At 40.5% G+C, this 72,089-nt stretch overlaps 1 long non-coding RNA gene across 1 annotated transcript; it reads right to left on the reverse strand.

Moving 5' to 3' along the window:
- Positions 1-30,817: 30,817 nt before the first annotated feature.
- LOC133364040 (uncharacterized) lies at positions 30,818-51,980 on the reverse strand. The gene is made up of 3 exons (XR_009757817.1): positions 50,988-51,980; positions 49,919-50,036; positions 30,818-31,635 (listed from the first exon to the last, which is right to left on the reverse strand). It is a non-coding gene; the product is annotated as an uncharacterized LOC133364040 (long non-coding RNA).
- Between the last annotated feature and the right edge of the window lie 20,109 nt (positions 51,981-72,089).

The following is a 72,089-nucleotide window of genomic DNA, read 5'->3' on the forward strand; positions in this document are numbered from 1 at the left end:
CAACTATCACAGGAGGGACGAATGTTATCAACTGAAAGGCGGACAGCGATCTGTGGTTTACCACCACCAACAAATGTTAGGGAGCTACGAACATTCTTGGGTCTGGCTGGCTTTTGCCGACAGTGGATACCAAACTACAGTAGTTATGCCATTCCTTTGTATGAGTTATTGAAGAAGGAAATAGATTGGAAATGGACTAAAGAATGCCATCAAGCCTTTGAGAATATTAAGCAAGCTTTACAAGAGGCACCAGCTTTGGCTTTACCAGATGGATTAAAGCCATATAGACTTTATGTTTCAGAAAACAAGGGAACTGCGAGTGGAGTTTTAACACAGCAGTGGGGCCCTGACCACTTACCTGTGGGTTACTACTCGTCTCAATTGGATCCGGTAGCAAGAGGATGGCCGGCATGTCTGCGAATTGTGGCAGCTACAGGAATTCTTTTGAAGAAAGCTGAAAAGATCATGATGGGAGCTCCTGTAGAAGTACTAGGACCTCATGATTTGAAAAGGATCCTGGGAGAGAAAGCAGCAAAGGTTCTTAGTCCAAGTAGACTTACCCAGTATGAACAGCAGCTGCTAGGACGACAAGGCTTACATTTGAAAGCTTGTAATACTTTGAATCCAGCAACACTACTGCCCCAACCGGGAGAATTAATACATGATTGTATCCAGACATTAGAATGCTCATTGAAACCTCGGATAGATTTGACTGATCAGCCAATAGTAGGACGACATTTATATGTGGATGGAAGTTCGAAGGTAATAGATGGACAGCGGTATGCAGGCTGCACTGTGTGTGAGGACCTGAAGCCTATAAGGAGCGTCAAATTGCCACCTACCTATTCAGCCCAGATGGCGGAACTGGCTGCAGCCATAGAGGCCCTGAAAGAATTGGACCAACAAGAAGGAAATATATACACTGATTCTAAGTATGTATTCCAAACTGCACATGCCTTCGCTATGTTGTGGAAGGAAAGAGGCTTTATCAAAAGTGATGGACACAGGATTGAGCATCAACAGATGATAAAGGAATTTTTGGAATGTGTTCAACTGCCAAGGAAGGTAGCTATTATCCATGTGAAGGCCCATGGAAAAGAACCGGATCCAGTTAAGCGAAAGGGGAATCATCAAGCGGATGAGGCAGCAAAGGAAGCAGCATTGAGTGGACAGCCGTTGGAGAAGAATTTAATGAGCATCATGATCCCATGGAGAGAGTTGATCCCTCAATATTCTAAAAAGGAAGAAGATGCTGCAATACAGTATGGGGCTCAGAAGTTATCCAATGGTTGGTGGCAATTACTTACAGGATTAATTTTTGTCCCAAAGGCAGTGCTTCGAGCTCTTGTATTAGAGACTCATAAACAGACTCATCTGGGAGGCAACGCTTTAGGGGATCTTTTAATTAGACAAATAGTTGCACCAGGATTGTATGAAGAAACAAAGCGAGCAGTGTATGGATGTACTATCTGTGCAGCAACAAATCCTGCCCCAAAGCCACCACCAGCGATGGGAGGAAGACCATGGGCCTACTATCCTTTCCAGCGATTACAAATAGACTTTGCAGAATTACCAAAATGTGCAGGGTATAAGTACCTGCTAGTTATAATAGATCAATTGACAGGATGGATAGAGGCCTTTCCCACGCGAGCAGCAACAGCAATTACAGTAGCGAAGATACTGTTGAAGGAAATCTTTCCAAGATATTCTATGCCAGAGACATTTGAGTCAGATCAAGGCCCACATTTTGTGAGTAAAATAATTTGTGCTGTAAGTGTGGCCTTGGGATTCAAGTGGAACCTCCATACCCCATGGAGACCACAATCATCCGGTCAAGTTGAATGTGCTAACCGGACGGTTAAGACTTTGTTGACTGAACTTTGCCAAGAGACAAAGTTGAATTGGATAACAGCATTGCCATTGGCTTTAACTATTATGAGAAATACTCCCAGGGGAAAAGCATAACTGACTCCCTTTGAGTCAGTGTTTGGCAGACCTCCCATTGAGCCTGGGCCCCAGACAGAGATTAATGGGGAATTGGGAAACAGACAATTATTAGAATATGTTACTGCCTTGCAGGGTGTTTTGTCTTCTATTCACAGGCATAATCGTGAGTTTCAGAGGTTACCCTTGGATGTGGCCATTCACCAATACCAACCCGGAGATTGGGTACGAGTTCGGAAGTGGAAGCAAGAACCTTTGCAGCCCACATGGGGACCACCGGAGCAGATCATTTTGATTACCGAATCGGCAGTAACGCTCGTAGGCCATAAGCGGTGGGTCCATGCCAGTAGGATAAAGAAAGCAGAGCCTGTCATTACTGAGGAACCAGAGAAGGGAGTAGCCAAGGACTCCCCACCTGGAGAGGTGAAGGATCAGACGCCTGAAGAAAAGTGGTTATCGGAAACCGTACCAGGTTTCAACCTGAAGCTCAAGTTGAAGTAACAGAAAGACTGAGATTGTATGGGAGGTTCACGGAAACCTTTCCCCATCCAGCCTACTAGTGTACAAGTGCCAGGAGACCCTAGGAGGAAGGTTCCAATAACAGTAGTCCAGATTGTAGATACGTGTCCTAAGGATAGAAAACAACATCTACACACTATTGCTCAAACCTTTCTGAATTCTGTTCTTCCACCCGATATTGATCTCAAGACTGTACGTCTGAGGTGGTAGATGGGAGGATCTAGTCCTCCTCTCCCTTTTCGGATTATAATTTCACCAGTACGGTTGCCCCATGGAACCGGATCAAAAGTGCCAGTCACAGTGAAATATGCTCGAAAGATTATCGGGGAATTTGGAGAACATCAGCAGTGGTGTATGATCACGTACACCTTTGTGCATTTTCAACAACCACATTTTTCGCCAAGGGCAGATTGGGCAGGAAGGTGGTAGTACTGAAAGCATATCCTGGTAATTAGAGACTTTGCAATAGAAGGGCAGATTGAAATCGAAATCTTTGACTTAAGTCAATGGGAGGAAGTGTTCCACCTTCACCATTAATTGCAATAGTAGCTGCAAGAAACGAAAGGAATTATCAAAGGTATCTTTGAGTTCCTGTAGTAGTAATTCAGAAACGACCACCATTAATTGGTTCACGCCTTGATAGACCATATCAGTGGCATACAGTGGTTCGGACTTGGGTGAATCACAGAATTCCAAACAGTGGTATTAGATTTGTGGCCTAAGTTATATCTCATGTTAAAATGGGAAGAAACTCAGCAGATATTAATTCTCTGGGCTTTAAGCCTATCCTTGGTACTATTTTGTGTTTCACTTCTTTATTGGTGGTATATATCTGCTTCCCGATTCCTTTTTCCACTCAAGAAACGGGAATATGTAGAGGTCAAAGGAGCTCATTCCAGAAGGAAAAAAGGGAAAATGTGTTTGTTGAACTCGCTCAAGAGGTAGCCAAAGGGTTTAACCTCACAAATTGTTGGATCTGTGGAAGTCCAAAAGGATTTTTAAAATGGCCATGGATAGGATTTCCCCTTGCACCCTACTGGCTTTTAAGTAATAAAAGTGAAGTACATGTTAATCTAAGTACTTGGATAGAGCCACATGAATGGGAGTTGTACAAATCAAGTTTGGGCAAATATTGTCTCCAACAGAATATTTTGAGAGGCAAATATGTTGGAGCCAGTAAATGTAATTGGACGTTGGGATGGCAAGAGTATTGTTCCATTGGTAATTGTCCAGTTACAAACTGTACTAAATTTGCTTCCCGATGGAATAACACACATGTCCAACTTGGAAATGGAACATGGTGTTCATGTATCCCTGATGCACGTAATCGGAGTTCATGTAGGTCTAGGTGTTCAGATTACACAGATATTCAATTGCATGAGTGCCAAGAAAGAAATCTAACGATTCCTACAGTCTTAAAAGATCAAGGTTGGCTATGGAAGCACCTTAATGGAACTGTTATTATGGGATTTCAGAATTATTGGACAGTATGGAACCAAACAAATAATGATACTAGATGTACATACAGAAATGAATCCCAATTATGGAAATGTAGTTTTATTTTGGGAAAAGGATACCGTATTGTTACAGGCCCTCTTGGATCAAAAGATACCTACTACATTCCTTATAATAAAGCTTCCTCAATTCTACATAACGGTACTATGCCAGCATTAAAAGGACATTATTGGATTTGTGGTCAAAAGGCTTATGCAATTCTTCCCTTAAATTGGACTGGCATTTGCTATGTTGGAATTATACAGCCAATGTATACCATAAAAGGTGGAAACTTAAATCCTTTAGTGTTTGATGGAGAACAGTCTGAAAGAAAGAAAAGGGCACTTGATCTTTCTTTAACAAAAGGCCAAGATAATGGTTGGAGAGACACTTGGCCTCCAGAAAGGATCATTGAACATTACGATCCTGCTTCATGGGCACAAGATGGTTCAGCGGGATACTGTAGCCCAATATATATTTTGAATCCCCTTATTAGACTTCAGGCGGTAATAGAGATAATAACCAATCAAACAGCTGAAGCTTTAACCTTGCTTGCTGATCAATCAACTCAAATGAGAGAAGCGATACTTCAAAACCGACTGGCCTTGGATTATTTGTTAGCTAAAGAAGGAGGTGTCTGCGGACTCCTTAATTTGACAGAATGTTGTGTGAAAATTGATGACAACGGCAATATAGTAAAAGACATTGCGAATAAAATCAAAAAGCTTGCTTATGTCCCAGTACAAACTTGGAAAGGAATAAATCTTGGAGCTTGGGGAAGTTGGTTCAATTGGTTTGGAGGAATGAAGACAATGATTGTATTGGTTCTTCTGATTTTAATGGGATGTATGCTTTTACCTTGCCTAATGCCTGTAATTATGAATGGTATTCGTAGCATAATAGATAATGCAGTAACTAAAAGTAGTATGCAAATGTATGGCAGAATTATGTATCAACAAGTGATTCAGAATGAAGAAGCTATATGATATGAATATCAAAAAGCTTCTAAGGGGGGAATTGTGACACTGAATTCTGTTTGTTTGACTGTTTGAATTAATAACATATTTTGTTCAATTAAGCTTTCTTTGCATAGTCAAAGTAAATAGGAGTGTTAGGCCTGTTTTACCTGTTTTGAATTCATAATAGAAAAGAATTGGTGCATTAAAATGCTGACAGTTACTTGTGTGTGTAAAGAGAAATGCTAATTTGCTGAATTGTAGAATCATTGTTTGTTTAAAGCTGTGTCTGCAGAATAGATAACTGTATTCTCACAGGCTTTTAGTTGCAAATGCACCTGTGTCGAAGAAAGTATCAGACTATGTTGCAAACTATGTTGCACATGTACAAGGTCAATATGAACATAACAAGTGTGAAAAACAACTTCTAAATATGGTTATTAGGAGGAAATGGGCATGGATTAATGATGTAGTTATGATGTAGATGTGATGAAATTGATGCATGAATAATTAGTAAAACAAAGCTTATAAAAAGGCCAGCATAGCAGTGTTTTGCCAGAACTGGCTTGGCCCTTCTCCACGTGCACGTGTTAGAAATAAATATACTCTATCCTCCATCTTGTTTTGTTCGTTCTTGAGCTCTATTGGGTGAGTATTGGGAGCGGATCCAAGCTACCAGGATCCCTAAAAGGGACTGGGGCGTATTGTTTATAACAATGTGTAGGCCAAAAGAGAAGACATGGACAAATGAATAAGAGAAATCATCTTCACTATCCATGGTTTTTAGAAGGGAATGAAATGGGGAAAATATCATCTGTAGACTACTACAGAACACTAAGAATGGTGTCTTACATTGCATTGTCAGGGGAAGCATGCCTGCAAATAATATGATGCTGTGAATCATCAGTCTATGTACCTGCCATGGAGGGTGGCTGTGTGTAAATAAGCAAATGGTAATGTGCAAGAAGCCAAGTGGTACATCTGTCTGTTTCAGGACCAGGACCATTGTACATGTGTCACAATGAACCATGCAACACTTATTATGGCATAACTGCATTGGAGAAGTGGGTCTTGCAGGTACTCCATTCTCAGCCCAGCTCCTACTCTGACCATACCACCGCTATAGAGGCCTTCCTGTTCCCAGGCAAGTTAACTCTGATTGATTCACCCTTCCCCCCCAAAAAAACCCCAACCCAACATATGTTAACTTTTACATTTCAGTTCTTAGTGTATATTATTAGCAATAGCACATACATTATTATGATCTGTAGAATTTTTGCAGCATTTGGGAACTAATGTATTTCCTTGGCAGGGGCACATAGTGCAATAAAAACAATTATGCTGACAGCTTCCTTATTTACCTTATTGTAACTATAAACTTATTAGAGGAAATTAATTATTATATGTGAGGAATGTGGTACATACTTTACTTTTCTCTTGATACCATCGTGAAGGACAGAAATAAACACAAGGACAGATGGTAAAATAATTGTACTCTGAAGTTATTAGGGCCAATGAGAGAAGTACATCAGCAGCAGTTGTGAAAGCTCCTGTTGTGCTAAACCACACTTTTGTTGTAACTCCCACACACACTGTTGAGCAAGTACCTCTGGATGCCTATCATTTACTTAAATGGCAAACATGAGCAGAATCTTTATAATCTGGCGTATAAAAATAATTTTAATTAACAGACAAGTTAAGTCAATATGGAGCTTATTAACATAATTAGTTGTCAACATTGCAAGCTTAATCCTGCTCTAATTAGTGCTGTGAAATCTGACTATTTCGTTCCCACTCAAAAAAGTTTGGATTCCAAACTGATTGGAATGGCCTGCCAGAAAACATGGCCCCCAACTATTGATATAGACTAGGTTACATTGCATGGTCTTGCATGCTAAGAGAGACCACCAGTCAGTCCTGGTGAGTTTTGGTGCCTGAAGTGGAGCCCAGATACTCTCCCCACATGGATTAACATTCTAACATCAGATCTGTGGGGAAGATCAGGGGAAGGGCTATAGCGCAGTGGTAGAACATGCGCTTTGAATGCAGATGGTCCCAGGTTCAATCCCTAGCATCTCTAGGTGGGGCTGGGAGAGATTTCTGCCTGAAACCCTGGAGACCTGCAGCCTGTCAGTGAAAATAATACAGAGCTAGATGAACCAATGGTCTGATTCTGTATAAAGGTAGTTTCCTATGCTCCTGTCCGTACCTTATTTAATCCTTCATGGTGCTGTCTGAAGCAGTCACATTGCTTTACAGTCTTAGGCAGAGTTTTTCTCAGCTCTGCTAGGCTCCTTTAAGTGGATATGCAAGGCAGTAAACCTGAGACCACAGGCAAGCAATTCATTTCCCCAGTGTGAAGGTGTGGCCTGCCCCCTAGGCAAGTGACAGGGAACTGCCTATAACTCACACTAGGCAATAGGCTTTCATTGGATCACTTTGCAGGCAGAATGAACCACTTTTCTTCACACCACTCAGGTTAAAGGTTTGAGTGAGGAGGTGGCTGATGGTTGCTGCTGCATCGCCTTACAAATGGCTTGGCTGGAATAAACATGGCCAGGCTGGAAGTGACGCATTGTGGTGCCTGGCCATCTGATGTATTACAGGCTGCCCCTTGGATACCTAAAGAGCAGGCATGGCTGACAAGGGAGGTGAAGACCAGCAGAAGGACTGGAACTTGGGAGACTCTCCCACAAGGAACAAAATAGGGGAAGGAAGCAGCCAAACTGGACTGTGAATCGTCTGGGTCTAATGACTGAGTGGCGAGCCAAAAAAAGTAAAGTCCTGAGGAAAAGGGAGTGGGGTGGGTGGGGAAAGGTGCTGGGAAGGCACAATCTGTTGGAGGGAAGCCTGTGATTAACAGAGTGCCCAAATCTTCTACTTAGGAGTAAGGGACTGACTATTCCTCCTCTGATGAAAAGGGGTAGGTGTGAGGCTCTGACAATTTCCAGTTTTCTTGGCGCCATCCCCCCGACTATTGTATTTGCATAGACGTCTAACTTCTTCTGCTGTAATAATAATTGTAGTAGCACAACACCTGAAGGAAAATGAATTTATCAACATTTTGCAGCTTCAACAACAGGATGACAAACACAGCATTTTGCAACAATTTGTTACTGATGACTGATTAAGAAATTTCTATACCGCCCTTTATAGGGCGATTTACAAAAAGTAAGGTAATATAAGAATATCATCCAAAATAAACAAAAGCATTAAAACAACTGATAAATTACAGAAATACAAATAGCATTATCATCATAATCATGACATATTTATTGCCTGCCCATAACCCATCACCCACCAAAAGCCTGGCAAAATAAGTGGATTTTTATTTATTTATTTATCAAATTTATAACCCATCCTTCCTCCCAGAAGGAGCCCAGGGCAGCAAACAAAAACACTAAAAGCACTCTAAAACATCTTAAAAACAAAAGACTTTAAAACATATTAAAATGAAACATCTCTAAAATCATATTAAAATAAAACATCTTAAAATAGTTTATATATATATATCTTTATATTTAAAGATTATCTTAAAAAGCAATTCCAACACAGATGCAGACTGGGATAAGGGTCTCCACTTAAAAGGCTTGTTGAAAGAGGAAGATCTTCATCAGGTGCCAAAAATATTATAGAGATGGTGCCTGTCTAATATTTAAGGGGAGGGAATTCCAAAGTGTTGTTGCTACACCACCAAAGGTCCACTTCCTATGTTGTGCAGAACTGACCTCCTGATAAGATGGTATCTGCAGGAGGCCTTCACCTGCAGAGTATAGTGATCGACTGGGTATATAAGGGGTAAGATGATATTTCAGGTATTCTGGTCCCAAGCTGCATAGGACTTTATATACCAAAACCAGAACCTTGAATTTGACCTGGTAGCTAATAGGCAGCCAGTGCAATTCTTTCAGCAATGGTGTAACATGTTGGTGGTACCCTGTACCCAGTGAGCAGTCATGCTACCGCATTTTGCACTGGCTGCAGCTTCCAGACCAATCTCAAGGGCAGCCCACATACAGTGCATTATAGTAATCCAGTAGAATAATACTTGGCATATGAAAGTATACATAGGGTGCTTTCACACATGGGGCTAATAGCGCTAGTTTTCCGGATTAAAAAGGTAACGCTTCATTCCATATTTAAAAAATCCCTTTCACACTACAGTACCTGTTATACCAGCATTTGCGAAACAGTCACTCACACAGAGCACAGTTTTTCTCCCCCCCCCATTCAGCCTCACGTGACACCGGATGAGCTGGTTTGAGGCCTGTTCTTTCGGTGCGTGGGGGGGGTTGAAAGAGGCGCAATCGTGAATGCGATCAGCTGACAGGAGCAGCTGGCATCAGCTGGAAGGCACGACAAGGGCCGTTGGTAAGGGCGGGAACTCACTGCATGCTGGGATGGCTGTCACGTGAGCGGCGGCAGCTAGCACAAAACTCCCGCAATCTTCCGTGTCCCCTGCCTTGCTATCGGAATTTTCCCGGTATCATTTATTGCGGAATTTAGCACAAAACTTCCACTACATTCCACCAGAATTCCGGAGCTACCAGTTATGTCGTGTGAAAGCTCAAATTTTATGTGCAAATTAACAGGAAATAAATTGTCAGAATAACGGAATAAAGTGCAGTGTGAAAGCACCCATAGTTGGAACGAGATGCACTTCAGTGCAGCGGCTTCAGTGCAGAGGTAATTCCACAGACTCAGAGCCACCACCAAAAACATTGCAAAGACACACTATCCTGTTAGAAAAGAATATGGCAGACCAGTCCATCTAAGTGCAATTTTTTTGGTACAGATTAGTTTATGTAGAATATGATTTTATGCTGTAATGTACTTTGTTTATTATGTGTAATAATGTAGTGTGTCTTTGCCATTTTATTTACAGCCCCTGACGAAGGCCAGACAATATAGTGGCCGAAACACGCTGGGCGTTCTTTGAAAATAAACACCACATTTTCCAGCATCTTGGGTTCCCCCCTTTTTTATTCTTGGCTTTTTGGATGCTTGCCACTTTCTGCTTTTAGTTTCTACACACACACACCCCACTCGAGACAAGCAAGGCTGAATTTGGCCCTTGGGCCTAAGGTTCTCTAATTCTGCTCTAGCCATTTGCAGGGGTAATACTGCAGTACAGTTGAAGTGAAGTCAGCAATTCCTGCTTCTTTCAAGCTGTCATGGTAGTGCAAAGAAAGAAGAGTTTTGAGTGCTTACTACAGCATGGTACATAACATAATACTGTCTATATAATTAAATGAAGACACAAATGCTATTTAAGGTTCACAGAAGGTGGGAAGAAAGATACATGGCCAGTCCTGTCTTCTACTGCAATCAAATAGACTGCCAACAAGGCACAGGTGTACACCACATAAACAACTAAAATTACAATTGTGATGGATATGATTATTATTCATCTCAAACAGCCCTTTTTCCCTGACTATTCTAATTAGGTAGTTTCCAGCTGCTCAACATTTGCTGCTGAGATGTGCCATCAGAGAAATGCATCTAAAACAATTCTACTACTGAAAGCAACTTTTCCTTTCTGCATGTAATTTCAAATGGCATGACAGGCAATTAAATGGGGCCTGATATAGGAAGCAACCACTGAGACTGATCACAAGGAAATCATAAAGTAGGCTGTAAAAAAGGGAGGGGACCAGAAGCAAGCAAGTAGAAAGGCTGCATCATATTGACATGCTATGCAAAATGATTTTGTGTTTGCACTATATATGAACTACATGTGAATTAGGGTTGCCAAGTAAGAAGAATCCCAAACCCTGAGATTTCAGGGGAGCCCCTAGTGATGTCATAGGGGTGAGACTGAGTGATGTCACAGGGGCAGGGCCAAGTTATGTAATTAAGCATGATACATGAAGCATCAACCATAGTTGCTTGGAGCATGCAATTCAAACAAAAACGTGTCTCTGGTTGGAAATTAAGATAGAAATCTTAGCTAAAAGATGGAGCCTGGGTAGGGAATATTTAATTTAGCCTACTTCTGGTAAGAAGGATTTAAGTGCCTTCAGGCAAGGCCAGTCACCAGAAGGCCATTGTAGGAAGAAAGGAGCCTAGTGTTGTGGAAATGTTAGATGGGAGCACTGAGGAGTAAAGATGGATGTCCCTGAAGGCTACAATTCTAAACATACTTACTAAGGGACTAAGCTCCATAGAAAGCAACAGGGCTTACTTTTCAGTAGATATAGTTTGGCTTGTGCTGTTGGTAAAGCTTGACTAGGGATCCTCTGCAAAGACATCCATATCCAAGCAGAGTTCGCAACCCCCTGCCTGGAATGCCCTGCCCCTACCTTTTAACATGGCTGCTCCAAACATCTTTACAGATTTGACCCTTCACTTCAGAAATGAGTAATGAGTAAGAGTAAGAAGATTCTCTACTCTCTTCTGTCTCCCCTGTGGGCTGCTATAAACTCACTTTGACAGCCAACCCAATTCCAGTGAGTAATAATTGACAGAGAAAATTCTCATGGAAGTTGTTTAAAAACACTATATTAGAAGCTCAACTGGAGTGCATACCGCAGATCAGAAAAGGTACCGCCAGGGCCAAGAAGATGCCAGCATGGTTAACGAGCAAAGTCAAGGAAGCTCTTAGAGGCAAAAAGTCTTTCTTCAAAAAATGGAAGTCTTGTCCGAATGAAGAAAATAAAAAAGAACACAAACTCTGGCAAAAGAAATGCAAGAAGACAATAAGGGATGCTAAAAAAGAATTTGAAGAGCACATTGCTAAGAACATAAAAACCAACAACAAAAAATTCTATAAATACATTCAAAGCAGGAGACCATCTAGGGAGACAATTGGACCCTTGGATGATAAGGGAGTCAAAGGTGTACTAAAGAACGATAAGGAGATTGCAGAGAAGCTAAATCAATTCTTTGCATCTGTCTTCACAGTGGAAGATATAGGGCAGATCCCTGAACCTGAACTAACATTTGCAAGAAGGGATTCTGAGGAACTGAGACAAATAGTGGTAACGAGAGAGGAAGTTCTAAGCTTAATGGACAATATAAAAACTGACAAATCACCGGGCCCGGATGGCATCCACCCGAGAGTTCTCAAAGAACTCAAAGGTGAAATTGCTGATCTGCTAACTAAAATATGTAACTTGTCCCTTGGGTCCTCCTCCGTGCCTGAGGACTGGAAAGTGGCAAATGTAACGCCAATCTTCAAAAAGGGATCCAGAGGGGATCCCGGAAATTACAGGCCAGTTAGCTTAACTTCTGTCCCTGGAAAACTGGTAGAAAGTATGAGTAAAGCTAGATTAACTAAGTACATAGAAGAACAAGCCTTGCTGAAGCAGAGCCAGCATGTCTTCTGCAAGGGAAAGCCCTATCTCAGTAACCTATTAGAATTCTTTGAGAGTGTCAACAAGCATATAGATAGAGGTGATCCAGTGGACATAGTGTACTTAGACTTTCAAAAAGCGTTTGACAAGGTACCTCACCAAAGGCTTCTGAGGAAGCTTAGCAGTCATGGAATAAGAGGAGAGGTCCTCTTGTGGATAAGGAATTGGTTAAGAAGCAGAAAGCAGAGAGTAGGAATAAACGGACAGTTCTCCCAATGGAGGGCTGTAGAAAGTGGAGTCCCTCAAGGATCGGTATTGGGACCTGTACTTTTCAACTTGTTCATTAATGACCTAGAATTAGGAGTGAGCAGTGAAGTGGCCAAGTTTGCTGATGACACTAAATTGTTCAGGGTTGTTAAAACAAAAAGGGATTGCGAAGAGCTCCAAAAAGACCTCTCCAAACTGAGTGAATGGGCGGAAAAATGGCAAATGCAATTCAATATAAACAAGTGTAAAATTATGCATATTGGAGCAAAAAATCTTAATTTCACATATACGCTCATGGGGTCTGAACTGGCGGTGACCGACCAGGAGAGAGACCTCGGGGTTGTAGTGGACAGCACAATGAAAATGTCGACCCAGTGTGCGGCAGCTGTGGAAAAGGCAAATTCCATGCTAGCGATAATTAGGAAAGGTATTGAAAATAAAACAGCCGATATCATAATGCCATTGTATAAATCTATGGTTCGGCCGCATTTGGAATACTGTGTACAGTTCTGGTCGCCTCATCTCAAAAAGGATATTATAGAGTTGGAAAAGGTTCAGAAGAGGGCAACCAGAATGATCAAGGGGATGGAGCGACTCCCTTACGAGGAAAGGTTGCAGCATTTGGGGCTTTTTAGTTTAGAGAAAAGGCGGGTCAGAGGAGACATGATAGAAGTGTATAAAATTATGCATGGCATTGAGAAAGTGGATAGAGAAAAGTTCTTCTCCCTCTCTCATAATACTAGAACTCGTGGACATTCAAAGAAGCTGAATGTTGGAAGATTCAGGACAGACAAAAGGAAGTACTTCTTTACTCAGCGCATAGTTAAACTATGGAATTTGCTCCCACAAGATGCAGTAATGGCCACCAGCTTGGATGGCTTTAAAAGAAGATCAGACAAATTCATGGAGGACAGGGCTATCAATGGCTACTAGCCATGATGGCTGTGCTGTGCCACCCTAGTCAGAGGCAGCATGCTTCTGAAAACCAGTTGCCGGAAGCCTCAGGAGGGGAGAGTGTTCTTGCACTCGGGTCCTGCTTGCGGGCTTCCCCCAGGCACCTGGTTGGCCACTGTGAGAACAGGATGCTGGACTAGATGGGCCACTGGCCTGATCCAGCAGGCTCTTCTTATGTTCTTATGTTCTTATGAGAGCTTTGCGGATACCGTGGACTGCAAAAAAGATGAATAATTGGGTGTTAGAACAAACTAAACCAGAACTGTCACTAGAAGCTAAAATGATGAAACTGAGGTTATTATACTTTGGACACATTATGAGAAGACATAATTCACTAGAAAAAACCATAATACTGGGAACAACAGAATGGAGTAGAAAAAGAGGAAGGCCAAACAAGAGATGGATTGATTCCATAAAGGAAGCCACAGGTCTGAATTTACAAGATCTGAACAGGGTGGTTCACGACAAATGCTGTTGGACGTCTCCGATTCATAGGGTCGCCATAAGTCATAGTTACTTGAAGGCACATAATAACAACAACTTGCTTGGGGGCTTCACTATGTATGCTTGGCCACTGTGTGAACAGGATGCTGGACTAGACTGGCCTTTGTCCTGATCCAGCAGTGCTCTTCTTATGTTCATAGAATCATAAAATAGTAGAGTTGGAAGGGGCCTACAAGGCCATCAAGTCCAACCCCCTGCTCAATGCAGGAATCCAAATCAAAGCATTCCCGACAGATGGCTGTCCAGCTGCCTCTTGAATGCCTCCAGTGTCTGAGTGCCCACTACCTCTCTAGCTAATTGGTTCCATTGTCGTATGTCTCTAACAGTTAGGAAGTTTTTCCTGATGTCCAGTCGAAATCTGGCTTCCTGCAACTTGAGCCCATTATTCCGTGTCCTGCACTCTGGGACGATCGAGAAGAGATCCCGGCCCTCTATGTGACAACCTTTCATGTACTTGTTCTTATGACCATTAATTAACCTTTGGGTTACACCAATGCTAGGTATAGAACTCTAGATTTTACATTAGTGAGATGGCCAGATATTCTCAGAGAGTGGCTCCAGATTGTACAGATATTGGCCTTCAAGTATCTTTTATTTGGACATCAGTCATTATTATAGATTTTTACAGCTGTCCACTGTTCCTTTCTAATGGAACATTTTAATGGTGAAAAAAATAACAGCTAGTTTCTTTGTGTACTTTAGAAATAATTGGGGCTGACGATGAATGTGCAGCTAAGCAGTCTGAATAAATCATGACAATATTTGTTACTGAAGTTAAAACTAAAAGATCTAGAAGTATTTTAGCAGCCAATTATATAGCAAGCTATTCCTTTATGGTATGTAAAACACTATTTATACATGCATTTCAGTGGTCCTAATAATCACCAACAGAAATACTTAAATCCCAGGCTCCTCACCCCCCTATGAATTATACTCTTCTTGGAATCTAAAACTAAGCAATGATAGTTTCCTTTTGCAATACTGAAGTTTAGATTACTTCCTGTGATCATTTCAGTCTCTGCATTATCCTGTATAGGAAAATCCAAGTAAATACAGATACGAAGTTACTGATGTTTATAATATGTATGATCAAGGGGTGGGGAACGTTTGTAACAGCCATTGGGCTAGCTGGGGCACTTTGAGCATCCTGTGGAGATGTAGAGAAGCTATGGAGGAAGTGGAATTTATAACAACAACAACAACAATAACTTCTGGCTTTTATGATTCTTGCCTAAAGCATTCTTCCAGCTGTGGCAAGACTTTTACAGTAATTAATTAATTTTCACTTTGGCTCTCTTTTACATTTTCTTACGTTTACAGACAGCACTTGGGGTGTACATGTGCATGTGCAATGTAGGGCACTTCCCTCAGTATCATACACGGACACATCCATGTGAAATATACTGCATGAAAGTACCAGTGTACATTAGCAAAGGTTTAGAGGTAAGAGAATAGCTCAGAAGATCCCCGGTTCAATTTCTGGCATCTCCAGGTAAGGCTGGGGAAAACTGCTATGTGAAAACCTGGGGAGCCACTGTCAGTCAGTGTAGACTATTCTGAGCTAGATGTACCAATGATCTAACTCAATATAAGGTAGCTTCCTATGTCCTTGACATTTTCTTCTTAAATGTTTGCCATAAAAAGGAGCATACAAAACCCTCTTTCAAACTCATATTGAATCTGAGTTCCTTAATGCCAATCAAAGAGGGTCTTCTTGTACCATCAGGCTAAGGGTGCTTCAAGTAACACACTGCAGCCTGCTGAGGTCAGATAGGGAACTGCCACAGTCTGTCGACTGTCAGCTGATGTAGTACAGGACAGTCCTTTCACAACTTACAACACACACTGCAACTAGAGGTGGGCAAATCTGGTTTCTCTGTTTCTAATTTTTCCAACCTTAAGTTCAGTTCTCTACATTTCCATTATAGTTCACAATTTTTAAAAAGTCCTCATGAAAATTCATCAGCATGTGAATTTATCCTAATATACACATCTGTATGCAGTTTTGCCTAAATTTTCTACAGCAATTTTGCCTAATATTTTGCAAAGCAATTTTCTATAATATAATGCATTTTGTATTATCTTTTCACCAATGTATGTATTTTATACACACTTTGCCCCAGTATATGTATTTTTTTGCACATGACTTGGCTGGAGAACTGCACCGCAAAATTCACAGAAGTGTGAATTTGAAAGGATGGCTTGTGTTTCAGTTCCCATATTGTTTTGGAAAAGATGACTTAGGTAAGTTTGCCTTTAAACAAAAACTGAGTGGAATTTATCCCCCATCCCTAACTCCAACTCTCCCTATTTACTGAGGACAGTCCCTATTTGCTGATACCTTTCTCTACTGCATGTTCATTGTTCTTGTTTTCTCCCTGTTCTGCCCATTGCTGAGATATATGGGATGCACCCCTCCCGTTCCGTGGCTGTATCCCTACCATACCTGTTCACCTATCTCCAGCAAAACATCAGGAAAGGCAGAATAGGGAAAGATCCTTTCAGTGTAGTAGGAGTGCTGACAGGCATGAAGATAAGAGTGTTCCAAGTACATATGATTATCCCTGTTTTCATCTGTGAAATGTTGGAGGTATGCTACAACCTTATTTTTGAACAAATCATTAAAACCCCAAACTGATCTGCCTGACCTTTGTCTGCTCTTTCATCACCACCAGGGATCCAAAGTCTGCTGATGAACCTGCTTCCCTACCTTAGCCTTAAGTTTTTTTGTCCCATGCATAGGTCACTTTTCACCCTGAGCTTCTGAAAATTACACTGTATCTCTTGTGGATCAAGCTACCCCTATGCTATTTTTTCTTCTGCACTGCAGAGTCTATCATGTATGGTGTAGCGTCACTGTAATGATCTCCCTGGATTGTGGTGATCAGACTTCCACAAAATGCAGGAAACTTTAAAGGTTCTTGGGTGGCACATCAGGAATAGGGGTGAGCCCACAGCAGGAGAGACTGGTTTTATAGTAAAGATACAATAAAAGAGACTAGGAAGACTGTATGCAGCAATGTCAGTACCAAAATATTCAATTGTGTAAGTCAAGTGTTTGCAATTTTCAGATGTAAAGCCAAGTTTCTAGATCCATTGTCCTTGCAAACATGGCTAAATATGGAAGTTCTTTAAAAGGACAAGAGAAACAGTTCTTAAAATATCTTTCGACTCTGCTTTTTTTCCCTTCCAATGGCATGTTCACACCATAGGTTTAAAGCACATTTACACCACTTTAATGATCATGGCTTTCCGCAGTGAATCCTGGGAACTGCAGTTTACCCCTCACAGAGCTACAGTTCGCAGCACCCTTAAGAAATTAGGAATATTGGGAGAAGTCATGGGCTTTTAAATGTGCCATGAGTGTGATTTCTTGAGCCAAGAGGAAACTATCAGTAGAGATGGGGGGGTGGATTCAATTCAGTTCGCATTTAGAGGCAAACTTACCTAATTCACAATTTCCAAAACAAATTGTGAACTGAAACACAGCCAACTCAAATTCACACTTCTGCAAAGTTTGCAGTGCAATTCTCCAAGTAATGTGTACAAAAATGCCTATGCTGGGGCTAAGTGTGCATAAAAATGCATATATTGGTGAAAATAACATACCAAAACACATTATATCAGGGGAAAATGCTGGGCAAGAATGTGACTATTTGACAACTAGGAAATTTGCACTAAATGATGATGGATTTGTATGAGTTTTTTTAAAAAATCACAAAAAAAATGTGGATATGTGGAAAACTGATTGGAAAAATGAGAAACTGAAAGAAACCAAAATACTTAGGGATTCACCCATCCCTAAGTATCTGCCGGCTTGGGGAAAATCCCAGGTTAGCAGAAGTATCACAATGATTGGGGGAGAGTTGGGGAGAAAGAAAAGCAGAAAAACTGCCTAAAGAAAACAGTATGCTCAGCTCACACAGAATGCTGGCTGACTGTTGAAGGTGAAATGGAAATCTGGAGTGGAAAGGAGAATGGAATGGAGTATCCTCAAAGAAGGCACAGGCTGGCACCCTGAACATTCTGTTGCAGGTCCAGTTTGTTTCTGTGTTTTTGAGAATATCTTGATTCTCGTGTGTAACAACTTGAAAGCAAATATTAAAGATAACTTTTCTTTCTAACAATGAAGACTAGTTTTTATATATTAAATTGTAAATTATCTCACACTTTGATCATTAAATAGGGTTTTATACTGGGATTTTGATATTATGGAAATTTAAATTGAAACAATAAATTCACTGATTAATCATCTGACATTTGACTATTAAATGAAATATTCTTCAGCTGGTCACAGGCCCTAATATTTATCACTCAGATTAGTAGATTATAAGAGATCACACTTTTGGGGCTTCATACATCCGACTCACAGTCTTGCCTCCGGGCTCTGATAAATGCCTCCCCTCTTTCCTTTTCCTCCTGCTTTCAAAATTATTAGCCTCAACAATTTTTTTAAAATCACTCTCACTCTTACAAAAGTTCTTTATTGTTTGGGTCAACAAATATTTTATCTTACCAAGCAGTGCAGTAGCTGGTTTAAAATATGTTTGAGCAATCACTTCAGGATAATTGCTAATTAATAAATAATACATTTTTTGGTAGCTGGATGTTGCTGAAATACCTTCTAACTTCACAATTGGCAACTGCTGCAGAGGGATTAGTAAAATATGTTCATATTAGTTTAGTGCTGGAATTACCACTAGACAAGCATCTGCAGCTGTCTCATTTGCACTTGAACTGCAGTAGGCTAGTCGTAAATAAATTAATGGAAGCAGAACAAGAAGCACTTTCAGATATCCCATGGGAAATGATGGCCAAAAAAGGTAGTGTGGTTCACTCTTCATTACAGAATGTATCGTGCATGAGGCTTGCTACCCACTGATTAGAGCAGGAGTAGGGAATATCAGGCCTGGGGGACAATTGCAGCCCTCCAGGCATCTCTGTCTGCCCCTTTGAACTCTCCCCAGGCCACATCCCTTCTCTCTTGGCCACAACCCTCAATGGCTCTGCTTTACACCCCAATTGTTTTTGCCTGGCTGGACTATGTTGTTGAACTCTGATAAGGCTTCTAGTTTATCTGCATGGAGGATGCAGGGGAATGTGTATAAGTGTATGTAGAAACTAGCCTACTGTACAAAGATATCATTTACATTTGTGGCCCGCTTTTGCCTCTGGTGTCGTCTGCTACAGTAAAAGAGAACATGGCCCTCAGGGTGAACAAGGTTACCCCTCTAGTTGTTGGTCTCCTCAGCTCCTCAAAATGCAGTCTTTCCCACTGGGCTCCCAAAAGCCTACTGTTGCTAGTAAGAGATTACTCTGGTACAGAGGATACGTACAAAATGTTAGAGTGCACAGTCTTAACCCTCTCTTCATGTTGATGGCTGGGGTGGTGATTAGAGTTACCAGATCTCCAGTTTTCGGCCGGAGTCTCTGGTTTTTGGGGGGCCCTCCGGCTCTCCAGCTAGCACCCCTTAATCTCCGGATTCTCAGCTTCAATTTTTTTAAAAAATAAGTTTCTAGGTGGTCTGGTTCCCAAGATATACACCAAAACGTCAGCCGCCCCCCACAACTGTTTAATCTATATAACTGATATGACGCTGAAGTTGGTTCCTAGTTCCCAGTTCCTTATTTGCTTGAAAGTTCAAAACACTAAAAAAGAAGAAGAGTTGACAACTACAGCAACTTTAAACCAAACTTAACATGTCTCTGAACATATATTTTGGGGTACCCTGTATGATATAACTGTGATTGGGGGACTCTTCCCGTCAAGAATAACAATACATTTATGCAATCAAAATCATCAGGCTTCTGATATTATCATAAATACATAATGATGTCATAAAATCATAAAAAATAAGTAACTGGGGGTGCCCACCCCAAACTCTGCTCTGGGACAGGACAAATCATATACCCCAGGAAAGGGGAGGGTGTCCTCTATGAGATGCCACTGCATCCCACCTGGTCCAGAGCTTCTGCTGGGCGCAGGGCATGGAGAAGAACATCTACACAAAAACAAAGCAGAAAAAGACATACAGGAAAAATAAGTAACTGGGGGTGCCCACCCCAAAATCTGCTCTGGGATGGCACAAATCATATACCCCAGGAAAGGGGATGGTGTCCTCTATGAAATGCCACTGCGTCCCACCTGGCCCAGAGCTTCTGCTGGGCGCAGGGCACAGAAGAGGGCATCTATACAAAATCGAAGCAGAAAAAGACATACAGGAAAAATAAGTAATTGGGGGTGCCCACCCCAAAATCTGCTATGGGCCAGGACAAATCATACACCTCATGAAAGGGGATGGTGTCCTCTATGAGATGCCACTGCGTCCCGCCTGGCCCAAAGCTTCTGCTGGGCACCGGGGAAGGATCAGGGCATCTATGCAGACAGAAAGGGTAGAGAATCTTCTTACTCTTACTCATTTCTCAGACCTCTTTCTGAAGTGAAGGGTCAAATCTGTAAAGAAGTTCGGAGCAGCCACATTAAAAGATAAGGGCAGGGCATTCCAGGCAGGGGATTGCCAACCCTGCTTGGGTATGGATGTCTTTGCAGAGGATCCCTAGTCAAGCTTTACCAACAGCACAATTCAAACTATATCTACTCAGAAGTAAGTCCTGTTGAGTTCTATGGGGGCTTAGTCGCTTAGTATGTGTGTTTAGAATTGCAGCCTTCAGGGTCATCTATCTTTACTCCCAAATGCTCCCATCTAACATCTCCAGAACACTAGGCTCCTTTCTTCCTACAGTGACCTTCTGGTGACTGGCCTGGCCTGAAGGCACTTAAACCCTTCTTGCCAAAAGCAGGTAGGCTAGATTAAATGTTCCCTACCCAGGCTCCATCTTTTAGCTTTTAGAAACCACTACTCTAGCGCAAGAGAACCACTTTTAGTCCCGTAAGGAAAATTCCCATTGTTGAGATCCCAAGTGATGCTTAATTTCCACTCAGTTTTTTTTTTAGTTGTACGCTCCAAGCAACTGCGATTGATCTTAATGTATCATGCTTAATGACATCACTCGGGCCCGCCCCATGGCATCACTCAGGCCCGCCCCTAAAATCTCAGGTTTTGGGATGCTTCTGACCTGGCAACCCTAGTGGTGATGGTGGTGATGAGGATGTTGTGTAGGTTTCTCTGTGCTAGTCTCTACCAGAGAAGTGGAGGATTCGACTGACAGTGGCCTGAGGTTCACCCAGGTGAGTGGTAAGCTGCCCCAGGCAATTCTCCCCCCCCCCCCAGCAATAGAGCATGGAAATCCCTGAAATGGGACATTTTGAGGTGGGATGTCAGTGGCTTTGGATCGTCTGCTCAGCTATGGCAGCCTGAAGATGGCATACTGGGGGTGAAACTGTCCGCACTTTTTGCCCTGGCCAGCATGAGCCAGCAGGGCTTCAGATGCAGTGGGGGATCTGCCACTCCACTCCTCCCATGCCTCTGTCATGTTTAATTTAACCCTTCAGTGGATGCAAAAGAAATCACCAAAATGCTCAAGATTGACGATCTGAAGTAGGACACTGAAATACACTGCATGTCATTCCACAATCCTAGGATTTGTAAATAACCATGAAAAAAACTGATAATTAGGTCCAAACTGCATGTGACAAATCAGTTTGAATCACATCAGTGTTTTAACAGTAGGTGTATGGGTCTGTATGACTCAATATTAATCTACAGATGCCGGGGTTTATGTGTGTATGTCAATATTCATTAGGACCACTGTACATGGTTTAACCCTTTCCTTCCCACCACAGTCCCAATGGAAACACTTCCTTCACCCCTGACTCATGTAATTTAGAACAGCGATTCTCAAACTTTTTTCCCCCATGGACCACACTTTCTGCCTGTTGTAGCAACTGAAATGTGCTGTGTTAGATGCTGTTTGATTTTAAATTTTATTTTTATTGCTCCTTTTATTTATTATATTGCATTTTATAGCATTACAATTTCCTTCCATAGAATTCAAATTGGAACACAATATAAGAAATAAAGGAAGCCATAAAAACACAATTAAAAATAAATTATTAATATTTAATGCAGACATGCCACAGACCACCTGAATGAAGCTCGTGGAGCACTGGTGGTCCATGGACCACCGTTTTGGAACCCCCGATTTAGAATAATAGAGTTTTAGAGTTGGAAGGGACTTTGGAGGTAGTCTAATCCAACCCACTTGCTCAATGCAGGAATCTTGCAATGACAGCATTCCTGAAAGATGTTCATCCAGTCTCTGCTTAAATACCTCCAGTGGCAGGGGTTCTCAAACTGTGGCCTATGGGCCACCAGTGGTCCATGAGCTTCATTCAGGTGGTCTGCGGCATGTCTATGAAGAACAATTACAAACCAAATTCCATAGAATTTATGGAATTCAAATCGTAATGCAATAAAATACAATATAAGAAATAAAAAGCAATAAGCATACAATTAAAAATCATGTAGCTTCTAGCACAGCACATTACAGTTGCTAACATCTGGTAGGAAAATAATCATTACGTGGTCCGCCAAAACCCTTGGCAATTTTCAAGTGGTCCGTGGGGGGGGAAAGTTTAGAAACCACTACTCTAGCGCAAGAGAACCACTTTTAGTCCCGTAAGGAAAATTCCCATTGTTGAGATCCCAAGTGATGCATTTCACCCTCAGTACAATAGAATATAAGTGCCTTTGTCTATTCAAAAGGCCTGTTCATGTGCTCATTCAGGAAGAAATGAATATATGCATGGGGTAGATCAGTCTCACACATACTGGCCCTACCCATAGCCTTTATATGTTCAAGGCTTTCACATATGAGCTCCTACTGGGAGGAAGTGTGGGCTATAAATCTTTATTATTGCTGTTGTTGTTGTTGTTGTTAATGTGGTATTCATACAATGGACATTTCAAGGAATGAATCATGCATGTAGAAGCCTTCACACACTTAGAATCATAGAATAGTAGAGTTGGAAGGGGCTTATAAGGCCATCAAGTCCAACCCCCTGCTCAATGCAGGAATCCAAATCAAAGTATTCCTGACAGATAGCTGTCCAGCTGCCTCTTGAATGCCTCCAGTGTCGGAGAGTCCACTACCTCTCTAGGTAATTGGTTCCATTGTTGTATGGCTCTTAACTGTATGCACAGAACCCTTGAACTCAGGTAGAGGGCCACAGTTCTTTCCTTCCTATGTGACCTTTACATCATCACTTCTGCATTTAAAGAAAGCATTTCCACTCATATGAGGCAACACAGCCAATTTTTATCAATATCCTTAACCTACATCAGCCTTCATGCCATACAACATATCATTATGGATGGTCCCTAAACCCTCAGGATCAGCTTGGGGGAGGAAGGTTACAGTGATTAGCAAAACCTGAATGCCCTAACTTCTGCTTTCTGCTAGTGCAAAGCCACTATTGTATAATATTTTGCTATTATTAAGTTTACTAATAAACAAGGATACAATTTCCATCCCTAAATATGCATAAAGCATCTCCTTCCTTTCATTAAACCACTGCCCATTTGAAGGAGACACCAAAATGAAATGGGGAAAAAAACTATTCCAAGAGCTCAACAACTGCTTTCCTGTCAGAGAGTGACAAAGTAGCCATCAATTTTCCCAGATAATCTTTAACTCTCAATTGTTTTTAATCCTTACCTAGAACAATAAGAAATACTACCAGAATTGCTATTGTACATGCCTTGCAGCTTTCTTTTCATTTGTTCTGTGATATAATTAAAACTGACACCATAATGCTGAGAAAACCATTTTTGTATTTGAAATACTGTGATACAAAAAAAGAGAGAATTATTTTGATGAAAAAATAAATGAATGTTTATGCTAAAGCATAGGTATGAATGACTCCCTGAGATATCACAAGTGGAGATCCACTGTTTGTATATTTGTACTTGGGGACTGCACTGTATCCCTGAATTTGTAGAATATGGCTTCAGAATTCTGGCATTCGCAGAGACAGTATTGCCTTTTATCAACAGAGCTGGGAACACTGGAAAATGAAGTCTGTGTGGTTCCAGGCATGTAGGGCAATCCTTTGCCCGTTTACTCAAAATGAGGTGTTACTTTTACCATGCTTGCTCAGGACACATATATGAACCTATTTTGCATGCTTGTCAGAAACAAAGGATGGTTGGGGAATTACTCCGTTGCTATGGAGAGTAACCTCTTCCCTTTGCAGTGCCTGGCTTTATTTCTGCAAAGAGCATGCTGCTGCCAGTTTAGTAGAGGTGGTTCAGAAAGTATTACATTTGCAAAAGAAGCACAGCATGGGTAACTTAGGAATTTAGGCCTAGATGGTGGGGAACATTCCTAGGTGGTGGGGAACATTCCTTAGTCTCAGGGTTCCATTCTCTTCTGGGAAAAATGCCAGTGCGGGGTGGGGGCAGAAGCAAAAGGGGCTGGAATGGCCTTACCTCTTTGGTCTTGGAAGAGATTTGAAGCGGCCTTTCCCAGGTGGAGTGGGTTGGCAGAGCATGTGGGCAGAAGTGCCCAATGAGAGGTGGAGAGCCAGCTCGGTATTTAGGGCTGCTTTGCCTTCTCTCCTCCCTCCTTTCACCGCTACAGTGACCTCCCTTTACAGTGTGGGCCTTGGCTGGTTGCCATTTATGAGACTGAGTAGGAGTTTAAGGGGTGAGCCCCTGATTAGCAGGCACACAGGGCTTTCTTTTTTTTGCCTACTTCACACTGTAGTGATTAGTGTTTTTATTCTCTGTTTGGCCTGTTTGGCATTCAGTGCAGGCGGGTAAGGGAAAGTAAGGCCTCATTTGACAGCCACTCTGAGGCATTTCTGGGTTGGGGGCACTCTGGAGTCCACCCACAACCTGAGGCTTGGGGGTTACTCTGGGGTGCCCTTTGGGTCTGGTGTATGCACCTTATTGAATGCTTCACAGTGAGGCTCGGGAATGCATGTTGGGTTCAGATACCCAAGGCTCACTTAGCAAGGAGGGAAGCTAACAATGCAGTTGTTTACATGCTCAGGGTGTAGAGGGATGCTTTGCTTCCCTCACAGGCATTCTTTTAACTCCACCTGCCTGCACTTATCTTATTGGCTTCTGATTGCAGATTTTCCATTTGTTATATTTTAAATAAATAAATATAATAATTAAATAAATATAACCATCTTCCACTATTACATCTGAAAATTCCTTTCAGGATGTGTTGGCAAAGAGGTATTGTGAGAGTTCAAGGACCCATTCCAGCCAGGCAAAAACATTCAAAGGGTGTGTGAATCAGGGCAGTGAGGGGTGAGACCTGGGGAGTGTCCCAAAGGCCAGACAGAGGGACTTGAAGGGCAGCATTCAGCCCCCAGGTCTCAGATTTCCCACCCCAATCTAGATAATGGTGCATGTTTGTTAAGGAATGGAAAATCGAGATGACCTTCCAGGTGCAGCCACATGCTGGGACCCAGTTGTGGGGTTACGCAGCTGGCCCTGGCAAGGGAGAGGGGAAGGTCTTGGAGAATCTTGCCAGAGTGTCAGACTCTTGTTGGATCTCATGGGCGGGCAGCACTTCGGCCTTTGAAAGGCCTAGTGGGGCACCAGCCCAGCCTCTTTGGACTACCTCCCTCACTGGCTTCACCCAACCCACCCACCCTGGGAGCAGTGCTCCCACTAAGGCTTTAAGTGCCAGGAAGAAAGGCAGGATCAAATAATAAACGAATAAGTGGTTGTTGGTTCACATGCCCAGAATGGTTTTTTTCCCCACCCATCCTGCCACTGGGGAATTGTATTTGCCTTTGTCTCAGTGAATAGCAACAATTGTTAGGCATTCTTTATGCTTTGTCATAACTTTTGTAATGGTGGAAATGGCATTGGGCAAGAGAATTAACATAAGGGGGACTCCCATAAAGGGTCCAAGGATGACTCTCACAATATGGCCAAGCTAGGGGGAGAGCAAATCTGAAGTCACATGGCTTCAATTGCCTGTGGCATTACAGATGCCTGGCATGCACCACCCTGGGTCCATTTTGCACAGGCTAACTCCCAGATGTTCCTTAGTAGTCATTCTGAAGCGGCTGTCAGGGAATGTCGATCCTGCCTCCAATGCCATGCCAACCCCAACTATCTGCTGTAATCAGTAAAGCTGTGCCCTGTTTCAACCCATACCTTTCTTGGGGCCTGTTACTTCCCAAACTTTGCCCTCAGGGACAACACAAATGAGTATTCCCTGCAACCAAGACTTCAGGACTTAATCCAGAAAAGGAGTTTATTAAAAGACAATAAAAGACAAAATCACCTTAGGCTCCATCTGCACTATACATTTAAAATAGCATTGTACTACTTTAAAGAGTCATGACTTGCACCAAAGAATCCTGGGAACTGTAGCTTCTAAAGGATGCAGAGAGTTGTTAGGAGACCCCTGTTCCTTTCATAGAGCTACAATTCTCATAGCTACTATTGTCAGAGTCAATCTCTCTTCCCAGGAAACTCTAGAATTGTAGCTCTGTGAGCGGAAAAGCGGTCTCCTAACAATTCTCAGCAAGAATATATTTCTTGTAGATGTCATTTTAGGTTTTCTTTTCATTCTTTTTTGTAATTTCTGTGAACAGTATTATGTTTATCTGACAATCACAATTTCACTGTGTTGAAGTTTGTCCAAGTTTAGTCCAATTTGACATTTAAGCAATGCCAAATAATATTTAAAAAAAAATAGTGTGGGGATACCAACTCCAATAGCACATCTGGTAGCCTTCCTAGAAAAATGGGAATGGGACATAAGCAACAGCTAAAATGGATACAGGACTTTATTTATTTTTCTTCTATGTTTCTTTTTTGCTTTGAAAGATCAGCAGGCGATGGTGCTCCAGTGGTCACACATCCAGGCGCCGTTCAGATCTGTACACGCTTCCCTTCAATGATGTTACAGCATCAGGTGCTGCCTCATGAAACTTTTCACTATGAAAAGCTGAATTTGTAGGCAAGATTTGCCCCATTAACATGGAGTTTTACGCTTGCCCCCACTGATACATGGTTCTCCAGGCCTCAGGCCCAGGGGCTAAATGTGTCCTTCCAAGTATCTCTGTTCAGCCCTCCCTAGGCCATGCCTAGGCCACACCTCTCACTAGACTTGCTCTGTACCTGCTCTCAAATATGTCCTTGAACTGGGATAATGGCTCTTGCTTGCTTAAACAAAGGATGAAAAAGTGTGTGTGCGCACGCATGCATGCACGCATGTGCAGAGCCTCTGACTTCTGTGTGGCTAGAATGTTTCCTACTTTACAAAGGTAAGAATTACATGCATTGGTCTGAGTGCCTTTGCCTCTGGCCATAGCCACTACTTGCATGTGGCCCCCAGAAGGTTCCACATGAAGGAATGTGGCCCCCGGCTAAAAAGGCTTATTCACCCGTGTTTGACAATATTGTAACTTGTTTTAATTGCTGTTGTATCCTGCTGAGTGGTAGAAAGGTGGCTGTTTTTAAATAAGCAAATGATTGGACAGCATTGGTGATTCAGGAAAAGTGCCCCTCATAAAAAGAGGACAGAGTAAATCCTGTCCCCCCCCCAATTATTAATGTGTACTTCCTAAAACATGGGACTAGCCTTGATATATAAAAGATTTGAGAAAGATTTATTCATCCAGACAGTATAATCAGACTATCAAAGAAATGAGATACTGGGCACAATCACCACAAATACAGACCTTATTTCAGAGACTTGGGATGTGTGGGAGAGATAAGCCAGCTGAATGATATACCGGAGATTGCAATTTCAACAGCAATTTACCAGAAAGTTAAAAGTAAAGAACGTTCCTTTCACAGAGGAATGTAGATTAGGTTTGCTGCAGAAAATCAGTTTTATTTACTTGAACGATGACACAATTTACTTCTAATACACAAAAACATATATATGTAGAAACAAGAATATGATTTGTACCACAGTGTTTCAGAACACAACTTTTGCTTTTGGGATCTCTATCTTATTCTACAAGCCAAAAACTTGTTTCTGTTTATATTTTGTAATCAGATATATACAATATAATAAGGGGTAGGCACTATAGACTCAGGGTCTTAAGTATGAGGGAATAATCACTGAGAATCCCGTTCCGTGCCCGGTACTTCCGGGCAAAGGGGCGAGTTTGTGGCCACAGCCGAAGCTCAGGCCGCCATCGGGCGTGCACGCGGCGCGCCGGCGCGCCATCGTGACACACAGGAAGGAGGCGGGGCGGCTGAAGGCCATTTAAGGCCGCTCTGCCAGCCTCCCGCCCTCCTTTGAATTTTGGCGGCGCCCGCCCGATCCTCCCTCTGCTGCAGTGTGATTCATTTGGTCGCTACGGGGCCGACTAGGAATTTTTGGCCTGCCTGCCTCGCTTTGCTGGCAGGTTTCTTTTGCCTACTCCACATTGTGGTTGGGGGGACGGGTCAAGGGTTAGCACGGGTGCCTTTGGGGTTAATAGGCTGATTGGTCTGTTTCTAGCTTTAATCTGTCAATGGTCTCTTGTGGCAAAGAAGTGCGGGAAAAGGTTTAAAGGGAAAGGGCAGCTAGGTGACACCTTTAGGCACCTTTGGGGGCGATTGGCGGTCCGGGGCCTGCAGCTCAGGGCTATACGGCCCAGGGGGCAGAACACGGGCCGCCTTTGGGGCCAACGTGCCTCATCCGCTCGGAGTTTCACGGCTCCGGGGGGCGGTGATGCGGGTTGGACCCCCTACACATCTTCAGGGTGTGGCTTGAGCTGGGGTCTGGCATAGGGTAGCCCCGGGCTCAGGCAAGGTTTAGTCGCCCTATGGCTGCAAGCAGGCTTTGCCTGGATCATCAGAATGCTACCGCACTTGATTTCCCCTCTGCAGGTTCATTATTCTAATTGATTCCGTTTAATAAAGTGGCCCATGATTTAACCCAATGAATGGTGTTTGTGTTTTATTTCGGCAATAGGCCACAAACTACAGAAGAATGCTGTGTGTCAATATACTTTTAAAAATGTGAGCGTGATCACTGACACATTTTAAAATATTCTAGAGATTAAGTAGATTTTTAAAAAGATTTATGCACTCAACATTTTGTCGAAGTCACTTGGAAATACCTCTCTCTCCCCAATATCTGTGTTAGATGTAGAAAAGAGCAGTGTGTTACACTGAATGCAGATTTCCTGCATCACAAAGATTACTACCACAACCAGGCACTTTCCAATGAATATCATTATCATACCCATAAAAAGGAAACAGAATCCATAATGAACCAAACTGAATTCGCAGAAAGTTTCAAGGCATCTCAGCTAGCAGTGTTTCCAGTACATCAACCCTTTCTTATCCTAGATGTTACCAGTTTCAGCAACAAAGATAACTATCACCAAGTAGACTCTTTTGTAAACAAATTCGAGTGACACATCTAAGAGGCTGGTCCTAGGATTACAATTATTATGTATTATCACCATCAGTGTGCCTGGAGCTTTGCAGAACACCAGAGGACAAGCATTTGCCCCAAGGAGCTTACAACCTAAAATTCAACGCAGAAGGAACAACAAAGAAGTGGTGGAAATGATAAACAGGGGTAAATAGGGAAATAATATGATATTGTTTCCATTAACTATACTTAGGCTTGGTTAGTTGCAGTAGGCAGGTATGGGGAAGCTTTGGCCTTCCAGATTTTGCTGAACTGCAACTCCCATCAGCCCCAACAAGCATGGCCAAAGGGCGGGGATGATTAGAATTGTAGTTCAGCAACATCTGGAGAGTCAAAGGTTCCTCCCACATGCAGTAGGGTATAGGCATTATGGGAATGAGCCAATGACATAATGGAAAAGGTGCATCTTGAGGGAAGATTTGAAGGAAGAGATATGGTGTCACACAGGTGATCTGGGATTGGGAGGTAGTTTCAAAAATATGGGGAAGCAAGGGAGAATGGTGGAATCTTTTGAGATACCTGAGGATGATAATGATAGAGGAAGAAAGGGGATGAATTAGGATATAAGAGCAGAGAGATGAGAGGGAACAATACCATGGAGGATTTCTGCTGGATCTGAGAGTGGAGAGGAACCCAGTTCAAGAACAAAACTGATAGTTTTTCATATGCTGGGATTCTTCTAATGTACCTGAAGCAGACGGGCTCTTCATCCAAGCACATAACTTGCCAGGTTGGCCTGACTGGAAGATCCTTTTAATTATGTTAATTGTAAGTGTGGGCTTGGAGGGGGATCCCTTAAAATTGTGTTAATTCAGTTAATTTTGTTTGGTTACAAGATGGTAGATAGACCAGTGGTAGAAGAGAAGCCAATTAGAGAAATAACTGAGAAATTATTATGCCATTATTAGATCAGATAAGAGTTTTAGGACTGCTATAAGAGCTGTCTTGGCTTTGACATCTAAGGAGGGGGTGTCAGCTGGATGGCAGGGCCAGGAGGCAGCTGTCTAGTTGGCACACCTTTCTCAAGCAGAAATCCAAGACTGCCTGGAACAGGGATTGCCTGGAACTTGGGTCATCCAGCAGGACAGCCAAGCCTGGCTGAGGGGCACAGGGACAACAGGGGGCTCTCCTGCATCATTAGCCACATTTTGTTATTGCAAGTTTTGCAAGTTTGTAGAGTTTCCCTTTAAGCCCTTTTTGAGAAAGCTGAGAATAATGGCCAGCTGAAGGTCAACTGAAGGGTTTTAGCCCATTAAAAAGAGGTGGGAAGTAACAGTGAATTAAGTCTAGGCTTAGGTATACTTGTTAAGTTTGTTATGCTGTGTATTTAGAATAAGGTTTTATTACCTACCTCCAGTGCCAGATTTAGGCATAAGCTAAAGAAGCTTCAGCTTAGGGCCTCACAATCCTCAGGCGCCTCAAAAAAATTCAGAATTTTTTTTGGGGGGGGGGCTTTTAAAATGTTATGTGTACTGAATATATATATATATGGTGTAATTTTTTAACAAAGGGCCTCCAAGCTTTATATAGCTTAGGGCCTCACCAAGTTTAAATCCGGCACTGCCTACCTCGCCTCTTGGACACAACAAAGTTTTAGAAAGCTTTACAAGTTTGAATTGTTTTATTGGATCAAATAAAATAACCATAAAGTTGTGTTTTATTTGTGTCACTCTGTCTGTAAATTGCAAACGAAGCAGCCATGGGCACTGCTGTACCAACGGTTGCCTCCTGCACTTGCTGTAGGATAGCAGTATTGAACAAATATAGTTACATTTCTGTGGTGGCTACAAAGACAGCAAATTCTTCACCAGAACTTTAGATTTTTGGTCCATAAGACCATAGGAGTGCTAAGCCATATATGATGAAAACAGTGTAACAGAGAGATATACTGTCTATCCTGGGCTGGGGACAACTGCACTCAAATTCCTGCTCACTTTTTAATCTCATTGGGTACTCATTTCTTTTTTCATAGGTTTGTGAGTCTAAAGTGGTATAATCTATGTATCCTTGGAGGAAATGTAGGATGCACGTATAAGTAATAAAATAAACAGAATGCAGGTTGGTAATCAGGGTACGCTGACTACCTTGGGCACATTCAGATTTAAAAAAAAAAAAAACACTGCAAGGAATGGTCATCATATAGATTTTCTGCCAGAGATACCAAAAGATCTTGGGACTGGCCCTGCTAGCAATTTCAATTGCAGTCTCAGCTTAGGTTGCTACTGAGAATGAAAATCTATAGTACACAAAGTGCAATTAAGTTGTTTTTCAACTTTCACAGCTTCAGAGAACTCTTTCCCCATTGACTCCTGCCAGTTGCAGAGCATTTCTAGGAATTGTTCTAGAGGGCTCAGAGTTCATACAAGCAGGATGAAGGACGATGTAATCTATATATAAGTAGAGAAGACACAGAGGGGTTGTGTAAGTGCAGCTTCCTCCTGGCATTTCAGCTTGCATAACAGATATACATACCAGCAAATTGGCCACTGATTCAGCTATCAGGATTACCTCTCCCCCTATGCATCATATGGGCTTCTTGCTTTAAAAAAAGGAGGAGTTGAGCACCACATGCACATTTATTCATTTAGCTAATACTTCACATTTTTTAAAAAATATCTGAAAATATTTAAAATATTTCAACACTGCTATGGGGATTGGGAGGCACCAGCCAATAGGAGAGTTCCCCAGGAGGATCTTTTCCACTCACATACCACCATGTTGAAAACAGCACACAACTATTGTTTTTAAGAGCTCGTCCCAGAACAGATATATGCCCCTTAGCAAAACAGAAAAATATATGACATAATCTGCTTGTTCACACCATGATAACCTGTGTGATGCCCCTGTAAATGTAATTAATGTAAATATGGTAAGTGCCGGTTTATTAGAGTATATGTGGTAAGTAGACTGAGTGAGTGGGGGAGTACATGGGTTGGAATGTTGATGAGTGTTGTATGATGATTGGCTGAGAGTCTGGTTGTCTGAAGGTATAAATTCTGAGGGATCTAGGAGAGAGGGGTCTGAGAGGGGTTTTTGGAGAGTTGTTGTTGGTTCTGGGTATTGGAGGGGTGGATTGGATTTAGGTGGGTAGTGAGGCAGGTTACTATGACTAAGAAATATAAAGAGTAATACATCTTATGAAACCACACGCATGTTGACTGAACCATTAAGTAATCTTGTTATTCCCTGTGTAAATAAATATATACTTCTTGGTTTACCGAAATGCCTGATCCATGGCTGGGGATATCACAGACCAGAAGGGTGGGCAGGGCATATCCAAGGTTGGGAAACAGTATCGCTTCAGATATCTCTCTTGACGTAATAGGGCCATTAATAGCTTGTCTCTGAAAGTCTGTAATTTTAGGCAAATTCTGTTTAGATATATACTCTTTTATTTTTTCAGATGGAATTTCCTGACATTTGTACAATGTTGAATAATATTGATGAAAAATCTTTTTGATTTTTACATTATCTGTCAACGTCTCATCTCCTTCTTGTATCTTTAAAATAATATTTTTTTGACGTTCTTTTCTTAATTTATATGCTAACCATTTCCCAGGTTTATTTGCAAATTCAAAAGTCCTTTGTTTAGCAAAATTTAGTTTTCTTTCAATTTCTCTAACTGTCAGCATTGATACTTGCTTCTGTAGCATTTTAATTTGATTTACAATAGAAACTTTAGTTGGGTTCTTTTTCAATTCTTCCTCTTTTTGTTTTATTTCTTCCAAAATTAATTGCATTTTCTGTTGTTTCTTTTTTTTTAATTCAGAGTTACATTTAATAAAATATCCCCTCATAAATGCCTTACTTGTATCCCAAACGATATTTTCACTTGTTCCTTTATGTAAATTATATTCAAAAAACTCTTTTAATTTCTTCTTACATTCTTGTACTACTTTGTCATTCTGTAATAAAGATTCATTTAGTCTCCATCTAAATCCAAGATTTTTCTTTTTTAAAGTTAATATCACAGGGTTATGATCCGAAAAAGTTTTTGGTAATATATCCATTTTAAAAGTATCCTTCGCTAAAATTTTAGACATCCAAATCATATCAATCCTCGAGAATGTTTTGTGTCTTTCTGAAAAATAAGTAAATTCCTTTGCATTATCATTTATATATCTCCAGGTATCCACCAATTCTAAATGTTCCATCAGTTCAAAGCAAATCTTCGGTAATTTACCCTGTGTCTCTTTGATATTTTTTTCAGACAGCCTATCAATTTTTGGTGAAATTACCCCATTCCAATCACCCATGACACACCAATGGTCATATGAAAACTCTGACAATTTTTCCATAAGTCCTGTGTAAAACCTTGTTTTATCTTCATTGGGGGCATAGATACCCACTATCAAAATGTTTGTACCCTGTAGAGTAATTTCAACCCCCACAAATCTACCACTATCATCCAGTAATACCAATTTAGGAAGCAATTGTGGGTTAATGTAGAGAACAACTCCATTTTTTTTTTTGGTCCAGCCGAAATAAATTCTTCACCCAAATTTTTACAAATCAAATATTTGGAATCTTTCTTCTTAATATGAGTTTCTTGTAAACAAATTATATCCAATTTTAATTTTTTCAAATAATGAAACACTTTCTTTCTCTTCTGCGCTGTGTTGGCTCCATTTATATTCCAAGTTAGATATTTGTAATCCATCTTTAAGCGTGTATTTTAAAATGTGCCTGATGCTCCTTTTAATCCATCATCTTCCTTCCCTTCCTCTGCATATCTTTGTTGACTTTGTTCCCCAGGAATTATATCCATATCTTTGAGTTTATCTTCATCCATATCTTTTGAAGCTTTTCTCAAGAAGTCCCTTGCTTTTTGAACAGTATTCAATCTATATTTCTGTTGTCTGAATGTAAAGATCACTCCTTCTGGAACATCCCATCTAAATTGAATTTTGCGTTGCTTAAGTTTCTCTGTAAGGAAAGCATATTCTTTTCTCTTACGTAAAAGTCTAATAGGAATTTCTTTCATCACCAGTATTTCCTTACCATCAATTTTAAAGGTATTTTTAAAGTGTTGCTGTAATACCATATCTCTGGTCGTCTTCTTTATAAAATGAACAAGCACATCTCTTGGAATTTTATTCATTGTTGCATATCTGGAATTAATTCTATACACTTTGTCTATTTCAAATTCCATCCGATCTTCATTCAAATCCAGAAATTTTACTAGAGCATTAACAATTTTATCTCTGATGTCTTCACCTGTTTCCTCAGGGATTGCACGGAATCTCAAACAATGTTCTTTATTTCTCATTTCAGTCACAGCCATATAGTCCAAGTTTTTTTCTAATTCCAGATTTAATATATCTGTTCTATTCTCCAAGATTTGTACCTTTTCTTTAGTGTTTTTTGCATCCTCCTTTATTTGCCCAATTGTCCCTTTAATCTCATCCACTTGTGTTTTAATATAGTCTTTTATATCTGTCAGTTCAGTTTTCATTTCCTGTTTTATATCATTAATCCCTTCCATTATTTTTTGAAACATATCTTGGGGTATAGCCCCTTCCTGTGGATCAGTAGAACCTCTTCGCTCCTGGGCCTTAGTTGCTTTTCTAGTTGTCATTTTCAAGAGAAGCCTTTAATTTCTGATATTAACCACTGTTCCAAAACCTAGAGGCAGTCTATTTCTTTTTTTTTTCCTCCACCAACAAAAGAGTTAATATTCCAGGCCTGTTATTGTAGTCCAGCCAGCACAGCACAATTCTTATCTACATCCAAGAATGCAAAACAATTCTGGTTCCCAACACCAAACAATTAGTAACATATACGAGCAGCAGATTCGTCCAAAAAAAAATAGTCCAAAGAGAAAAATAGTCCAAAATATATTTCCATCAAATAATAATTACCTCTCATCCGTTTTTGAACTTTAAAACTCCAAATTCAGGCCAGCTTTTTGTCGTAAAAAAAGTATATAAGTTGTTTACATTTTCTTTCTTCCTTAATTATATTTAAAAGAGAAAAAGTATGACTCACCCAGGTTTCTCAGTTGCTGATTCGTAAACAAATCCCTTTTATTGTAGTAATTTAAGCCGAATGATAAGATTTAGACAGAAGTAGGCTCGCTGGTTAAGGACGTTTTTTTAAGAAGAAGAAAAAACGCTTCGCTTTTTTCCAGTACAGCTTGCGTGGAAATCCTGACTCCGTCTTCAGCCGATCGGCATGCCTTCTTATCTCAGGGATTTCCTGATCAATTCCATCCGCTGACAGCTCAACGAAGTCTTGTGGAAAATCTGATCGGTTCTCCTATACCTTGGAGAACTTTTAAGCCAGTCAAAGTTTCCTCTTGACTGGCTTTTTAACCTGAAAAAAGCTTCCTCTGAGGCAGAGCTCCCTCAGAGACAACCACCAGCCAGCACTCCTTCCGGGAAGTCCCGGTTGGGAAACAGTATCAATGGTGGCAGCGGTGAAGAGATAGTGTAACAGCAGCAGGTATCCAAAACAACCCAGGGCTGTAATCTTTATAGGCACAAAGATACAGGGGGGTTGTGGCCTGTAAGTGCACCCAGACACTACGTAGCAATAGGCCAGGAGGAGACTAAGGCACAGTCTCAAGGCAATACTGTTTACAGAGAGTGTCAGGTAAGTTGTATAATCGTAAGTTGCTTTAGGAGGGCTTTGCCTTGAAAGGCAGCATATAAATGTCTTATATAAGTAAATAAATTGACTGGATTAAAAGCCTTTCATAAACATTAGGCCTTTTTTATTTTCTTCTTCAAAATTAGCAAGGAAATGTTTAAGGTAGCATCTGACCATACCCAAATAAGTGAATATGCATGCAAAGTTTTGGAGAGTCTGTGCTCCATTACAAGTGCTTGCAATAATGTTAACACTCACCAGAGAACTACTCTACTTTAGTCTTCCTTCATCAGTCTCTCTGTGTCACACACAGCCTTGAGGATGACCTCCCATTTCTTGTATCAACACATTTGACTGCCATTCATTTGAAAAAGGGACTCTGCTGATAATATTTCTGAATGACACTCAGTAGGGGATTTTATTGGAAAATAGTAAAATGGCAGTGCCAAGCAATGAGATAACCTTCTCTCACCCCTCTGTTGGCAGCAGCTTGTTTGTCTAAACAAATGATCAAGAGAAAGAGAGAGGGCAAAGAGGAGAAACGGTTTACTAAAAACAATGCACACTTCTCAATGAAGTATCAGTAACAGAATAGTGTGAATGAGATGCAGTGCTATAAAGGAATAAAAAATTAAGGAGCAGGGTGAAGGACTGAGTTATTTGGGAGCTTTCTTCTCCTTTTATATTATTGCAACCTGCCCTGGGACCTTATGGCAAAATCCAGTAAATACTACTAATAACAACAACTCAGCTTTGTACTTTACAATCTCATAACAGGGTGCACAACAGTTATTTTTCAGGAGACTGTGGGGAACAATGTTATTTCAGACACTGTAGGTATATTTGACTAACTGATCAGTTTAAAATATATTTATTTAGTTAATCTTGTTAATATTGATCTTGGGCATCACAGTTGCCTCAGCAAAGGTCTGCATTCCCAAGACACTTTTTGAAACAAGTGGTAGGGATACTTGGGTCAGTCTAGGAAGGGCCATACCTCAACAGTGAAGAAGAAGGTCCTGAATTCATTCTTGGACATCTCTAGGTATGGCTGGGAATGTCCCCTTCCTGAAACTCTGGAGAGCCACTGCCAATCAGTGTAGATAGTACTGAGCTAGATGAAGCAATGGTCTGACTCGGTATAAGGCAGCTTTCTGTATTTCTTTGGCCCCTGTCAGTTTTGCATGTGTTCCTTAATAAGCCTGATATGTCCTGTTTCCACATCAATCTTCTTTTGAAAAAAAGAAACCTCGCAAAGAAATTGGGAATTAGGTTGGTTTGCTTAAAAATGCAGACTAAATAAAATCCTCAAACATCCCTAGCCAGAAGAGCCATAGTACACTCCACATCCACAAAGAATATTATTTGTTGCTTATATATAATGGGCAGCTGAAGATTGGAGGAGGGTGGGGGAGAAAGAGGGAAATTGTCTCTGTAGATACTTCATGGAAATCCACCCCAGCACCTGTAGCAGAAGTGGGACATGCTAAATGCATAGCAATTATCATGTGCTGTACTTAGAAAATAAATTAATAAAGCTTTTGAAGCCCTGAATAGTGTGAGTGTTGGCCTACTGCAGTGGCTAGGAGGTTGCTGTTCCGTGCCCACTCATCTGGGAACAAGCACCAGCAGAAAGGACAGACTGGGCCTCTGAGTGTTTGCCTGCTCTGTCCTCACCCCAAAGTATTTAAGCCTACACCTGGCCTGGAAGAAGAATGGGAAGGACTGATAACAAAAAAAAGGTGTCACTTAGGCTGGCTGAGCCACCTGAGTGTGTGCCTGTCTCCTATGGAATATGCCTAGGATTACACTGTGAGTGACTGGTTCAAATCTTACTTCTGTCACAAACGGACTAGGTGGCCTTAGACAAGCTACTCCATCTAAGCCTCAGACCCCCAAATGTGATATGGGGATTATATCTTTGAGATAATACATGTGAAGTGATCATGTTTTCAAAATATTTGAAAACATTTACTGTTCTTTCTACCCACCCCACCTGCTAAAGGGTGGTGCAATCTCAGATTATTTCACAGATGCATCACATCAAGAGAGACTTAGTATTTTGATACACTGCACAGCACATCATCTTAATAAGAGTAAGAACACAGTATGTAGGGTGGGTGCTTTTGCTTCCATTTGTATGAAGGCTAGAGCTTTATCGTTGAGAGCTCTGCAGATACATAATGTGCCAGGATGATGTAAGTTTCTGTTGAAGAGTGTTTTTTCTTTTTTTAAATTGAAGAAATGCATCTCATTGTGTATTTTCTATGTGTGCATGTAAACACTGGTAGTAAATTATTGCTATGCATTCCCTTTTGTCAAATTCTCTTCATTATAACCTTCAATCTACAGTGAAATAAATTTGAACTTGCTTTGCACTCAGTATGCTATCAAATTTCCTTGGTCATTTTGTATAGTAAATGTCCTTAAGACCTGTCCTTAGGATGCTTACAAAATATGAATGGCTGCCATGTCCATGTCCTGTCCACTGAACAATATGGCATTCATTGTGAATATTCTGTTTAGCTCATAACTCTGTCATAACTCTGTGAAGCTCATAACTCTGTCATAGAAGATAGAGTATGACGCACTTTAAAAAAATCAGCACTCCTGACTGAATGCTGAACATCTTACTTATCTCCCTGGTGTCCCATATCTGTTCTTTGTCAGAAACCACATTTTCATTTTTACCATAAAACCTAACACAATTAGTCCAATCCAGTGGGTTGGCTTGGACAGCAGTGGGACAAGCTATGATATGTGCTGCCTAACTAAGCACCAACTCTTAATCACACCAATTAGACCCAAATTGTCTGGTTGCATCTTGTAAAACTTTCAGTTGTTTATAGTAAGCTACAGGATGAATCTCCCCTCTGGGATGCACATCTTAATGTGATGAGGGGGTTTGAGAGTGTCAAAGAAGCTGAGAACAATGCCATCAGGAGTCCAGACCAAGAGGCTAGACTCCTAGCAGGGGCACCCAAAGCAGAATGGTCAAAGCTGAGACACCAGACTAAGATGCATCCAAACTCAGAGGAAGGCAATGGTAAACCACCTCTGAATACCTCTTACCACAAAAACCCTATGAACAGAGTATCCAAAATGCAACACGAGATAGTGCTGGAAGATGAGACCCCCAAGGTCAGAAGGCACTCACCGAGCTACTGGAGAAGAACAAAGGACAAGTATGAGTAGGGCTGTGACTAATGACGCAGCTGGGTCAAAGCCAAAAGGAAGCCCAGAGGCTGATGCACACAGATGTGAAAGGAGAGTCCGGAGTTGTATGACGTACACAATAGGAACATGGAGTGTGAAAAGTATGAACCAGGGAAAGTTAGAAATTGCCAAGCAAGAAATGGAACATATCAACATCACAATACTTGGCGTAAGTGAATTAAAATGGACAGGAATGGGACATTTTCAATCAAGCAACATTTTCAATCAAGCAACCATCGGAAAGGGTGTGAGACAGGGGTGCATTTTATCACCCTATTTGTTTAATCTGTTTAATTTGTTTAAACGCAGAACATATCATACGGAAAGCAGAACTGGACCAAGATGGAGTTGTGAAAATTGGAGGGAGAAATATCAATAATTTAAGATATGCAGATGATACCATACTACTAGCAGAAACCAGTAATGATTTGAAACAAATGCTGATGAAAGTTAAAGAGGAAAGCACAAAAGCAGGACTACAGCTGAACTTTAAAAAGACTAAAGTAATGACAACAGAAGATTTATATAAATTTACAGTTGACCATGAGGACATTCAACTTGTCAAGGATTATCAATACCTTGGTACGGTCATTAACCAAAATGGAGACAATAGTCAAGAAATCAGAAGAAAGCTAGGACAGGGGAGGGCAGCTATGAGATAACTAGAAAAGGTCCTCAAATGCAAAGATGTATCACTGAACACTAAAAGCGGGATAATTCAGACCATGGTATTCCCGATCTCTATGTATGGATGAGAAAGTTGGACAGTGAAAAAAGCAAATAAGCAAAAAATCAACCCATTTGAAATGTCAGAGCTTTGTGCATACCATGGACTGTGAAAAAGATAAATGATTGGGTATTAGAACAAATTAAACCAGAACTATCACTGGAAGCTAAAATGATGAAACTGAGATTATCATGCTTTGGACACATAATGAGAAGACATGATTCACTAGAAATGACAATGATGCTGGGAAAAACAGAAGAGAGTAGAAAAAGAGGAAGGCCAAGCAAGAGATGGATTGATTCCAGAAAGGAAGCCACAGACCTGAACATACAAGATCTGTACAGGGTTGTGTATAACAGATGCTATGGGGGGGTCGCTGATTCATAGGGTCAGCATAAATCCTGCTGGGAGTAAGGGCGGGATATAAATCCCCTTGCTGGATCATCACCTTGTAGTGGTGAGTGGGCTTGCATGGTCCAATGAACCCTGTGAACGATGCCGCTGGGAGTCATGTTCTCCCGGCAGGGTCACCCATGGCGGTAAGGTCAAGGGAGAGGAACCAAACAAAGAATGATCCAAGTCCTCAACAGCAGAACAGGTGGAAACAATGTGTACGTTACAATGGCTGTGAAGGCGTATGAAGGCTGCAGCAGATAAAAGACTTCCAATCGTCATGGTATCCCATGCCTTTTTCTGTCAAGATTGTGTGTTGTGTGTTGATCGTTGTGCCCCAATCTCCCCACATAAAAGAAATTCATGCACCGGCGTCTTCCACGCAAACCAAACCAAACTGGAAACCTATGCCCTCACTGTGGGAGGCTGTGTGGATCCAGAATTGGCCTCCAGAGTCACTTACAGACCCACTGTTAAAGACCTTATCTTGGAAGACAATCTTACTTGGCCACGAGTGATCGCCAATGAATGAATAAATCAAATAATAAATAAATAAATAAATAATCGTAATCAACTTGAGGGTATATAACAACAACAGGATGAATCTCTGAGCTGGGGTTAGGGATGGGGGAGAAATTTGAGTCAGTTTGCATCTGAAGAAGAACTTAAATAATTCACACTGTGTGAAACAATATGTGAACCAAAACATAGCTATGCTTTGAAATTCTCACTTCTCTAAATTTTGCAATGCAGTTCTCCAGAACAGCAATGGCTACAAAAATGCATATATAGGATAAAGTGGCCATAGAAATGCATATACTCATGAAAATAACATACAAAAATCCATTATATCAGGGGAAATTGCTTTGCAAAAATATGTATATTAGGCAAAATTACATGCAAAAATATATAGGAGAAATACAGACTGAAATCTGATGAATTTTGATGAAGGCTTTCTTTAAAAAGAAAATTACAAATCAATGTGGAACTTAAGAGAACTGAATTTAAAAATGAGAAACTGAAAGAAACCAGAAATGATAGATCTGTCCATCCCTAGCTGGTATACATGAGCACTTAAGGCTTGCCTACACAGGAGTTCTGAATTGCAAATGCAGGAAGTTGTACTCACACACATACACAACACCATGTTGTATCGAGGTTAGAAAGGCTGTGGTTGCACAACACTTCTTCACATGGATTGTGCCATTAGCATTGACCCAGGTAAAAACCTGTCTACCATTTGGCTTTGTGAGGATTTCCCCAGGCCATGTATACCTGCCATCTGGCATTTATCTCAGGTACTTAGGAAGCTGCCTTGCACAGAGTTAGACCTTTGGTCAATCTAATTCAGTGCTGTTTAAACTGATTGGCACCAACTCTCCAGGGTTACAGACAGAAGCCCTACTTGGAGATGCCAAGAATTGAAGCTGGGACCTTTTAGGATCATAGGAAGCTGCCTTATACTGAGTCCGTCTATTGATCCACCTAGCTCAGTATTTCTACAGTGACAGGCAGCAGCTCTCCAGGGTTTCAGGGATGGGTCTTTCTGAGCTGTATGTGCATATGCTATGATCAAACATGGGATCTTCTGCATGCAAAATGTGCTCTGCCACTGAGTTACATCCCCCACCTCTGAATCAATGTACCTTTACACCTGAAAAATATTTGTGTGGAACATTTCCAGTTTTGTACTATCACGGTGGTTGCCTCCAGATTGTCAGTATTTTGCAGGGGTTCAGCTGCATACCAGAAATTTAGATTTGCACAATTAAAGTGGATTAAAGTGCAGTGGGCAACAAATCCACTTAAAAAAAAATTGCGGTAAAGAAAGTGATGAGTAAACACACTAAAAAGTGTGGAACACCAGTTGATTAACTGGAAGCTGTATAACCTCCATGCAAAAACAAACAGGATAGATGCTAATTAAATATCAGATAACTTTCCCACAAACAAATAAGAACAAGTGCTCAATAAAGAGCAGACTTTGCATAATTTCTGCACTATCTTTGTGCAAGCAAATCAGGATGAGTGTTTAATAAACAGGTAATCTGGTCAGTTTTTTCCATCTTGAAATGCCTAGACTGGATCTATATTTGCCACAAAGCTGTGACTACCTGCTGTTGTAGGAGGGATGGTTAGCATGAGAACTTGAAAATTTAAAAAGTACTAAGGAGAATGAAAGAATAAACAGCAACCTAAAGTTTTATATGGGTGTGGGAATGAAAAAGACCAGGCATCTGTCACTGACAAGAACGCATGTATTGAAATAAAAAGTACCTCAGTGTGGCCTTGCCTGTGATTTCTTTTTCCAAAGGAAAAAAAATCTTTGCAGAGCAATATCATTTTGAGAATGGAGAGGAAAATGCCACTGTCTACTGTAGTATGATCAGAAATCCAAGACTCAAAGTTTGCCATCTAGCACTTTTCTAGTTAGGTAGATTTCAAACTAAAGCAATCTAGGAACAATGATCCTTCTCAAGAAGTAGTTAATGATGGATCCAACAACGTAAATACATATAGAATCATGTATGTTCTAAATCAGAGGTTCCAAAACTGTGGTCCGCAAGCTACATTCAGGTGGTCTTTGGCATGTCTGTAAAAATACAATTAACCATACAGCATCTAGCATGGCACATTACAATTGCTGTAACAGGCAGAAAAACTATGAAATGGTCAGCCAAGACCCTCAGCAATTTTCAAGTAATCCATGGGGAGGAGTTTGGGAACCACTGTTCTAAATTATTACTTTGAAGCTTTGACGTTAAGTATCATGTTATCGTTATATGAATATTGCAATGGCTCTAACTATTAACAAATAAACAGACTTATTTAGATTTCAGTGGTTATTTTTCCCCCCATTCCTTCATTGGTCCTCTTATCAATCTCACTTACATTTGTCTCTTACTATATGCTTTGCTCGTTTTGTTACTTATTGAATTAGCTGTTTAATAAGAATGTGCTCTTATTAATTTCATTAGATTTTAGATCAGGCCCTAAGAAATTACTTGATCTTGCTCTAACTGAGGTCAGCAGTTGAAAAAGGCAAAAGCCCTAAATGGCCAATTCAATAAGCCATCATGCATAATGTATTGCTAAATGTTTTGTTCAATTATTGTGACAAATGTAGCTTTCCCTTTTCATTAATTTATTCATGACATTCCATAATAAGCTTGCCCAGAGATTCTGCAGTCATGTCCTCCCCCCGCTACATTTCATTGCATACTCCAAATGCTGTTTATATGTGCAGAATCCTCAAATCCTGTCTGACACTATACTCCCAAGAAGGGGAGCCATTTAAACATACCGTTAGTTCTTCAAGGCTAGACTACAGTAATCTGCTCTGTGTGGGTTCACTCTTGAACACTGACTTGAATTGAAAGGGCACTAGAGTCCTATTCACACGTTACTTGTGTGTAGGGAATAAATATGTAGAGAGATGAGCAGAGCTGCACTTTTAGTCCCTCCCTGATGCTGCATATTTTTCTTTCAGCAATTGCATGCTGTGTATTGTTGTGTTAGCAAAAAGGCCAACATGCAAGCTTCTGCTTGTGACTAGGTGTTCTGTGCAACTGGAACCCCTGAATAATCAGGTGTTCCAATCACACAGAGTCCCTACTCATGAGTAAATGCAATGCTTTCAGAAAATGAACTGAAACAAAGGGATCTTCCTTAAAACCATCTGAAGCAAACAAGACACATATCCAAAACAGGTTCCAAAGCATGTGCAGCCCTGCACATGAATCTTCCTGATTCAGGCCATTGTATGCACTAAAGAGACACTTCTTAGGGTCAGAGGAATCTCCAGAAAAGTTTGCAAAATGATACATGGGACTACACTCAGCAAAAGAAATCAGTGGACAGATGCCAATCATATGACCCCCCTGTGCCCCAAAGAAGTGCCTTCTACTCATGCACAGGAAACATCAGCTGACTAATATGGAACACTGTGGCTTAACTTTGGGGAAGGGTTATAGCTCAGTGGTGGAGCATCTGCTTTACATGCAGAAGAACCCAAGTTCAGACCCTGGCATCTTGGGTAGGGATGAGTACCAAGAAAGCTGCTGGCAGTCAGTGTACAATACTGAGCAAGATGGACCAATGGCCTGATTCAGTATAATGTTCCAGTTCTTAGCCCGTAATGGATGAGAATTTGTGGTGGTTTACATTAATGGTGCGTAAGATTATGAGTTAACCAGAAATAGGGTGCTCCTAAGGCATAACTACATGCAGTTTCAAACCCGGAGCCAAGGAACTATGCTGACCCCCAAATGATATCCTGATTGCCAGGCCTTTGTTATCCTGAATGCAAATTAGTAATTGTGATCTAGCCCCCCCATACTAGTAACTCATATGAGTAGACTGAGAATGCCAATCTTAATTCCAAGTACAGAGCCTTATAATATACTGCAAAGAGTCATTCAATCATCATTTTGCTCAGTTCACAAAACTGCCCTAAACCTCTAGCTTATTTTTATCCGGGCCAGGCCATACCTCTGGGCATTACTTATTCACATGCAACATTTTTGTGACCACCAAAACAAAAAATATATAATAAAAACAGTCTAAAATAAAAATCTATCCTGAAATTACAAGAGGGGATAATGGAAATTGCTCCAAAGTAAATTGGTGTCATTAGAGGCATAAGAAAAAAAGAGGGCTATAATTTTCCAGGGTAATATGCATGATGACACAAATTCTCCCATTACCAGCCACTGCTGCCAGTGTTTATTAGTTTCTGTCAAGAAAAGCAAGAAAGAACAGGGAAGTGTTGGATACAAAGAGGCATTGTTCTATTGCAAACTGTTGAAGTGACTTCTACAAATACCTCCCTCTCCAAAAACATTTGTCAGTAAGCTGAGCTTGAATCCTGGCAAGATGGAGGGTGAGTGGTTCTCCTGTCTCAGAAATTAGTCAATTGCCTGTCCTGGAAAGAATTGCACCTGCCCTGAAGGTAGAGCTATACAGTCTGGGAATGTTTCCTGACCAATTTTTTCACTGGAGGCCAGGTAGCCTCACAGGCTAGAAGCGCCTTTTATCAGCTGCACCTAGTACAACAGCTATGGCTGTTCCTGGACTGGGAGAGTTTGACCACAATAGTTCAGATCTGTGACTCCAAGACTGGATTACTGCAATGCACTCTATCTGGGGCTTCCCTTGCGCTTGACCCAGGAATTGCAATTAGTGCAGAATGCTGCGGAATGGTTACTGACAAGAATGAGACCCTATCAGCATATAACACCTCTGCTCAGAGATCTATACTGGTTGCCCACCAGGCCAAGTTCAAGGTATTACTTTTGGTATATAAAGCCCTTAACAGTTTGGGACCAGTTTTCTTGTAGGATCACCTTACCCCTTATGTGCCCACTTGACCACTTTGATCTGTGGAACTGGCACTATTACAGAGGCCACATGCTCTCTGTTCCACACTTGTAGGAAGTTGTTCTTTTAGTGTGGCGGCACCTATACTTTGGAACTCCCTTCCTGCATCAGGCAGGTACCTTTGCTGTGTTCTTTTCAGCACCTGCTTAAAACACTTCTGTTTAGGCAAGCCTTTCCAGACACACAGAGGTTTATGTATTTTAATCTTTTTTGTTTACTGTTGTTTTAATTGTTTTTTAAATGTTTCAATTACTTGTTATTAACTTATTGATAATTTTAATTTTTCTTGCAAATTGCTAAGAGGTTTTTTAAAAAAACAATCAAACAGTATACATATTTTGTTAAATAAATAAATATTCATGGCAGCATTATGCTAGGTGCAGTGTTCTCTATTGATTAGGAACAGAAGAAGCTGCCTTATATCAGGGCAGACTCTTTGTCTGTCTGTTCCAATATTTTCTGTCTGATAGTGGCTCTCCAGGGCCTCAGAGAGAGAACATGTTCCCCGTCTCTAGGTTTCTCAAGGATAGGGAACCCATGACCTACCAGATATTGCTCGACTACAACTCTCATCATCCCTGACCATTGGCCATGCTGGTTGGGGCTGATGGAACTTGGAATCCAACAACATCTGGAGGGCCACAAGCTCCATAATTGTGTGCTTCCTAATCCTTAAACTGGGTAATGCTAGGGGTTGAAGCTGGGACTTCCTGCATGCAAAGCAGATGTTCTACCACTGTCCATGGTTTTTCCCCATGTCACATGACAAGACTACAATACTTCCCCAAAACTAGACAGAGATCAATTGCTTGCATTAACGCTAAGTTTGAGGCAAGGAAGCATTGCCCAGTATATATTCCTTTCAACAATCCCAATCAGCCACCAGCATAGCAATCATGGAATAGAAGGAGAGGTCCTCTTATGGATCTTATGGATCAGTAACTTAAGGAACAGGAAACAGAGAGTAGGAATAAATGGACAGTTGTCATAATGGAAGGATGTAAACAGTGGAGACCCCCAAGGAGCTGCAATGGGACCAGTGTTTTTAAACTTGTTCGTAAATGATCTAGTGTTAGAGGTAGTGGAGTAGCCAAGTTTGCTGATGGTACTACATTATAAAACCAAAAAGGGATAGTACACTCTACAAGGAACTCTACAAATTGGATGAATGAGCATAAAAATGCAAACAACATAAGCAAGTGCAAAATGGTGCACACTAGAGTGAAAAACCCATATACACATATGGGATCTGAACTGGCAGTGATTGACCAGGAAAGAGAAAGGGGGCATCATTAACAGCTTGATAAAGATGTTGAGCCAACATGTGGGAGCTGTGAAAAAGGTTAATTTCATGTTGGGGATAATTAGGAAAGGTATGGAAATTGAAACTGCCAATACCACAGTGTCATTATACAAATCGGTGGTGCTACTGCACTTGGAATGCTGTGTACTGTTCTGGTTGTCTCATCTCAGAAAGGATATTGTAGGTTCATAAAGAGGCAACCAAAATTGGAGACTAGGGATTGGAGCAACTCTTCTATGAAGAAAGATTGCAACATTTGGGGCTTTATAGTTTAGAAAAAAGGCAAGTAAGGGGGAACATTATAGAGTATAAAATAATACATCATGTGCAGAGAGTGCAGGGGAAATATTTTTCTTCTTCTCTCATAATACTAAAACCTGGGGGATCATCCATTGAAGCTGAATGCTGAAAGATTCAGGACAGACAAAGTGCTTCTTCACACAGCACATAGTGTCCTTTATCTGAATAATTTTGCTTGCTATAAGTATGGAAATGCTTTATTTTTCCAACAAGGTTGATGTCAACATTGTCATGATAGTCTTGCATCAGAAGGTTTACACCTTCACATAATTGTTCTTCTGAGGCTTCTAAATCAACCAAAAAAGTAATTTTCTTTGCAACGCTATCATATATGATTGCTCTTTTCTTCACATTGACATCAAGGGCATCCATTATTGGAATAAAGGATTTTACTTGAAATGTGGCTCTTGGGGAAATACTTTCATCAGCATTAAGTGCACCACCATCATTGACTTGCTTGCTTTTCACTATTTTTCTTTTATCGATACACTTTTGTTCACACACTTGTAGTCTACATCAGGCAGATATCCTTTTGAATTCAAATTCATCAAAAATCCCTCTACTTTCTTTCATGAAGTGATAGAGCAATGTGTAAAGCCTTGCATCTGTGGATCTTATAGGGCCTTGATAGTTTTGTGGAATTGATCTAACTGATCTAACAAATGATTCCAAAGTTCTAACATAAAGGGAAGTTGATAGGATTGAGTATGGACTGGGATGGGAAAGTGAGAGTTCAGAATTTTGGTGCTGGGTTTTATATGAAAGTTGTTTAAGCCAAAGTGATTTCAATTATATCTTCTAAATTATCTCCAACATATTTAGAGGCCTCACATTATGTGAGACCCTAAGCCATGGATTATGTGACTTCTTCCTAAATCTGACACTGCCTCTAAATATCAGTTGCAGGGGATCACGGGCAAGAGAGTGCTGTTGTATTTAATGTCCTGCTTGTGGGCATCCCATTGGCATCTGGTTAGCCTTTGGACTAATCTAGCAAAGAGCTCCTTCTGTTCTTGTAACCTTCAGTGCTGCTGCGCCAAACTTACCTCCCATCTTGTCTGCCATATTGATTATTTGCAGTCTCCTGTACTTGTAGAAATTACAACAATGCTCAAGCTACTCCAGTATATATTAGAGCTATGCTTGTTCAAGAGCATGTGAAAAGCCTCTTTAGGACTATGAAGACAATTGCTACAGGAGGTATAAGCACTTTCCTGAACTTTCCTAATGCATGTTTTGACTGAACCAACAGACAGCACACCAACTTCTCTTTTGTAAGGTAATAATCCTATATATTGTGTGGAGCCCATTCTTGCTGCTTATTACCAGTGTTGAGCTGAACATGACCCTCTATTCTTTTGCAAGCTCTTTGCTTCTGTAAACCTCTTGCACTGCACTGCATTTGGTGAGCCTATGCTGCCCTGTTTTTCATTGATTTGCTTTCTCTCCTGCCCTGGACAAAACACTGCAAAGCAAAGTGCCTGCCTTTGTCTTGTCTTCATCACCTTTCAGCATAAACACTTTTAATCTTTATTTGGGGAAGCTTGCTATTAACACACATTTAGAAATGCCTGCCACACAAGATCAGCTGAGAAGAAGGAAAGAAACTGTCATGATTAGCAAGTAAATTTGCAGAGACACAGGAGGTGAGATAGCCACCTTTTTGTGCTCTTGACTCTCTCCTTTTTTCACTCTTCTGCTTCATTTTACTTTCATTTTTCATGATGCTTTTTATGTGGTGAGAAGTTGATAGTTAGTGGTGCAGGGCAGGACTTTGAGGAAGAAGTTCAGGGCCCTCAACAGAATGAGCCGGACACCCTACCCCTTGCAGAGTCTGACAGAACCAGGTAGAGGGGCATCTCTGCTACACCCAAACCCACTCCAGGGCAGCTGATTCAGCTTTTTAATTACACTGTTACTCTGCAAACCTACAGTCTTTTCTGGAAGTAAGTCCCATTGAACACAATGTGACTAATTTCTGAGACAGACCTGACAAAGATTGTCCTGCATATTGCTGCTGCATGAGGCATTTAAAAGTCTGATGTGTTTGTGTGTCCATGCATATATGTATGTGGAACTGAGTTGCAGTTTTTGCACTTTTAATTGGATAAAAAGAAAGGTTGTTACAATGTTAAGTCTGCAATTCTTTTTGTTACTTAACATAATCTGTGATAAGTTTATTTTAAAGTGTTAACTTCCTGTTTTCATCAGCAACAGTGCTAATAAGGGACTCTGATCTAGGTGATGCATCTCAGCCATTCTCACACTGAACAAGAATTCTTACACAGGCTTTTTTTTTCTTAGCAGAATCTCAACATTTTACCTCCTTCACTTCACACTCATGATATGTATATTTATGTAAGTAATTACATCCATTAATTTATTATTTTTACAGCCTAAATGCTAAACAAATTTATATGAAATAGCTGACTTCAGTGGGATTTGTTTTCATGTAAGCATGCTTAGGTTTTGCAGCCATAGGCTTAAAGAATGTGGCTTTGACTTTTTCCTCCTTTGAAAAGGGTATCATGATGTACTCTTAATACTACCTTACAAAATAGCCTTTATCAAACTAAGTCATTTAAGAATGATACTTGTATACTAGAACACAGCTGACCTTTCAGGTCATTTTTAAAAGAGAGCAACAAGATGATAACATACAGAACATTAAGCCGCAAGGAAATATTATAGCACCATCTACTGGTTGGAGGCTGAAAAGTGCAGAATGGCCTCATTCTTATCCATAAGCTATCCAGAGTACCTGTATGGCAAACACTGTAGTCATCTAAGCTTTCATGGTTTCTGTCAGCAGCTGGTCTGAAATAGGTGGACTATTGTTTGGAGATTCCACAAAAGAATATAGTTGTGTCTAGGGAGATCTTAAGAAAATTAATTATGAGCACAAAAGTGGAAGATCTTATAAAGTTCTATTTATTAACACACATATAATGCTATGTGTGGTCGTAGCCAAGGAACCAAAATTTTAGGTCATAACATCACGTTACAGGGAATGCACTCCAAACAATATATATTACACATTACAATACAGTTATCTTCAACACAATCAGTAATGGAGTTCTCTCGCCTTTGTTGTGTGGATCAACAGCAGAGCAACAGTCTTCTATTCTTCTGACCAGGCATAACCAGTACTGGTGATATCTCTGGGGCTGTCTGCCTTATATAGCCCTTCTTATCTAAATAATTTTATCTGTGAATGCTTCTCCTGTTTCTATTAGCTGTTGTATTTCCTGACTGTGTTTGCTGGAGGCTCTACTATGTAAGCTTTGCTGAGCTGCTGCTAGGCAGGCCTGGGTGACTCAAGGCCAATCAGCTCAAAGTCATTAGTGTACCTGTTTAGTCACTTTTGCAATTAGATCAGACAGCTGAACCTGTAAGGAGGTGTCCAAGGCCAGCAGAGACAGCAACCAGTATAATGTACCTCATGCTATCAGTTTGTTTACTTTACAGAAAGAACGTTGGCTAGGTTCCCAGAAACAGGAAAGAGAAAACTAAAGGACCAGAATAAAATGGTTTCATTCTCATTCTCATTATATCGGGCCAAGTTCAAGGTTCTAGTTTGGTGTAGAAAAAAAAAAGGGGGGGGGAGAAACCCCAAAGACACCAAAAAGGATATTTGTAAAATGTTTCCAAAACAGTTTATTAAAATGACAAACCCAACGCGTTTCGGCCACGTTATATTTCGGCCTTCGTCAAGGGTTGGAGATTAAAACATACAAACATGTTATCAGTATTAAAGTCTTGTTAATTTGAAACATACATTCTTTTATCACATAGCATAGGAACAAACATAATATGTTGTACTCACATACCGAAGGGAAAAAATAACTTTTTTCTGAAGGGATTTCAAGCAGTGTAGCCAAAGATTCTTTTTTATTGAGGAAAATGTCCAAGTGTTTTTCTTGGCCGCAAGCCCAATCTTAAATCTTTGCATTCAATTGCCTGCAAGTTCTGAGGCCGAGAGATAGACTACAGCTGTAAGCAAGGGAACGTCTCTAAAGTATGAGACTCACAGGAGGGGAAGTAATTCCAGCTCACCGTTCATGCCGCTCGGAGTTAGAGTATCAAGTTCTAAGATCCAAGCCAATTCTCTCCTTAGTAAAATTTGTGTGCTTTGTGCGTTTACCTTTTCAACCGCCCAAAAACTGAAGTCTGTCAGAGAATGTCTGCAATTGATGTAATGTTCAGTCAAAGGAGCTCCCACCCTATTATTCTTGATGTTGCTTATATGCTCACCAATTTGTTTTTTTTAGAACTCTGCTGGTCTGTCCTACGTACAGCTTTGGACAGCTGCATTGAATGATATATATAACGTTGGGAGTATTACATGTAGATAAGCGTTTTACCATATATTCCTTCTGATTAATGGGATTAGTGAACCCCTTCTTTTTCTGCATATATCTACAATAGGTGCAGTGCCTACAGGGATGGTGTCCTGCAGGGGCATTTGTGCCAGATATGGTCCTGGTTCGCTGCAGGTTCTCTCTGAAAGTGCTTCTTATTAATATGTCCTTCAGGTTCTTAGTTCTTTTGAAAGAAATCATCGGCTTCTCCATACATCCAGGGATGTGCTGTACTATGTGCCAATATTTGCGGATGGTATTCTGTAACCTGTTAGTGACATGGTCATAGGTCAGGTGGCATTGAAGTCGTTCAGAGGATGCTCTTCGTGTAGGTTGTAAAAGGTCTGAACAGTTTTGGCATGAAGCTTTTTTATAGTTATCTTCTACTACTTTATATGGATAGCCTCTCCCTATTAAGTTCTTTTTTAGAATCAGGGATTGTTGTTCAAAGTCTCCATGAGAGGTACAATTATTGCCAGGCCTGGCCTCCAAGAGGTCTTCTATATCTTTAAAAGTTGGGCAGGGGGGAGGGAGAATTCCACCTTGTGGTTTTTCCCATTACAGAGTTGCAAGAACACCTGCACTTGGCTGACTTTCTCTTCTCCTAAAGATACAGGATCAGTCTCAGGCCAAGAACCTGGCAACCCTAGATATCAGTGAAGGAGACAGAGCCAGTGGAACAATATCAATATAGCAGCTTAACTCTGTCCAGACCTGGAATTTGGAGTCAGTTCAGAGAAGGAGCAGCAGGAGCAGGACCATTGGACGATTTCTGCACCATGGCCCTGAGAAGCCATCAGATTCAGACAGCACCCCAGAACTGGACCTCTCCACATCAGTTGCCTGTCCAGCTCTCAACACACACACACACACACATACTCATCAATCCCAGGGCCACTAATGCAGTGCCTGTCTAGCTCCATGTGCATCTACTTGGGAGGAGGGGGAAGCACAAGTAAGCACTTGCCTGGATGAGGACATGGATAAAATCAGAAAGAGGTGGAGCAACAGTGCCAATGAAAAGTCTTTCTGATCTCTGGAAATGGGCATACTCACCCTCATAGTTTTAAAAATGTGCATTAAATAGATAGGGCTATTATTGTGTCTTAGGTCATACCCACACCATATATTTAAAGCACATGCCTTTCCTGAAGTAATCCTGGGAACTGTAGTTTACCTCTCACAGAGCTACAATTCCCAGCACCCTTAACAGACTACAGTTCCCAGGATTCTTTGGAGGAAGCCATTCGTTTTAAATGTCTGGTGTAAATGTGACCTTAGTTTGATGTTTTAAATATTGTCATCTGCGTACGCAACTTAAATTCGGAACAACTACAAAGCAGATACTTTTCAAGGAGGTAATGGGTTTAAGATTGGGATTACTGCAAGTATTGCAAATTGTTTTGTTTTGCTATCTTATTTTTTGCTTAAAGAGGACAATGGGATGTAAATGATTCTACATGACTGGCAGACAAATATCATGTTCAGTTAATATACATGACCATATCTACAATCAGCAGAGCTACAAGGAAAATAAAATTGATTGATACAGATATGGCTGCTTCTTTGAAGATACAGAGCCATTTCTTCTGTACCCAGATAGATGCCTGTATGGCTTGAAATTTTACAAAAGAGCCCAATTGTATTTTAAAGAAACTTTATTTGATTTTATTAATATTTTTGTCCTGTCTTTCTGCCCATAGACCACCAAGGCAGTTTAAGGAGGAATTAATGTGCTTAATTTTGGCTGCATCACAACCCAAAGCTTCTTTCCATTTCTAGCTGCACTCCAAGACATTAAACAATGCAGGACATTAACTGATTACTTCATTTCTTTGAAGGCTTAGCAGATGTGTATATAATCTGACTGTTGATCTCACTATTGTGTTTCTATATTCATAGTATGCTTCTGAAGACCAATTGCTGGGGATCATGAGCTAGAGAGGGCTGTTGCACTCATGCCCTGTTTATGAGGGCTTCTCATAGGTATAGCCACTGTGAGAACACTGTGAGAACTGCTGATCTAGCAGAACTCTTATGTTCTTAATATCTATATCATTTGTTTTCCACCCTTCCTTCTACAAGCTAAGGGTATTGCATATGGGTCCTTCCCTACTTCATAATCACCATGCAATAAACTTATGATATAGATTAGGTTGAGAGAAAAGTCCTGTTCACATTTCCCCTCTATGTATACTCAGTGCAGAGAGGGAAGAGCAGGTCTACATCAGCTGGCTTTATATTGCACATTTATCAGTTCCACCTAGGGTTGCCAGGTCCATGGCCTGAGACTGATCCTGTATCTTTAGGAGAAGAGAAAGTCAGCCAAGTGCAGGTGTTCTTGCAACTCTGTAATAGGAAAAACCACAAGGTGGAATTCTCCCTCCCCCCTCCACAACTTTTAAAGATACAAAAGACCTCTTGGAGGCCAGGCCTGGCAACCAAGAGGTCTTCTGTATCTTTAAAAGTTGTGCAGGGGAAAGGGAGAATTCCACCTTGTGATTTTTCCTATTACAGCACTGCAAGAACATCTGCATTTGGCTGACTTTCTCTTCTCCTAAAGATACAGGATCAGTCTCAGGCCAAGAATCTGGCAACCCTAGTTCCATCCTGTGTCTGCAGGAAGGCTCCTCACTACAGACATTCTGCACACCCCAGCAGCTACATATCTGTATGCACATAGGCTCCCTTACATATATCCCTTACAGATATGCCAAAGATGCAGATACCAGGAGTGTGACTAGCAGGGTGTGGGACATTGGATGGAGTCCCACTCTGATGATCTGGATTTCAGACACTGGTTGAAAGTCACCTTAGAAACCTCATGGCTGAGTTGGGATTTGAACTCAAGTTTCTCTGGTCTAAGCCCAACACTTTATATGCTACACCATGACCTTCCACATATTTATGCCCACTCTTGCATTCAGATACAGAGTTATATTTCCATATATATACATTACATTCCAAGTCTCTCCTCCTGTCTTTGTATATGTTGCCCTTGGGTTTATAGACATGGGGCTCAATTCAATACAAACGTAGGTACCACTTGGCCTGTTTATATATATTTGCTATATTCATAGACCACCTTGCTCCCATAGCAACTCACAGAGCAGTTTATAATAAAAGTAATTAAATGAATTCACAATTAGAACATTTCACATCTTTTTAAGAATAGCTGCAATAAGATTACAACTGCATGGACTTTTGGATGGGACTCATACACATCCAGTCTTTGCAGTCCTCTTTCCCTTCCCCCTCCCCTCCTGCCCCTCCCCCTCTCTTCTCCTTTCCTCCTCCTTCCCCCACCCCACTCCAGCCCCCCTCCCTCCTCTTCTCCCCCTCCTCTTCCTCCTTGGTCAGTTTCACCTATCCTAAGGATGATTGCTGGGGAGTAAATAACACTGAACTAATAAGCATGCAAATGATCAAATCTGGCCTCCTCCTCCACTTGCCCCCCTTTCCCATTTCTCCTTCTCCCCTCTGCCCTCCCATCCTTCCCTTCCTCCTGCCCTCCTTTCTGTTCCCCTCCCCTGCCCTCCCTTCTCCACCCAAGGTCAGTTTCACCTATCCTAAGCATGATTGCAGGGAAATAAATCCCATTGAACTCAATAAGCATGCAAATGATCGATCCATTCTCAGCAGACTTGCACGGGATCCCATTTCTTACCTCCTGGATTAAAAAGCAGAGAAATGAATTAATACGCAAAAAAACCCATTGTGGTTTTAGAACATACCTATAGCCAACAGATATTTCTATCAAACTTTAAAAAGCAAGAAAATTGGGCAACTATAGTAAATGCACCAGGGCAGCAGGAGACCTGACCTCTCTGAGATATTGTACCGCCCTACAAATTTGTAAAAATGCAAACACAGTTTGGGTTACATGTGCCTCTGAGCATAAGTGGTGGCAACACCTGCCATTAGGACTGCATCTCCAAAGATGGAGAATTAATTTTTTTGTATGTTTGTTGGTGTTTTTCTTACTTTGCTTCTTTCCTGTGTTACTGCTATTTCTACAGAGAATCTAAACTAGAAAATTATATTTCATTCATTATTTATCCTAGAAATCTGTGTCAAATATATTTTACTAATTTCAAAGCCTTTTTATTCGTCGGTGTCATATGATCGTGAAGACAGACTTTTTTGTGTCAAACTGGTAGTTCTATTTCTATTTTGCGTGCATTAATAGTTGAAACTGGAAGTACAGTTTGATGTGAAATCAGACTTATTATAATATGTTGTTACTTCAGCAATGATTCCAGCTGTTGGAAGAAATAAACTTGGTCTGCCCAAGATGGATGTGTTCAGCCTGCTATGCTTAAAGCACTCCACTTAAAGAGGGCTGGGCATGGTCAGTTAAAAACATAGAGCACACCTAGAAATTTGCTAGAATGTATTTCACCTCCCAGTTTTATCTTGTGCAAACAGAGACATTCCTCATGTCTTGTTTCTGTTATTTTGGATGATTGCAGGTGTTGCCACCGCTCACTATATGCTCAGAGGCACGTTACCAAATTCTTCCAAGCTACACAGGAAGTGGATTGGACTGTGAAAGACTGACTCAAACTGTGTTTGCATTTTGACAGATTTGTAGGGCAATACAGTATCTCAGAGAGAAGGTCAGGCCTCCTGCTCCCCTGGTGCATTCACTATAGTTACCCATTTCCCTGCTTTTTAAAGTTTGATAGAAATATCTGTTGGTTATAGGTACGTTTTTAAACCACAAGAGGTCTTTCCCTATTATTGAATAATGTTTGTGCTTGAGGAGGACATTCTGTTGTTTGCTGTTCATCTATCTGGGATAGTTTTCTTGCATTTATTGTACAGATTGTACTTTTTTGTTGAGGCTTTTAATTATTTTTTGTAAGTCAGCTAGAGGCTCTAAAATAATAATAATAATTTTATTGGGTTTGAAAGCAGTCCAGTTCATCTTTCAATACTTGTATGAATCAGAACATGTATGAAACTTGTATGAAGTGAAAATGGAGGACACACAAAATAAATTTGAATGTCAGATTTAGAAAATGCAATTTCCAAGCTGTTCCCTACTCTACAGTATGAATTTAACATAATCCTGATAACATTTTCGTTTTCTCCAGAACTATGAGTCTTGAAAAAAAATCCAAATTATTTATTGCTGAAAAACATGGGCATGTGTCTTTTTCTCCCATGGATAGCATAAGCCAAAATGAAACTTAGCAATGGTTATTTTCGGGTATCCAATGAGCACAATTTTCATATTTATTCAACGAAGCCTGAGGGCTGGAGAAAGCTAACACAATCAGAATACATATCACAGCAGACACCTTTTATAAGCATGAATAATGCCCAAGGAGGCAAATAAAAGGCAAACAAAAAATAGGTTAAAATAAAAGTCCCCAGGGAGCCTGAGAAACTGTTATGGCAAGAGAAAACATGAAGCCTTCAAACAATGGCTTTTAGTCTGCTGAGTAAACCACATCGGACAAAGGAAAGAGCTAGAGAAGGCCTACATGAGCGTTCGTTAATGCCAGTGACAGCTATTGTGGTCAAAAGTGTCAACCACTATTCAAAAACAGTGAAAGGAAACAATGTGAGGAGACAAAAAATCCTGCTCAGCATGGCTGCTGCAGGCAGGTCATTCCAGATATAATTGTGTGTCAGAGGGACAGAGCAAGGCCAGAGTGGAATTTGTCAAGCACATCTTTATGTGTAAAGTATTCCCAGGGCCTTGCTGTGGCCTCAGTACAAAAAATGACAAGACAAAAGAAAATGAAGTGTTATATTTTTATCCTTTCTGAATAGAAGTGTGTCAAGAAAAACAGCCAAAACATGAATGAAAGAGGTTATATTATTCCACAGCATATTCCACATGGTTTTATCTGTAGAAAAAAGTGGAGTGCTATTGTTAATCCAGCTCCACAGGTGAGATCCTTGAAACAAGGGACATGATTTCATAAACTTAGTGGTACACACACAGAAAAAACACTGTGTAGTCTTTCCATTAAATTTTCAAGATGATGAGAGCCTTATTTGCCTCAACAGGTGTTTCACTGGCAGATTCCTGCTGTTTTTATTTATGTAATACAGGAATATGGAATGGCAAAACTATGATTTTATCTGAGCCAACCCTTGTCCTTGGAAGCATTTTTCACTGTGAAATTATGACAGTGTAGTGTAGCAAGTCAGAGAAGGAGTAAACTGCATTTGTTTGGCTATAAGCAGTTGGGCTGTGCAACAGATTCAGCCAAACCTCAAAACCTGAACTGAATTGGAATGATTGGCGGAGGGGCGTCTAGGCTTTGGCCAAGTGGGTTGGAGACAACGTCACTGTGGGTCGGATCGGGCTGCCCAGAGCAAGCTGGAGCTGCTAGGGGGAAGGTGTTGGGCAGAAAGGGGAGGCAGACACCAGACGGGAAGAAGGAGAGATCAGGCAGGAAGGAGAAGCAGCAGAAAGGTCTAGGAAATTAGGACCTACCAGGCTAGCTGCATGTTTCTGGGAGAAGGTGGGGGGATGCCTTTGGATGCAGAGTGCCAGTTGCAGGGTGCTCTTTCATGAGTGGTTTTCCTGCCCAATCTCTCCTTCTTCCTGTCCAACACCTGCCTCTCCTTCCTGTCCAACTCCCGACCTCTGAAGCAGCACCCTGCAGGATCAACTCCCACTCAAAACTTCTGTGATTCCACAGGGAAGCCACTTGCAAAGGAGCACATGACAGGATTAACGCCCCTGCATTTCCTTCCCTCAAACCCCATCTGACTGTTTAGTTAGAGTTTTCAAAAAGCAAGGGAGCTGTGCACAGCCCTAATAAGCAGTAACAAAAGTAAAGTATCAGTACAAAATAACATGCAAAAACAGTGTTTATAGAGTCACATCATATATGGCGGTGTTGGGTTTGGAGTATAGGGTTCAGATCCTTCTCAGACATAAAGATTACTGGGTTATTTTAGGTCAGTCACTTTCTCCCAGCCTAAATTACCTCACAAGATTGTTGTGTGTTAAAGTTGAGGTTAATCTCATGTCTGTCACTTGGAGCTCTCTGGAAGAAGAATGAAATACAAACGTAATAGAATATAACAATAAGGAAAAAACTGCATTCAACATCAAAGGATGGTAACTCATACCAGGACAATGACATAGTTCACATAAACGATACACCTTAGTTTAGCGTTACATACATAAGCCTTTTTCTCTCTCTCCACTTCTCCTCAAGCTTTCATTTTAAACTTACTGCAGTGTCTTTTCTACCAAACCAGGAAACATAGTTAATTCTAACTATGGTTTGTGAACAAGTTCAGAAACTGCAGTTTGATCTTGGTTTATTTGGACAAACCATACTTTAAACTAACCACAGTCTGTCCGGACTCTGACAAAATGACAAACTGGTTAGTTTAAAATGACTGTGCCGGAAAAAGAGAAGGGAGGATACAAGCCTAAGTCTTGCTCGTGTAATACCAAACTGTTGTTCAGCATTAAATCAAAATCTTCCCTATTTGACCATTTTGCTCAGTATTGCCCACTCTGACTGGCATCATCTCTCCAGGGATTCAGGCAAAGGTCTTTTACACCACTTTCTGCCTGATCCTTTTTGAAATGGGTCTGCCAGGGATTGAACCTGTGTCCTTCAGCATGCAAACCAAGAGTTCTCCCAGCATCTGTACTCATTTGCACATGAGCATGAGTAACTGCAACTAGCTCACACGCAACTGGGATTCGAATAAAGAGCTTTCAGGTTGTGATTTCAAGGTGTGCTGCTGCTCTTTGAAAGCTGCCTTGCCATTTTTGAAATTAATTTGTGACACACTCATGTTTGTGTTTCTAGTTCAAGGTTTGTGTGTAGGTTCTGGGAGACTTACAAAAAGACTTGTTCCTTCAGGAAGAAGTAAAGCCACAAATTGTAAATTATTCCAAACTAGTGATACTGCCAAAACTCAAAATTAGTTGATTTGTAAGTCAAAACTTCTAGGTCTGTAATTCCTGAATGTATAATAAGCCCTGGCTTTGTTAAGTTTTTTTCATAATCATTTTTTTAAAAAAATCAAAAATAATCATTTTTTTTACTAAGCACTTCAGCTCAGCTGTTTTTGCCCATGCTCAGATGTTGGTTGTTGTAACCCTTTATTTTCCAACAGATATGAAAAAGTCCCATTTGCAATGCACATGCACATGGGATGATTTTACTTTGCAGGACCAGCAATGTAAGTCCTTCTGTGGTGAACAGGCATCATTTATGTTGATTCTTCTGCTCATTCTGCATATACAGCAGCCACAGCTGCTGCCTCAGTACACACACACACACACACACACACACACACACACACACACACACACACGTTGTTTGACTGTGGTAAAATGTGATTAAGCATGTAATATTGCACATGCCACACTCCCAAGATGCACTTTGATAATGTGCATATAAAAATGTATAAATACTTCAAAATCTCAATATAACTCAGAACATTCATCTGAGCTTGCAACACTGGATTCATAACTTAGCAAACTAATTATGATTTCTGATGCAATAAGTTCACCCATCTCTATTCCAAGGGATATAAAAGGTAGCTACAGACTACTCCTTGGACATCATTACTTGTAAGAGTCAGAATTCCCTTGGCTGTCTGCATGATGTTTTGCAGGTGGACTGACATAGGCATTTTTCCTTCAGGTCCAGTGAAATTATATACACAAACTAGATGACAAAGCGGGTGCAGAGCATTTATAGACCTGAAATTCTATTGAGTTGAGTTCATCTGCTATTTAAAGGCATGTCATTAAAATGTTTTATCCAACCGTTTTGAACAGTGTGCATTATTGGGAAACTGTCTTATGTTGAGTCAGTCTACTGGCCCAGCTAACTCAGCATTGCCTACACTGACTGGCAGCGGTTCAGGCACGGACTCTGGAGATGCCAAGGACTCAGCTTGGGACTCCTTTCATCCAAAGCATGTGCTCTACCACTGACCTATGGCCTTTCACCTGGGTACATCTCACACTAAAGAGCAGGGATCGGACATGGCTGCACATCATGTGTACTTACAGTCATAAATATGTATTTGATTCAGTGTACTGTGTTAGTCAGCCTTAAATGTACACTGATGAAGAAAACAATGTAATTCAAACTGGCTCTATTGAAGACCAAGTTTTTCACAAGTTATAGTTCAGATTGCATAGGAGATGGGGAAATGCTAACAAGGTTCTGCCATTGGGTACACGGAAATGTTTTGATCTCCAATTTTTCCTGCAGATTTGTTAGTGCAATCCTTTACACGTCTACTCAAAAGTAAAGTCCACTGAATTCAATGGGGTTTGCCAGCTACATCTGTTATTTTTCTTATGGGGATCTATAGTGTCCTTTTTTTTTAAAGAAATAACTTTTCTGTCTTCTTTTCATGTAATTCTGCTGTCATGGGAACTAAATTGAGGTAAGAAATGGACTGGTTTCACTCAATAACATCTTTGTTAGCCATACAGTCAGTCCACAGAAAGTGGATTGATACTGCACCACAACTCACCACAACTGTATGTTGTTTTAAATTGCTTTAAAATTATTGTAACCTGCCCTGGGACCTCAGGGTGAAGGACAGATAATAAAATAACAACAACAACAGCTCTGATACTATGTTCTTCAGAGGAGGAAAAAGAAATCAAAATACTAAAACTTGAATGAGAGGTTTTAAAATAAACTCATAAGTTTGGAATGAAATGCTGATGCTTTTGTGCATGTTGAAGTGATCTTGCAGCTTTTCGGAAGCATGTCTACTTCATTAGAACATAAAGCCAGTAGTGTAGTAGCAAATTGAGAAGTGCAGGATCTCTTCACGATAGTCACGCCACACCACCTCATACATCCCCTTCTAAGATTTCACAACTTTCTAAGATTATTGAATTTATTTATTGAATTTATATCCTGCCCTTACTCCTAAAGGAGCCCAGGGCAGCAATATAATAAAACTATATTTTTATTCAATTTTTAAAAAGCTTTCAGCCTCTGTGATTGATAAGCGAGTTATTTGGACATCAGGAATCCCTGGGGTCCTAAAGAGCTGCTGTTTTTCTCTCCCCTGTACTTAGCTAGTGGCTTGTAATCTCCATTTGAGACCAGGTACTCCTTATAAGTTATATTCTGCAGATTCTACTACACATTAAGTGTGGGTGGATGTTTAAAAATCCTATGGTATACATGTATACTCAGAGAAACAAATCTCTTTGACTTACTCCCAGGTAGGTAGGTACAGGATTATAGCCTAGGTCTTCTTTTGAGGAAGGGGCAGAGGAGGGTTAATGGTGAGAGGGCCCCTTGTACACACCGACTTGAGAGTAGGCACACTTGAACACAACTGGGACTTACACATGCATCTAAACACACAATAATCATTCCAGGCTGGTTGAAATCTGGGAAGGTACTAAGGGGGAGATGGGGACGGAGAAAAAAATGTCCCTTCCTTTATAAATTTGCATCTTTTTGGTTAAAGGAAGCAAAATGCCTATGATACAAGCATAAGTCCCCCTTTGCAGCCATTTTACACCTCCTTCTATATCTTCACACAAGCCTGTGAAGTAAGTTGGTCCCAAGTTGGTCAGCCTCATGGCTGAGAGGGGATTTCAAATCCTTTTTGCTCAATTTATTTTAAAAAATGCTGTGGTTATTATGAAGTATTAATAACCAATCACAACAAATGAATCAGTGCTTGATTTTTAACTATTTAAATCTTGAATTTATCCCAGCATGAAAATCTGAACAGAATTGCTGTAAATCTTAACTCATGTTCAACCACCTCCATCTGAAATGCCTGATTGTGCACTGAATGTAGCATTGCCAGCCTAAAATCAGCAGGTGAAGGAGCTAACAGTAACATAACTCCACCCCCCAACAGAAACATCCAGAATCACACCCAGCTATATGGATCTACACACACACACACACTTCCCCACCTTATTTTTCTCTCTCTTTCTCTCCCTAACACCTGGCTTTGGGCTGGAACAAAACCACACATCCCCCCTTTTGTTGCCTTTTTAAAAAAACAAGAGAGTAGGAGAGTTAGCAATCATCTTTCTCTCTCTCTGCTCCAAAAGAGTAATGTACCAATTAGAGAAGTTTTTACTGCTTTAGAGTGGAGCTCCCCCCCCAGATCAGTCACATGGGATTTCGTTTGGATTGTCAGAGTTTTCTGATGATTTTCCTACAGGTTATTGAGTTACCTGGTAGTAAGCCCCACTGAATGCAGTGGGACTTACTTCTGAGTAAGCATGCATAGGAATGGGCTATAAGACTGCAATCTGTACTTGAACCAGACACAACCTTTCAAATAGAGGACTCTTTAAAAAATAGAGAATTGTCCTCTGACAGCCCTTCTAATTGAGTACTGTCCTCCATAAAGTAGAACACATAGCCACACTAGCCGTCACTCAGGGGCTGAGAAGGAATTCTAACCTGTAGCTAGTGTGGGTGAACAGAAAAAGAATAGATAAGATATAACCTCCAGGAGGCATCATTTCAAGGGTGGAGTTCCCTAGACCAACTTCTCAAGGACTGAAAAAAGAATCCCCTGCAAACATTCCTGCTTCCCCTGTCCAAAGCAAATATGCTTGTGAGGTAATAGTGACTCACTAGGCCTCTGTCAACACACAGTTGGACATGCAGCAGTCAAGAGTGCGGAGCAGTTATAACTCCAGGTAGTCCAATCCCCTCCTATTTAATTGCCCCATTTTCAGGTTTCAAAAGTGGGCCACATTTAGGAGATTTTCTGGTGTGGGATATGGGGTGTGTGGATAAAACTCATTAGCCTGGTGGTAGTGCTCATTCTGGTAGCTGGTGGCTGGTGGGAGGAAAAGCATGCCAGACACTGCCTTATCCCCAATTTCATCCCCGTCTCTGAAAATTGACAAGGGAATTGTCTTCCACATTCAGTCCATGGTTCTTCTTTGTGAACCTTCAGCCCAGACGTAGTTACAGCAACAATTCCTGGACCTGAAAGCCAAGTGAATAGGGAGGGCATGAAAGAAGTGGAAACATGATTCCATCATTTCAATCGAGGGAATCATCTTCATTTTTGTAGGTGTTTTGACTAATGTATACATTCTTGCAAGCCATATCCCCCATATTATGCATTATTTTCACTCAGATGTTCATTTTCCAAAGCTTCACCAGACATTGTTTCCACGTTTCTGATCTGTGCTGCACAACACTGAAGGCTGCACTATTGTGCTTATAAAATAAAAGCTGAAATTCTCAGACTGTCCAGTTTTACATCTGTTACAATATGCAGTGCTAGCTTGGTGAGCTGATATATGTCCAGGATATACACAGGTGTGAATATATTAATATTGAAGTATCACATTTTCTCTTGCTGCTGTTTCCCATTTTTTCTGCATGCTCAGCTGGAACCAAGGGTTTGAATGTATCAGGTTTTTTGTAGTTGTTTATTTGAATAGAACCTCTGAAACAGTGCTTCCTTGTGGGCTCAGTTGAATATATGGATCCAGTAGAAACCTGTTTCCCTCATTCACTTCCATAGAGGAGTCCAGTTTGAATATAGAAATACAAACATATGCAGAAAGGTATGCACTTTTTCTTGAAGGGAATGGGGGAAGCAGTCTTTCAGAAGAGTCCCATACACACATTGAATCTTACATGCGGTTGTGGATCAGGAACAAATATACCTGTAATTCAGAGAAATACAGGGCAGGTAGGCTGTCTTTTCAGAGCTCCACATATTAATGGAGCATTGCAATCTGATTTTTAAATTTCCCCATGGGGTTGCTGTCTACAGGGTCATCTTCAAGTCTGAGGAGTCATCAGTAGGCAGCCTACACCTATGTAGTTTTCCACCTAGATGCAGTGACAGAGAAAGATGATGACAGTAGCAGTGGTGCCCTGATCCGTGATGAGGGGCTGACATTATCCTCAGCTACAGTGCTCTGAAATGCCTTGCAGCAGCATAGCATGAGTGTGGGCATTGTGGACAGTTGCAATGGCAACCACCTTGCATTCACTGGAGTGGCGGAAAATGGGATACATCAGTGACAGTGTGACTTGGCCACTGCCCGACGATGGTGCCGATGCTGGACTTTGCTGTCTGGCTTGGCACATGCTGTCTCTTATAAGTATACATAATGTCTTATTGGATCACAGTTGGAGATTGCAACTCCACAAATATTTTTAAAATATGAAGCTTTCAAAATGGAGCAATCTATTTAAATGGCAAAATAGCAACCATTTTTTAACGGAGGTTTTGCTTGCTAAAGTTCCAGATGGAAGATCTGGCTACATCACATAAGGAATCAATCTGGAGAAGCTAGTATACATGGTTTGTAATTTGCCAGACCAAAACCTTTTAACTGTTTTTTTAAAGGGAAGACTAATGAACTAGGGCACTGATTTATAAACAATCTATTTCTCAATGCTTAAAAATATATGGCTTTGAATTTTAGTGAGTTCATTAAAAAGTTTAATTATTTAATGACAATTGCCAGGAGACCCTCAAAGTTAATAGTGTTTTTACAGCATTGTTCGTTGCAACACCAAGGCAGACAAACTGAATAAAACATGACTTAATTTGTGTTATAGGCACAGAACGAAAGGTTCCAATAAATACAAATATATTCCTGAAAAACATTTTGTGTTGTTTGTTACCAGGTTATAAGAACAGGTGGACCCAATTTTATACAAAGAAAACAGCAATTGCCTTGCAGGATACTTGTGATAAATGATTACATTTTAAATGTCCATACTTCTCTGGAGGATATTTGTCTGCCTAGCAATCCAGATTTTAATTGCACAGTGATTTGCTAAAATTCCAAGAATGATGCTCTTTGTATGCTTCTCACATTTTCAGTAATGTTAACTTGAGAAAAGTACCACACCACTATAATGAATATTTTGCAGACTGCTTGATTGGAGTCCATGTAATAATTTGAATAATTTGCAGTATATGTCTACTTTTAAATAGATGGGGTAATAAAATATGTCATTTATTAAACATAGCTAATTCTTTACATCCAGGTGTTAAATAGCTAGGCACATATGAAGGTATGTGTTGCCTTTCATTTTTCGGGTCTTTTAGGCTGCAATCCTGAATCAGCTATATGCATATTGAAGTCCCACTGATTTCAGAAAAATAATGCACAACTGTGGAGAAAACTACACCCGAGCTCTGTTTGAGAGCTTTGTGTACGTACTGAGCTCTTGTGTGATTAATTCTATAGAAGTGGTAGCTTTATACAAATCCGTTATGCACACATGGAACTGTCCTTTTGACTGAATTAATGGGCATGCCCTTGCACATGGGGAAGCATTGTGTGTACCTCAGAGGTCCCACATCTGCAAGGAATGAGTGCAACTGGATGTAAATGTTTTCAAAATATATTTGCTGTTGATATTTCCTGTTGAACCAGGATTAACAGCAACCACGGAGTCACCAGTTCTTTGTAACCAAAGATCTTTCCATGTTGAATTGTACATCCATTCTTTCAGCAGATATGTCATAGCATCAGAAAGGCTCTTTTGTAATTTTATTTTTTATTTTTGCACATGGGAGTCTTTCCAAATTGCCCCCTAACTAAAGCTAGTGGAGAAAGGGTTGGGACAAAAAGCACATTTTCATTGAGGCTGACTGTTCAGACATGATCTGAAGGATGTCTCTGACCTAGGTTTCTAGCAAATTTACATAAATATGGCCTCAAGTGTAATACAGTTGCTTAGTTTCCCACTGTTCATTTAACAAAGGGCAGTTAATCCTCTTTTAATTACTAATGGGAAGAATTTTTAAACTGCCAGAACTTATTTTATATTGTTTCCTGTGGACTGCTAGTCTGGGTTTGTGTTGTTTTAAGTTACAGTACTGTTTTAGTTTTAATATTTTATCTCTGCGTGTTTTATATTTTAAAATCAGAACCTTTTTTTAAAAGATGTTTTTAAAGGTTTTTTTAAAAATGTTTTTAACATTGTTTTGTTTTAATGTATTTTAAGGTCTGTTTTTATGATGTTTTAGAGTGTTTTTGACGCTTCCGTTTGCTATCCTGGGCTACTGCTGGGAGGAAGGGCAGGATATAAATCAAATAACAAATAAATAAATAATGTTATCCAGACACAAACTAAGTGAGCCCTTTTCCAGAAATCTGGAATGTATGTATTGTAGGAAGTGACCATAATTCAGGGCCACATGTGTGCTAGAATGGAACTTCTGCATGTGTGAGGCTTCCCATTTGCTTTAATGAAAGGGGAACTTTGCAAGTGTGTTCTTTTATGTGTGAAAAAGAGTTTCAGGAAATGCTTTGTGAATGGGGAACTGCAGTGTAAGCTGTCCATTTAAGAGAATGTGTTCTTTCTGTGTCATACAATGTCTGTAATTTCAGTAGTGTGAAATACAGGATGTTACAGCAAAAAGCATGATTTATTATAGAAATGTTATTAATGCTCTTACAGCTTAAATATAATGACAAGTACTTAAAATATGTGAAGGATCTCTAAACATAATACAAGACTCTTTTATGGAGACATATCATAAGGGAATCTCAAGGTGCCTTACAATAAGATCAAAAGGAAAATCAATATGGCTAAGCTATAAGCTAAATTGAAATGGAAACCTTTGCCCTTATTCTTAAAATCTCTTATAGGGGGTCCTTATTTGAAAGATTTGGAAGGCAGTGCCAGATTAAAGCAACAGGTCTGTGTCCAAAGGTTTCAGTGGTAGCCTGTGTTTGCCTTGCGAATGGGGAGAATATTCCTGTCAGAAAAGCATAAAGATTTGGTAACAAGACATTTCAGGAAGTATGCAACTGAAACAACATAGGCTAGTGGCTGTACTGATAAAAAAATAAAGGTTATGGTAAATCTCAAATAATTTGACTAATATGAATAACCAATAACCTATTTTATATTTCGCCTTATACTAGAGAAACTGGAGAATGGCTTTTGTATAAAAAGGAGGAGAGTTGGCCGGGGAGGACCATCTAATCAAATTGACATGCTTTAAAATTGTCATTAAAGCTTGGTGTTGTCGGTGTGTTGTCAATTACTTGTTTCTAAAGTTTCAAATGGAACTTTCCTTGAAAGGGAGGTGGGGGAATCCATTATTTTCATCTATTTGCCATAAATGTAAGAAGAGCCTTACAATTAAGCATGTTAACAAAGGTTTTATTGAATCTCCAGAGCCTAGCACCTGCCAATGCTACCTAGATCCAAATATGAAGATCTTTCATTTATTGCAGTGATGGGGAACCTACGGCTCTCCAGATGTTGTTGGATTACAACTCCCATCAGCCCATCCATGATGGCCAATGGTCAGGGATTCAGAGAGTTCACCATCCCTGATTTACTGTCTACTATTTGTAGGAAACTGGTAGAATCTTCTCTAGTAGAAGAGTTTGTGGTAGCATCTTCCATGAGGAAAATGAAAAGCCTTACCCAGATATTATGTTTCCTTATGAGATAACATGCCTATGTGCAACCCAACTCTCCAATGGCTATAGTCTTTGCTCATTATGAAGAGGTGATTTGGCAGGTGAGGAGACAGCTGAAAAGCTCATGCATAAGATACCAGTTCAAGAATGATAGCTTTGTTCCACTGTGCCTCACATATGGCTCGATTTCTGTTGTTAATTCCTTTTCATCCATGCATGCGACTGTGTGAGCAGCTATGTTTCTTTCTAACTTATTTGTTTTAGTTATGTTCCTAATTTCCTGGTTTGGAAAATGAATTTCAGTGATTTGTAATGCTTGCCTTCAGTCCAAGAAAACTCTTATAGCTCCATAAATTAATATTCAAATATTCAATAATTTATGTTGTAATCTGAAGCATAGAACAACTCTCCCTCCCTACCTGGAGGCAGCAAGAGCACAGCACTAGCAAGGAGGTCTCCCACCTACCCTTTCCTGGCACTTGCTAGAATGAGTGTCTCAGGAGTGTCTCAGGCACCATGGATCATGGGAAATCTAATTTTCCCAGAGCACCTGAGTCCTCTTCATGGATATCAAGCACTCTGGAAATTGTAGTTTTGTTATGATGCTAAATCACATTCACAGGTTCTCACAGCAGTGTGACATCAGAATATATACTTTGGGGGAGGCAACAGGTGATAAAATATATTTCTGGAGGTGCACATACTAGTTTTCTGAAAGAGAAATAACAGTATATCCAGTTATCCACATATTTCCTCAGAAGTAAGTTCTATTGATTTTAATGGAGTTAAACTTTTATTAAGCATGCATAGGATTGCAGCCTTATTTTAATTAACTAGGAATTAGCAGGAATTTAATTTCCAGTCTCTGGTAGTTATAATTTTCAAGTGCTGGCAGACATGTATGTGTTTACAACTAGTGAACACACTCCTTTCTCTGGATTCCCCATCTCCCACATACCGTTGCAGGCTGGGAAATTTAGTAGGTGCTGCAATAGAGGGGTGCAGGCCATGATGAAAGCTCCCTGTTTTCCTGGAAAGAATCCTCCTCCAAGTGAGGCAGAGGAGGTGAGAGCCAAAGATGGGGAGGGGTGCTACAGATTCCATTTCACAAAAGGAAGAGAAAAATGTCAGTGCCTTGAAGGGAGCCTTTTTGCTAAATGTTCTCTTCACTGGTAAATGGAAGTGAGGCCATGAGAAATGGCTCTTTATAGATACCTGTATACAGTGATGACAATAAAGAAGCATTTAGAGTATGTGCCTTTCTTTTAAGACCTGCAATGGAGAGGTATGTGGGAGGGTAAGCTACTTGTTGTGATGTGCTTTACTCCCCCTAACATGACTGGAAATATGGTTTATGGTGAGAACTGGTAATCAGTGCCCTGTGCTCTTGCATGCCAATGCCCATTACTCTGATTTAACTCAACACTACCTAGGGGAAAAAATGCAAATATTCACATGGCTTTTAACAAGATTGTTGAATGTTTAGTCATTAAGAAAATGACTAGATGGATAATTCCTAAAAATAAACACAACTGTTATAAAATCTTCATTGCAGGCAACATAATAAAAGCAGTGTAGTTGAGGTTGTGTGAATGAACCATTTAGAACTGTGATCAGCGGCGTTCAGACTTCATTTCCACTTAACCCATGGAAAGTAATATTAGAATCTTATTAGGGTCTTGTAAATGCAGAACATCTTGGAAGAACATCATAATAAAGGTCTTCACAAACTGGAATGTTGACCTGAGGTCACCAATGAAAGCATCATGAGAGAGCTAATTTCAAAGATAACTGGCAGACCTTTGATGCTCATTAGTAAGCTCACATTATGTTTTCAGTGTACCATTCCTGTTTTTATTTTATCTTGTTATTATCTTCTGCTTTCATTGTTACTCATCAATTAGTGGTGAAAACAGTCTTCACTGAATTCTACGTATGGAAGGAGATGTCAGTTTTGTTTCCCTCAATTTCTTATGTTGCAATTTTAAATTCAGTTCTCCCATATTTTGCAGCAATTTTTTAAAAAAAATCCTCATGAAAATTCATCAGCATTTTAGTGTAATTTCTCCTAATAAACACATTTTTATATGCAGTTTTGAGTAATGTACATATTTTTGCAAGTAATTTTGCCTATTATATGCATTTTTGTAAACTTTGATTGGAGAACTGCATCACAAAATTCAAATGTGTGAGTTTCAGAGGATAGCTTTTGGTTCACATATTGTTTCAGGAAGTGCAAATTTGATAGATTCAACTTTAAATGTGAATTGAATCAAAATTTCCCCCATCCCTGCTGAACTCATACTCCACTATAATATACAGTTAGATACTTGTAAATATGGAAAATATACAAAATCCTTTATTTGATAACAAATGCATGGGTTAACTTGTATCTGAAGTAGGGTCAACAGAGTTCTGCTAGTGCAGCAGCACTTCCAATTCCTCTTCTTCTCCTTCCCCCCAAATCATTTTTGGAGGGTCCCCTAACCCTCTGGAACTAATCTTGAGGCTACACAGAGGTCACAGGGAAGAACAGAAGAGGGTAAAGTTCCATTCTGCTAGCACAAATCTCTTGCACTAGCGGAATGGAAACATTGAACACCACCCATTTAAGGGATGTTTTGAATCCCACACTGCTAGTATAACTTTAAGAAGGAGATCAGACCATTGTTTAGAAGCTGAAAGAAAAAAGAAATGTTTGTTTATTCAGACTTAAATCATTCTGATGGTTTGTGCAAAAAGTGCTTCAACAAAAGCCTCTAATGTGTATGTAAACTGCATATACAATATATGTAAACAAAAGAATGATTTTAATTCCCATGAGTTTTCTATCATATGGGGAGCAAAAACTGGGAATTCTCCACTGCTTCTGTCTGCTGGACCTACTGTGGGCTGAACGTTTGTAATGGATGTTCATTTAGCATATTACTTCTGGTCAAAGACATACCACCATGAAGAGGACAATAGCTCAGTGGTAGAGCAACTGCTTTGCATGCAGGAGACCCCAGGTTCAGTCCCCAGCATCTCCAGGTGGAATTAGGAGAGACTCCTGCTGGAATCCCTAGAGAGCTGCCAATCAGTGTAGACAATACTGGTCTGACTCTGTATAAGACATCTTCACATGTTGCTATAGAGATACTCCAAGAATATGATGCTGTCATTCAAAATTCATATTAAATCTATGTTCTAAAAACTTGAGATATGTCTATGGGAATAAATACTGTATGTACTCTGGAAGGAATTAACTTCTAACCATTCTTTTCTCGTGGGTTGATTGCTCAGATAGGTAGATAGACAGAGAGACAATGATTCAGTCTTTCACAGTGTAACACTGGCTTCTCTTTCTAAGGAAAACACATTCACTTCTGCATCTTCAGTGGAACATTTGAAACAGATGTCGCAGTGGTAGCATGTAATCTGAAGAGGCACCAGGACTTGACACTGTGTAAATTCATGAAAGATTATTTTGTGCCCATTCTACTTTAAGTGAACTGTGAAGCAAGAGAGGTTAACAAATTATCAGATTCAGTGCACAAAGCCAATATTTGTGTTATATTAAAACAAGGTAGAGATCTTGATTTTGTTTCAGTTATTGACCACTCTCACAAATCAATGTAGGCGCCAAATTTTTTAAACAAAGAATGGGCTTAAAAGTTTCTCTTTCAATTTTTTCATCCAAATGAAGTGGGATGGATCTCAGTTAAACAAGATCACACCTGTCATTTTAGCAGTTAAGTTGTAGCAGCTGAACAGAGAAAATGGCTCAGATTTGGCCCTTTCATTTAATAACAAGAAAGTTTTTGACAGGATTCAATTGAATTGCCTATACAATACACGAGCAATGCTTAATTTACCTGTAGAGTTTATCAGCAGTGTTAAAATTATGCATCTTAGTCCTTCACTGAATGGAATTTCTTGAGATTCTTCAGGGCTAGAACAGGATACCAGAGAAGATATGTCTTTGCCCCCCCTGTTATTTATCTCTCCTTCATGATCTTTTTTGTAGTACCAATCTACTGTTGGGATCCAACAAACCTGTTAAAGTTCCTAGCTAGAAATAAAAGTTATAACTGATTTCAGAATGCCTCCAGTTGAACAGGAAAAGAAATTTGAGTCTTTTGGCACAAGCTAAAGGTCAAGAGCTAAAGTACTCTTATCCTGTGGCTCTTTGCCCAAGGCCCATTCCATGTGAG

The sequence above is a fragment of the Rhineura floridana genome, chromosome 9 (genome assembly GCF_030035675.1).
Source record: "Rhineura floridana isolate rRhiFlo1 chromosome 9, rRhiFlo1.hap2, whole genome shotgun sequence".
NCBI lineage: Eukaryota > Metazoa > Chordata > Lepidosauria > Squamata > Rhineuridae > Rhineura > Rhineura floridana.